The sequence below is a fragment of the Spermophilus citellus genome (assembly GCF_964194105.1).
Source record: "Spermophilus citellus genome assembly, chromosome: 13".
NCBI lineage: Eukaryota > Metazoa > Chordata > Mammalia > Rodentia > Sciuridae > Spermophilus > Spermophilus citellus.
Window position 1 is genome coordinate 26,584,719 of NC_138193.1, and position 70,980 is coordinate 26,655,698.

The following is a 70,980-nucleotide window of genomic DNA, read 5'->3' on the forward strand; positions in this document are numbered from 1 at the left end:
TCTTGAAGGAAAGGTGAGCGTGAGCCACCTGGTGGCAGGCACGGCAGTTGCCGGAGTAGACTCGCAGGGGAGTCCTCCTTAAGGGATCTCAGATGCTCCAGGGTGGCCTAGAGTCGCAGCTTGGAGCCCCCTCCCCGGAGAAGTGCTGGGGCCGGTGGTTCTGTCCACTCCCTCAGCGAAAATGGCCCCAAACTGCGCTTGTTGGATGCCTTCCCAGGAAGGGGTGACTGGGAGGCCACTGAGCCATCGGCAGCTCACTGGAGTCTCGGGGGCCTGGCCAGGCAGTGCAGGATGTGGTCTGTGGGGTAGGTGAGTGCCCCCACCAGGGCGCCCCTGCACACTGAGCCAGGCGGTGCCCACTGGGTCTGAGCCGGGTGTCCTTCCTGGAGAAGGTGTCTGGGATCTGAGGCTTTTATCTGCGTCTGGCATCGGGATTCTTCTTCCTTCCGCAGAGGATTGATCCCAGGCTGCGCTACCACTGCGCTGTGCCCCAGGCCCTTTATTTTTTGAGACGGGGTCTCACTAGTAGCCCAGGCTGGCCTTTACCTAGTGATCCTCCTGCCTCAGCCTCCCAAGTAGCTGGGATTACAAGCTGCACCACTGCATCCAGCACGACATTCTTTTAAAAAACTTAATTACACAATGTTTTCTAGATTTTTTTTGTTTAGCTCTTTATTTTTTCATTTTTTGATTAATGAAATTAGTGGAGTCACTGTGATATTTGCATACACAAGCAGTTTCTGTGTAGATCACGTCCATCCACCTTTCTATCTTGCCCTCTCCCCTTCCCAGTCCCTCATAATCACACTGTTCAATTTTCAGGTTGGCCTTTCTCCTTTCCCCTCTCCTCTCCTTTCCTTTCCTTTCTTCCTTTCATGTTTTCACATATGAAACGGAATGTACAGTACTTGTTTTTCTGTGTCTGGCTTATTATACCTAATGACCTCCAGATCCACCTTTTTTCTTACAGCTAACAGGATTTCATTCTTCTTTAAGGCTGCATAATATTCCATTGTGTGTACCATATTTGCTATATCCATCATCTATGGACAGGTACCTGGGCTGATTTCATATCTTAGTTATTGCGAATCATGCGACAACCATAGCCACGCAGGTATCTCTTGTATTTCCTTCAGATAAATACCTGGGAGTGTACAGTTGGATCATATGTTAGTTCTGTCTTTGTTTTATGAGAAACCTCCATATTACCTTCCACAGAGGCTGCCCTGACATTCCCACCAGTGAATGTGAGTGTCTCTCTCTGCATCCTGGGCAGCACTGGCTTGTTTTTGTAATGTAATGGCCACTCTGAGGTGAGGTGGTATCACCTTGTAGCTTACATATTATTTATACATATGTAAATAGATACATAATTTTCTTCTCATTACTAGAGGTGGAACCCAGGGCCTCTAGAATACTAGGCAATCATTGTTTTGATTTGCTTTTCTCTGATGGCTAATGATATTGAGCATTTTTCCATATATTTATTGGCCATTTGTATTTTCTTCTTTTAAGAAATGTCTATTTAGATTATTTACCCATTTTCCTTTTTTTTTTTAAATTTTTTTTAGTTGTCAATAGACCTTTGGTTTTTTTAAATTTATATATGGTGCTGAGAATTAAACTGAGGACCTCACACATGCCAGGCAAGCGCTCTACCACAGAGCCCCAGACCCAGCTGCTTATTTGCCCATTTTAAAAACTGGACTACTTGTTCTTAAATTTTCGAAGTTCTTTACATATTCTGGATGGGAACCCTCATCAGGTGATTGGCAGCCACCTTCTGTGCTGCAGGCTCTCTCTTCACTGTGTCCATCGTTTCTTTTGTATGCAGAAGCTTTACGGTTTGCTGTGGTCGGTTCATTTGTCAATTCTTGCTTTATTTCCTGTGCTGTTGGAGCCCTACTCAGGCAGCTGTGGCCTGGGCCACTGTCTTGGAGTGTCCCCGTGTTCCCCTAGTAGTTTTCACAGTTCCAGGTCTTGCACTACGGTCTCTGTTCTGTTTTAGCCGACTCTTGTACAGGGCAAGAGACAGCGGTCAGGTTTGTTTTGCAGGTGGACACCCAGTGTTCCCCATACCATCTGTTAAAAGGCTGCCGTGCCTCACGTGTAGGTTTTTGGCACACTTGTTGAGACTTCATTGGTAAAGCTTTGTGGGTTTACTGCTGTCTTCTCTATTCTGTTCCATCACTTATGTGTTTGGGGTATTTATTTTGTGGGGGGCAGTTTCTTTTTCTTTTCGGTACCAGCATTGAACCTAGAGGCACTCTACCACTGAGCCACATCCCCATCCCTTTTTTGTATTTTATTTAGAGACAGGGTCTCGCTGAATTGCTTAGAGCCTCACTAAGTTGCTGAGGCTGGCCTTGAATTAAGTCCTCCTGCCTCAGCCTCCTAAGCTGCTGGGATTACAGGTGTGTGCACCCCCGTGCCTGGCTTTTTCTCTTTTTGAGATATGATCAGGTTGGGCTCCGACTTGCAATTGTCCTACCTTAGCCTCCATAGTCGCTGGGATTGTGTGTACCTGTTCAACACCACGCCTAGCCTGTATCTGCGTATGTCCATGCCATGCCGACTCTGTCATGTGGCTTCACTGTCAGGACACGGGGTACTGTAGTATCTCCAGCTTTGTTCTCTCCGCTCACTGTGGCCATTCTGCATCTTTTATTATTCCATATGAACTTCAGGGTCACTTTCTCCAGTTCTTTGGAGAATGTCTTTAGTATTTTGATGAGGATTGCGTTGAATCTGCAAATTGCTTTAGACAGTGGACTTTTTAACTCTGAATTCTTCCAGTCCGTGAACACGGAAGGCTTCGATTTCTCTTCAGTTTTGTAGTTTTCACTGTAGAGAGCTTTCACTTCCTCAGTTTATTCCCAGGTATTTTGTTTTATCTGTGGCTATTGTAAGTGGGATTGCTCTCTTGCTTCCTTCTCAGCAAGTTCATTGTTGGTATATGGAAAAGCTACTGGGTTCTGCATGTCAATTTTGGATCATGCTGCTTTATTGAATTTGTTTATCAGTTCCAAGAGTCTTTTGGTGGAATCTTTAGGGTTTTCCAGGTATCAGGTCGAATCATCTGCAAACAGGGATAGTTTGACTCCCTCCTTTCCTGTGTGTCTGTCTTTATCTCTTTCTTTGCCTAACTGATCTGCCTAGGATTTCCAGTACTATACTAAGAGCAACAAGAGGGGACCGCTTGCCTTGTTCTTGATCCTGGAGGCAATGAATTCAGTTTTCCCCACCCTGTGATGTTGGCTACGGGTCACCCTTACTATGTTGAAGAATGAAACTAAAAATCAACAGCAACTTTAGAATTTACACAAACATAGGGAAAGTGAACAGCACACAACAGCAAGTCACTGAGCAAACCAGAAGGGAAATTTAAAAACTCCTTGAAACAAATGAAAATGGAAATAGGACATGCCTGAGCCCAGGAGTCACAGCCCACCTCACTCCACATCCCCTCCTGCGAGCACCTGTGGAGATGGTGGCCCAGCTCCAGCCCCAGCCTCTGGATCCCCACACATAGTAACGTGTGCCCATATCAAAACAGTAAGTTCCAAATACACAAGCTGAGGGTGACTTTCAAGGTCTCAGAAAAGCAAAAGCAAACCAAACCCAGAACTAGGAGGAGGAAAGAGTAATAAAGATCAGAGCAAAAGCCAATGAAAGAGAGGCTAAAAGAACAATGTGAAGAGTCCATAAATCAGAGAATTGCTTCTGTGAAAAGGTGCTGAGAACTGAAAAACCTTGAGCTAGACTAATGGAAAAGAGAGACGGAAGAACATCGTAAATAAAATTGGAGATGAATCAGGGAACATCCCCACTGATACCACAGAAATTCAAAGAGCACCATTAAGGGTTATTTTGAAAACCTTTATGCTAACAAACTGGACAATCTAGAAGAAACAGGCAAATTTTGGACACATGACATGCCAAAACTGAACTAAGAGCATATTAAAAAAAAATCCCGAAGAGCCCAATAACAAACAGGTAGTTGGACCAGTCATGAAGTCCACCAGAGATGAGCCCAGGACCCTGGGCTGCCGCTGCTGACCACCAGACCCTGGAAGAACACCACGCTCCTTGCTGCTTCCAGAGCTGAAGGGCAGACACCTCCAAATCCCTAGGGCCTCACTGCCCCATTGCCAACACTGGATAGGGACACAGCAAAACAGAGACTCCAGACCGAGATCCCCGATGAACAGAAGCAGAACTCAGCAAAACACCAGCAGCTGGGCTGGGGATGTGGCTCAAGCAGTAGTGCGCTCGCCTGGCATGCGTGTGGCCCGGTTCGATCCTCAGCACCACATAAGATGTTGTGTCCGCCGAAAACTAAAAAATAAAAATTCTCTCTCTCTCTCTCTTTAAAAACAAAACAAAACACCAGCAGCTGAACTCAACAGAACCTCAAAAAGATCAGACACCACAGTCACATTAGTCACATCCCCAAGACACAGGCAATATCCCTTCAGGATAAAAAGCCCTGCACAACCTGCAGATCCCAGCAGCTCAGGAGGCTGGGGAAGGAGTTCACAGCCAGCCTGGGCAACTGAGCAAAGCCCTGTCTCAAGAAACTGAAGGGCTGGGGACATGGCTCAGCAGAGCAGCATTCCTGGGTTCAATTCCTAGTACCAAAAACACCCATGAACAAATTAGGTACAGAAGGGTCGCCACGGCCCTTCTCTGAGGCTCCCTCCAGAGCAGGGTCCTCTCCACACGTCCAGACACAGGTGGGCACTGCAGATGCTGCTTGGTCTTGAACCCTGTGAACTGGGTGAGGACCTGCCATGTCTTTGGAAAATCAGGGAAAAGATGCCTTCCTTGATGGCAGGGCTGTGTACACCTACGGCCCCAACCTGCACATTAGGAAATCTGTCCCTGTGGCCTGACTCCCCAAATAAGAGCCAAGTGTAAGTAATTTAAAAATTTTTTATTAAATCATTTAGACTTGAAAGAAGTCACAATAGTTAACACACGTACGTGCGCTCTGTACACCACCAACCCAAATGGATTGATTTCAGAATTTTTATAAATAAAAAATAGACATTTACAGGGAAAATAAAAACATGTTAACAAGCAAGATGATTAAACTTATCTAAAATCAGTCCGGGGAAATGAACCTAAAGATTACATATGCGACATGATCAGGCTTAGTGCATAGTGGAAGGAGGACCTGGAATATATGATTCATTTCTTACACAGCTTTTCTCCTCCCCGAGCCAATTGACCAGCTTACATAAAAAGCTTCATTTTCCCTTTCTTGGAGGTAAAAATACAAAGACCTCTTAGACCTTCTCTAGAGCCATTTAAGGACACAGCTACAAACAGGACCACAAAGTCACAGACATACACTGCTATGCAGTTTGTGCTACTCGACTCCCAACGTGTGGAACCCGCATTTACCCACAGGGACAGCAGTGGGGTCAGCTTTTTAGAAGTCAGTCTCAAAAATCACCCTATCCCTAGAAAGCATATTTCTAGAGCAATATAGTTACCACAAAGTGGGGACGTTTTCTTCTTCTGTATTATAAAAATATTCCCATCTCAAAGCTCTCTGTCTCTGAGGAACTACTTCCTCCTGGGATGGAGGCCGGGCCTGGGAGGCTCCGCTGGCCAGTTTCAGGAGGCCAGTGGGGAACAGGGAGCAACGCCTGCAGACAGCCCCTCCTCAGGCACTGCCAACACGGGGTGGGCTCGGCGTAGGTCCAGTCTGACTTGGAAAGAGCAGTCCAGAATAAAATGGAGTGAAGCACAAGTTGAGTCCAGTCTGACTTGGAAAGAGCAGTCCAGAATAAAATGGAGTGAAGCACAAGTTGAGTCCGCCATCGCCATGGTGGAAGGGGTGGCCGGGGCTAACTGCTGGGCTGCCGCAGGGACTTGGGTCCCGAGGAACTCAGGGAGCGCGACCGCTGTCTGAGCACAGTCTTCCCTGGTAACTCCAAGTCCTCAAACACCGGGTCTTCAATGATGTCCGTGGCCTCAGGCCGTTCCACGGGGGTCGGAGAAAGCATGTCCCCAACCATCGCGTACTGAAATACAAAACTGCTGTGATACAACGCCAGGCATGGAAGCTGGATAGCCCCGATGGACAGCCGTGGGGGGAACTGGACCCAGAGCCTGCGCCCAGGAAGGTGCTGTGCCCAGCTGCACCCAGCCCACAGACAGTGCTTGGCCAGGCGCACACTCCTCCTGTGACGCTGTCCGTGTGCGAGATACTCGACTCCTGACACAACCACTCAGCCCTGCCCCAGGAACCCAGAAGCAACCTAGACAGCAAGTGAACTTTTCAGGGTAATTTTGAGTTTTCTAACATGAAATAAATGCGTTTTAAATCATTCTTCAAGACTGACATAATCGAATTTCTAAAATTAATTCATCTCTCAACTGCATGAGAATCTACAATGCCTCAATAAAAATTTCAATTAAAATGCCAAGAGTCAGGACACGTCACTGTCTCTCGAGTTTTTTTAAATTGCTGTCTTTGTTGTTGTACTGGGGACTAAGCCCTGAACCCTGTGCATGCTAGACAAGAGCTCTGTCCTGAGCCACACCCTACCCTACCCTGTTTTGAGACAGCCTCAAACTTGCAATTCTCCAGCCTCAGTTTCCCAGGTAGCTGGGATTCCAGGTGTGTGCCTGGCTTAAATCCTTTAAAATGTACCATAGGTTCTTAGGAACATCCTGAGAATAGATTCATCAACTTTGCAAAATGTAAAATAACAAATTTTATCAAACATTGAATTTTAAGTCAGCGTACCTAAGTGAATTATAAGGTTCACTTTTATGCAGTGCTTTGCCATTGGACTTATGATAATGTTCAGAGATAAAGTTTGATTTTTTCCTATTTGATAACACACACTGTTCAATTTACTTCAACTTATTATTTAAGAAAATTCAAGATTTACCAGTGTACAAATTTTAAAAATGATAGGCCAGTGGGCCAGACATTAGGAAAGGAAGGACACTTCTGAAGGCCATTCTGCAGAACCTGCCCAACAGGTCTGCCCCGGGGCTGTGGCTATACCCAGGCCCCCAGCACTGCCCAGCAGTCTCTCTCTTAAAGCTACTTATGAGCTCTCTCACAGATCCACTAAAGCAGAACCAGCAGCCAGAGGAAAGGCCTCTGAGGAGACCGGTGGAGGAGGCTGGGCCCCACTCTTCTCCAGAGATCTGCCTTTCTCCTCCGTGAGGTGAAGAAACTGACAGCGACTGCTACCGAGGACCCTGCTAAGGTTCTAAATGTGATTAAGAAAATAAGGGATGAGAATCACACATACCTCCCGAGGATATTTTTGAGTGAACAGTGGTGGAAACTTGAGATTTCTTACTTCAGTTAAGGTCTAGAACAAAAGAGAAGTATTAATTTATCTTAAAAAACCTTCTGATGCGGGTGCTGGGGTAGTGTCTCAGTGGTGGGGTGCTTGCCTAGCATGTGTGAGGTACTGGGTTCAATTCGCAGCACTACATGAATAAATAAAGGCCCATTGAAAACTAAAAATTAAAAAAAAAAAGTCTTCTGGAGTGTGGAACCGTTTGGACAGGGTTTCCATGTGGCGCTGGGCCGGCCCTGGGCCTGGGGCATACTGGGAGGCGCTTCCACCCTGACAGTGCTGATTACTTAGTTATTAGATTTTGAAAGCTAAGTATGAAAGCTGATTGAAGCGAAGCTCCCACTGTTGGGTGGGCCCTGAGGGGCGCCAGTGGAGGCTGCTGTCTGGGGTCACATGGATCTATTTCGGTCCCCAGCCCAGTTCTGGATAGGCGCACAGCGTCCATCTCCGACGTCCTGACGCGCCACACCTGTTTCAGTTCCTCTCTGGCACCTATAGGGCCTTCGTTTATGGAGCTGGGCAATGTCGTTATTTTTATTTCCTCTCCCTCCATGAACTGTATGGATGCTTGGATGGTCCTTTTGGGGAGCGGCGGGAGTCCTTCAGTTCTAAGTGAGAAGCACATCTCTTCCACCAAGGCCAGAAGCCAACAGGTGCAAAACTGACCATGAGGAAATGATGACCAGAGCCTGCTTGGGAAATAGGGACGGTGGCTAACGGGAAGTGAGGAAGGGAGGTGGGTCAGGCTGTCCTGGACCTTCACTACTCTGAAAAGCTGCGCTCGTGGTTTAGTCTAACAAGGAGAAAAAAATAGAAAACCAAACACCCGTGTCGTTTTGCTGGTTCCTGTAAGTACACTGTACAGTTTCCTGTCCTCTGCCAATGTCCACCAAATTCCCTCCCTTTCCCTTGGAATCCCTTGGGGGTCCTCTGGTGAGGCACTTCCCACAGAGGGACCCAGCGCAAGGTTCTGATGGGCTGTGAAGCACCGAGGCCCCAGCGTGAACAAGCCATCCAGGGGCCGCTGAAGGCCGAGCTTTACAGGGAGCAGACAGTGGAAAGTGCTTCCTGGGTCGCCCGCTTGACCTCCCCTGCCCCCTACTCCTCTGCTGGCAAGAAGACTAACTTCTTCTGTAACTTCCTGTAAACCTTCTTTTCTTTTTCAACCTTTTTTTGGGGAGGGGGACACTCACCTGGACTCTCTCCATCTGAGTGCTGAATGGGTACAGCAGTTCAAACAGAATCAGGCCCAGAGAGAAGATGTCCACCTTATGGGAGTAGTTGTTCCCATGAATCTGAAATCCCACAAAAGAAGTCTCTAATTAGCAGAGGACAGGACTGTCACGATTTGATTGCAGATTCCCAGCATTTACTCCGCAGTGCAGGGTAGGAATGGGAGGAGGGCTAATCCCCTCCCCTCAGCTCGCCAGGGGCACTCACAACACTCTGCACTACAGAGGGAAGCCCAGGCCCGGGAGATATGCATCAGCAAGGCCAGCAGAACCCTGGAGCCGGCTGCTGTCCAGCAGCCCCAGGAGCCGTCCCACTGCCCCAGGTGAAGATTTTCAAAGCAAGTGCTATCTCAAGCCCATCTCCCATTTGCAATCATCTCTGTCCTCACCTATTTTTATGAAAAAATCTCCATTACTCCAAACCATTCATCGACTGTAGTCAGCCTTCATTAGGAGCTTAATTACCCAGAGCCACATTCTTGACTGCATTTTTTTATGTGCATATTCCTTACTCTTCACAGCTAGGTGGTGAAGACCCAGGGGACTGCTTCTGGATTCCCTGGCATTCAGCAGGCTGAGTACAAGGGGCCCTGCATAAGCAGCTCACAGGACCCATGAATCAACCAGCTGCTCCCCTGAAAGAGGCCTCATTCAAATGGAAAGTGACCTCCTTGACTCCAGAACCCTCAGACTTGTGGACATTTCTTTGGGCCGAAGGCTTGGTGTTTAGAAAGGGCCCTGAGAAGGGCAGGAAATGCTCCTGGCCTTGCTCCTGGGGGCGGAGGAGGGTTAGGCTGGAGAGGGCTTTGCAGCTTCCCCTCCACACCACACTTGGTGTGGGGCTGGCCTCCGGAGCAGCCCACCTGCCTGCGCTCCAGAAGAGCAATGGACAGTCCCCAGGACATAACCAGCTGCGCCTCCCTCCCGGCTTCCAGTGACTGTAGTGATAGGAACCCTCCCTGGACTTGGGAGCCTCACAGAGAATGTGTGGGAAACAGGCCTGCAGGGGACACGGGGGACCCCACACATAGAATCTGGATAATGGGAACAGAATTCCCAAATTCTGGGGAGCAACTGGGCAATGAAAGCTCCTGGCCATGTCAGGTCCCCAACTATCTGTCCACCAGGGCAGATGGAATTGAGCTGGGTCTGGGTGCAACAGTTATCCAGGTGACAGTCCCAACCACAGAGATGTCCAACACGCGTTCAGCACACTCACCACAGTACTTCTTAAGAACGTTTCTTGATATAGGAGTGCTCGCATTCTAAATGTATCCATAATTTTATGGAATAGAATCCCAATTTTGTCTTCCAGAATAAGGTATGAATCTATAAGACGCATACACACACACACACACACACACACACACACACACACACACACGGAGGAACTAACCCTGCGTACTGGGACTTTCAGTGTGGCACGCTAGGCCAGCCTCTGCACTGAGCTACATCCCCAGCCCTTAGTGACTTACTGTTTCTTTATACGTTCCTGTTTCCACAGTCCTACATAAAGGACAGATTAATACAAAACATGAAGGAAAGCATTATTAATTTTAAATGCTATGAAATACATTTTTTAAAAAACCTAATGAATAATCTAAAAAACACCTAAAAAATTAGGAATTATCACCGTGCAGTGGCACACGCCTGTAATCCCAGCAATTCTGGAGGTTGAGGCAGGAGAATTGAAAGCTTAAGGCCAGCTGGGGAATTTACTGAGATCCCATTTCAAATAAAAAAATTAAAAGAGCTGGGATGTAGCTCAGAGGTAAGCAATCCTGGGTTCAATTCCCAGTACAAAAAAACAAAAATGGAATCATTTCCAACCTCCTAAATAATAATCACTTTTTAAAAATGCTATTAAAATCTCTGTAGTGTTAGTTGTGATGTGGGCTGATGAACTCCAAATGCAGAAGAGCCCAGAATAGGTGAAAGTTCGTTTAAGGTCCCCAGTGACTGTAAGTAGCATATGTTTCATCCACTCTTTCCTCGGGGTGCAACGTGCATCCACAGCACTCTGAGATCTTACAGTTCTTTCCACCAGGTCAGGTCATTTACTTGGGCCAACAGACTTCTTTTTCTATTAAGTTGGATACTTTGCAAACAATCAAAATATGTTTAACAGGCTCTTATAAATTAAAATCTTTCTGTACCCTTTCTGATTTATTTGTTTTTCTTCCCCTTGCTTAGATTTGCTAAGGGAATCCTTCTCACACACTTGGCTGGGGATGCTGTTCTAGGTTTCCCGCGGCTCCTCCCTTCCTCCTCCCGGCCTCCTGCTAGCCACAGCATGTTTGCCAAAGCCTCTCAACCCACTCCAAAAGAAACTGGGGAACCTGATGGATTTCAACATTTCTCACTTCTTTCATTAGTTTCTTAATATTTTGACAGTTTTTCCTTCATCGTTGGCCTGGCACTTATGTAGGGTGGTTTGCCAACTAGCAAAAAACAGAAGTAAAAATAAATAAAAATAAGATAAATATATCAAAACAAACCGCCATCACCTCTTCTCACTGCACGGTGATCAGAGAAAGCGGGTTTCTGTCTTCCAGCACAGACGTGTCCTGAAGCATGAAAGTGCCCTGTCTACTCATCGCAGGGACGGTCCCTGTTACCTGCGCCTCCTTACACCAGCACAAGCCCAGGCAGCCCTGCCCGCCGCACTGCCCACTGCACTGCCCACCTGGCCTTTCACCTCCTACCCAGCTAGAAATGCCTAACTCTCTGCACATGAGCGAGCTCAGGACCCACCCGGGCTCCCAGGCCATAGACCCTTGGGGCTGCATGCTGCTCCGCGTCTTCTAGGGCTGAGCGCTGCAGAAAACCAGCTCCCAGCCTCAGCCTGTTTTTCTGACCTAAATGCTTACTCTACTCTTCCTATCTTTGAAATCCGTCTATACTTCTGGTTCTTTAAAACACTTTTTCATTCAAAGTATTTAAAACACGAAAAATTAATATTTGAATGAGTCGAATAGCTCGAGAGTGAGACAGAGTCCTGCTCCTCCAAGGCAGTTCCTATTCTGGGCCTCTGATATAAGCTAATCCACTGGTTCTCAAAGTGCGGGCCACCCCACTGTGGAGGTCAGTAACACTCACACCTCTGCCTTTCACTGTGTGGACCCTCACCGACGGGTGGGAAACGGACCCTGGGAAAACAGGTGGCATTCAGAAAGTCCTTGCTGAGCGCTAAGAATGACTACGTGCACTACATCCTGACCCCGTGGCCATCTGGACACTACTGAGAAAGTGCTGCTGCTCTGCAGAAGGCACGTGGCATGTGGAGAGGGGCACTGGAGGCCATTGAGCAGACTCCCGCTGCTCTCCCAGGGGCTCTCCTCCAGGGGAGGCTGAGCCTTCAACTGAGACAGCTGCCCCCAGCTCTCAGAGCCTTCCCCTCAGGACTCCTGGTGACAGTAACCACAGTGGTTTTCTTATACTGTATGACAAACTGACAATCTGTGGAGAAGCGGCATAAGTTAGGGAACCAATAATCTCCAAACGACAAAAGAGCACATACAAAATCATGTATGGGCAGAAACTCTGCTCAAGGCACACGATGGACCAAGGGGCAGTAAAGTAACTGTGAAAACCTGGCTTTGGATTCCACGGTGTAAATGACTTTTTCTTTTTGGAACTTGGGATTGAACCCAGGGCATTTACCACTGAGCCTCATCCCCAGCCCTTTTTATTTTATTTATTTATTTTTTAATTTTTTATTTATTTATTTTTTAAAGAGAGAGAGAGAGCGAGAGCGAGAGAGCGAGCGAGAGAGAGAGAGAGAGCGAGAGAGAGAGAGAGAGCGAGAGAGAGAATTTTCAATATTTATTTTTTTAATTTTCGGCAGACACATCTTTGTATGTGGTGCTGAGGATCGAACCCGGGCCGCATGCATGCCAGGCGAGCGTGCTACCGCTTGAGCCTCATCCCCAGCCCTTTTTATTTTTTGAGACAGAGTCTCACCAAGTTGCCCAGGCTTCCTTGAACTTGTGATCCTCCTGCCTCAGTCTCCCAAGTTGCTGGGATCACACGTGTGTACCACCCACCATGCCTGGCTCATATGACTCTTAAGAAATTATCACTTGCACACATGGTGGTGCACACCTGTAATCCCATGGGTCGAGAGGCTGAGACGGGAGAATCACGAGTTCAAAGCAAGCCTCGGCAACAGCAAGGCGCTAAGCAACTCAGTGAGACCCTGTCTCTAAATACAAGATAGGGCTGGGATGTGGCTCAGTGGTTGAGTGCCCCTGAGTTCAATCCCCAGTGCCAAACAAAACAAAAACAAAAACAAAAACCCCCAAAACTACCACCTGCTGCTTTTGCATAATTGCCAGACATGAAATATTGTTTCCCTTCCAACTGCTCATCTGTGTGAGGCCAGGTTTTCTTCAGATAAAGAAGGAACCAAAAGCTACGTGGCAGTGGCTGAATGAAAGCAGACAGGACAATCCGGCCTTTCCTCCACGGGTTATTGTGCATCACAGTTATAGAATACAGGGTTTGTAAGTCAGGTTTTAAAGAGATTTGAAAAAATTCAAACAAATCCCACACTTCTGATTTTTGTTCTGGAAAATACTTTTTCATAAGAGTATCTTAAGATGTGATGGGCTTTGTATAACTAATTAGAAAAATTAAAAAAACAAACAAATAAAGGAAAGAAAGGACTTGAGGGCTTAATATTCTGATGGAATGAATAAAGTTTATGAATTTCTCAGTTTTAATTTCTACTGTGGCAAAAACTGATAGACTAAATTCTGTGAGAAAGAGGTACCGCTCTTAATCAATCACTCTGCTGGTGTGAACCGTGACTGAGACCAGAGGGGTGACACCGTGTGCCCACAGGAGCCTGGTGGTGGCTCCCTCTGTGGCTCCGAAGCTCTCCGGGGCCCTGCTACCACCACTCGGCCCCCTGGGCCACTGCCTGTCACCTGCCCTGGTGAATTCTGGAAGCCGCTGTGAATCCCCAGAGGGCAGCTCACACAGCACCCCGTCTCCACAGAGCGCAGAGGGACCAGGGTGGGCAAGGTGGTGGTCACAGTCTCTCTGGGGTCTTGCTGCCCTCAGGCTCTTGTTCAGAGGGTGAGCACCTGTTTCTGGGGTGGTTACCTTGATCCACCCCAGTTCCTGGGGTGCTGGGCTGCCCAAGCACCCACCGGCTGTCCCCTTGGGTGTCAGACTTCAGTGGTGCACACTGCAAAGACAGGGGAGGAGGTCCGCGGGCATAGGACTTGCAGCCAGGCTATGAGCTTGGGGCTCACCTGCTCTGGGCTCATGTAGAGCTTGGTCCCCACTTGTCCCGTGTGTGTGGCGTAGGATGGCATCGGGGTCAGAACCGTTGGCTCTTCCTCATCCTGGTCCATTGCAGTCACTAGCCCAAAGTCTCCCACCTTGACCACATCGTCCATGGTGAAGAATATGTTGGAGGGCTGGAAAACACAGCGGAGCACAGGCCGTGAGTCTGTGCAGGGAGGAGCCGAAGGAGCACAGAGAAGTTGTGTAAGAACCTGGGTGGGCTCTAGCACATGCCCCCTTTTTTTGTTGGGGGGGTATTGGGGATTGAACTCAGGGGCACTGGACCACTGAGCCACACCCCCAGCCCTATTTTGTATTTTATTCAGAGACAGGGTCTGAGTTGCTTGGCACCTCGCCTTTGATGAGGCTGACTTTGAACACGTGATCCTCCTGCCTCAGCCTCCTGAGTGCTGGGATTACAGGCATGTGCCACCATAGGATATGTCCCTTTAAAACTGGCTGCTATGAATATAGAAGGTTCTCTGGCTTCAGTGGCAGACAGCCCTGGGGTACGGGGAACTGGACTTAAGGAAAATCAATTCAAACCCTGAGGGAGCCACTCCAAGGGCTCCGTAGGCTCAGTCCTCAACCTCTGCACTCCACACTCACTCTGGCCACCAGGGCATGAGGATACCAACAGCAAGCAACAGGCGCCACGTACAGTGTCGCAGCCCCTGACACAGAGCCCTGCGGTTGAGGGTCCATCCCATTATGGAGGCCCGGAAGTTAACGCGGCCCCAGGCCACCCGGCTAGTGGTGGCAGTCCTCAGAGCCGTGCTTCCCTGCGATCACAGCATTTAGGGCCACGCTGGCTCAGTGGCAGTTAACCACTCTGATGAATCCTTTGGTTGGTGCCAGAGAGCAGGAAACAGGCAACCCCCTCACGGAGGGAAGCAGAGCCAGGCTGCTGTGCCCAATATTTCCGCGTGATGCCTGTTCTTTCTAAACTCACGTGAAACTAGCCAGCATCCCAGGGCTCCTCCAACTCAAGGTGCCTTGCACCAAATCCATTGTTTCCTCCCTTGCAGGGAACTAACACAGCCCTTCAAATAAGGAAAAAGGGAGTCACTGAGCTCCTGAAATGGAGGCTCACCATGCTTCAAAGACAGCAGGAAGACAGCATTCTGTTCCCCAGGGGGCCTAACCTATCTTTGGAATCCCACTCCATGCCAGGAGATGGTTCAGGGATAGGTCTGTGTCCTGGGTGTACCAGCCGAGGGTGGGACAAAGATACTTTGCCCTCCCTCCTCCAAGACTTCAAAGAAAACAGGCAGCCAAGAGCGCAGCAGTCATTCGCTCTCCAGGACTTGCATGCAGGGAGAGGCAGGAGTGGGAGGAGAGAGGCAGGTTCCAGCAGCACCACCTGATCCTGCAAGCTCTCCCTGAATCCTGCTCCTGGTTTAATCAGTATAAATGCTTTTTGTTGCAAAAATAGAAAACCCAAACTAAAACGTGTGCCTCTAGGACATCTAAGGCACTGTGTGCAGGCTGTAAGCAGACACACTGGTGCCACTGTGGAACCAGACACGATGTGGGTGTGATGACACTGCACACAGACACAGGATGCACAGGGACACTGCCTCTGAGGAGCTGTGAGGCCAGAGACAGAGAGACTAGAGCAGGGCTGGAGAGGCAGGGGATATTAACTTCCTGGGTCTTTTTCTATTGTACATACAGAAAAAAATCTTTAAAACAACACTGTAGGGTTAAGCAATTATTCCCCAGCATCTTGTTGACAGTATAAAATCAGAAGAATGTTCACTATTAGTGAAAAATGTGACTGCCTTTCAATTTGCAGTGCATGTGTGGCAGCATTCAGGAGCATGTGGGCTTGGCTTGGTGGCCCACACCTGTGATCCCAGCGGCTGGGGAGGCTGAGGCAGGAGGATAGAAAGTTCAAGGGCAGCCTCAGACACTTAGGGAGACCCTGTCTCTACATAAAATATTAAAAAGGGCTGGGATGGGGCTGGGATTGTGGCTCAGCGGTAGAGCGCTTGCTTAGTGCGGGCGGGACCCGGGTTCAATCCTCAGCACCACATAAAAATAAAGGCATTGTGTTGTGTCCATCTACACCTAAAAAATAAATACTTAAAAAAAAAAAAAAAAGCCCTGGGTGGTTCAATCCCCAGTACCAAAAACAAAACAAAACAAAACAAAAAACCCAAAAAAACAAAACCAACAACAACAACAAAAAAAACCCCACGCTTGTCTGTGAGCCACCTGGCCGCTAGCCTGCTCTGATGCTCTGTGAGCTGCCTCCCTTCCCATGCTGTCCCTCCCTCCAGCATGGCTCTGCTCTGGACACACGACTGGGGCAGCGCCATTCCTGGCCACCATCTGGAGCAGCAAGTTGGTTAGATCACCACCAACCCACGACAGTACTGCAAGTGGGGATTCTTTCTAATTCTTATTCCTATTATTCCCAAAGTCTGAGAAATCATTCAGGAATTTAAAAACCTACCGTGACTTCAGAAGGAAATAACTTGTCTGAACAGCAACTTTGGTGCTTAAAGCTAAAGTCTGTTACTTAAAAATTGAATCGATCAAGAATTTACACTATCTTATCAGAAAAACATTTACATTCCAGACATCTACTCTCTATTATTGACTGCCATGAGCACGTGGAACGTGGCAGAAATTAAGTGAAGCTTCTGGATCCTTCTAGAAACGCCAGGGAAGTGCTGTGCTTCAGGAAGGACTCTGCAAGTGTGCAGGCTGCCCTGCGCTACCACCGCAACCGACAGCAAGGGCAGGCTGCAGACTCGGCCTGGCCACTGGCATCCTGCGCTTCTGTACCCAGCTGCCCCCGCATCCCGATGTCCAGGAACAGGTGCACTAGTGCAGACCCCTGCCGCCCCCCTCAGAGCCCGCTGGTGAACAGACTCCTCCCCCTTCCACGGGTTGCTCCATGACTACAGGGGTATGTTCAGGGCTGTCGCCCAAAGCACATGTGGGGCAGGCACAACTGTGTATAGGCGAGGCTGCCCACGACCTCTCCATCACGACTGGGGGGAAAAACGCTACAGCCAGCCACACTTCGCAGTCCAGGGCGCAGGGTGGTACCTGAGGCGCTCTGCCCACCATGCGCTCACTGCTCTCGCACCCCTCCGCTCCTCCGTGCCAAGCACAGGCACGTCCGCGGGTCCTGCCCAGGACCCCAGCATCAGAGAGAAGCCACTGTGCTGTGCTGCAGACACCCACCTTGAGGTCCCTGTGCATGAGCCCCTTGCTGTGCAGGAACTCCACGGCCTCGGCGATCTGCAGGAAGATGTGCAGGCATGCGCTCCGCTCTCTCTGCTCCAAGCTGCAGCGGCGGCTCAGCCAGTCCTTGAGCGTCTCCTTCCGGCACAGCTGCATCTGGATGTACAGATACACCTTCGGGGAGCTGGGCTGCAGTTTCTCCACCGTGTTCTTGGTGAGATCTAGGCTGAGCGAGGTCGGTCTAGGAGGAGAGATGGACAGCGTGACTTCGGAAGACGACTTGCTGCTGGAGTACCTGAAGGCGGCCACTCGGTGCGCACAGAGGCTGCTGACGTGCAGGCGCTCGGCCCTGGGCTCCTCCCTGCTGGATGCATTGTCACAGCCAGAGTCCTCGAACACGATGGAGGAGGAGGTCCTCTCCCTGGACCTCGTGTGGGTGGGCGTCGCAGAAGGACACAGCTCGAAGGAGTGCCTGCGGCCACTGCCCCCTGCGGTGCCACCCTCCACGCCACGGTCTGCGGGGCAGCGGTCCCCGAGGCTGCAGGCCGCGGCTCCCGAACCACTGGCATTGCCGTGGTCCATGTCCGAGAACTCTAGTGGGGAAAACTGGCTCCCGGAGGAGCTCGTCTGGCCGCAGGAAATCCCCACCGAGAAAGATGCGCGTCTTCGGGGCGCGGGGGCGATGATCTCGATGTGCTCTTTGGAGGAGAAAGGATCCATTCTGCGGATCTTCACCGAGGGTGCATCCAGCAGGCTGGGCGAGCTGAGTGGCCAGTCCGTGCTGCAGGGGTAGAAAGGTGAAGGTGGGCACAAGGCAGGGGAACTGGGCTGCCCTATGCAGAGGGCTTCGCCCGGAGGAAAGCCACGGCCTCGGGACCACGGGCCTTCCGTGAGACTCGAAGGAATCCAAGGACAGGACTCTGGAGCGTCTGAGGCCCCTGCCCAAGCACCCGCCACTCTCAGCACTGGGCCCTTCCCTGGGCTGGCTACTCCGAATCTCTGCTACTCCGAATCTCTGTCACTGTAACAGGGGCCTAGCAGGGGTGCAGGTGTGTTACCAGGTGTGCGAAGGCCACCTGCATGGGAATTTTTTTTTTTTTTTGGTACCAGGGATTGAAGATGGAACCAGTAGTACTTAACCACTTAGCTATATCCCCAGGCCTTTTTATTTTTTGAAAAAGGTCTTACTAGGCTCTCAGGCTGGCCTCAAACTTTTGATCCTCCTGCCTCTGCCTCCCTAGTTGCTGGGATTGCAGGTGTAGGCCACCTCGACTGGCATCTTCCTGGCATTTCTGTGCCTCTAGAGCAGTTGTTGAGGGCCCTCCTCCTAGCACACCACAGCTGCCATGGGAAGAATCTTCAGGCCACTGTGTTTATGTGGGTTTTTTTTCCCCCTACAAATAGTTTTAAACTATTTAAAAGGGAGTTGTAAATTGTTAAGTGCTCAGAGAAAAACTAATTTTAAAAGCTTTCAATAAAAGAATGGAGAGAAACAGAAGCAGCTAGTGCCTCAGACAGAGATTGCCATGAATCCCTGATCACAATGCAAAGGGAAGTACAGACCCAAAAGCTAACAACAGAGATCTCATTCAACAGGGATCAGAGAACTTTCCAGACACAGCACAGAACTACTGCTTTTCTCTTAAAAAACAGACAAACAAACCCCTGAACTTAAATAAATAAGCAAAACCTGGCCTAAAGGAGAACCCGAGTCCTCAGTTCGGGGCTACCGTACCTCTCGTCTTTGAGCCAGATGGCGTCCATCTTTTCCTGCCACTCCTCCGGGGGGGCCTCCAGCCAGGCGTTGAAGTACCTGACAATGCCCGGGTGCTCTAGCTTGGCCAGGGCCTTCACCTCCCGCATCACCTTCTCTCTAGCCAGTTCCCTGAAACAGAGGGAAGACAGCACTGAGCGTCGTCTGCATCTGCTGAAATATTCAATTCCAATATGGAAACAAAACAATAAAGCAGAAGCCTCCTGGAGTCCAACATGAGGAACAGACAGGTCAGCCCAGGGTGAATTTAAAGCTGTGTAGTAAATTCTGCATTAAAAAACACTCACCTCTGTTTAGCATTTCTCTCCCTCCTGGGAATCAGCACCACCAACACAACTGCCACCTCACTCCAGTCAAGCCCTTCTGACTGGCTGAAAATGTTTCACTGCGGACACTTAAATGTTTGCTCCCAGGAGGGAGGAGTGGGGATGGGTGAGGACTTGCCTAGTTCAGTGAATGTTTGTACAGAAAGATATGGAAATTAAATAGATGCCACACCTCGAAGAATGCAGATACCCACGGAAATATGCTGGTGTGTCAAACAAAGGAATCAGAAATGGACCACTTCCCCAGGCTTGCCTGCCTGTCCTTCACGAAAGGCTGTTTAGGAAGATAATCTTGCTTATAGCGTAACTGAGAGTGTACACACACACACACACACACACACACACACACACGCATGCACCCAAAGTCACAGGCTTTTGTGAAGCTCCTACATGGTGCCTGGCACACACGTACATTTAAACTACTCAGAAGTTATTTAGCAAAAGAGAACCAGTCCCACAGTACCCAAGCCATCCAATTCCTATGTCACTGGCAGGTGTAAACCTGTCACCACCAGTAGAGTGTTGCACAGCAATCCAGAACCAACAAGAGCTGCCACAGAGGTGGATAGGCAGGTGTCACGGGAAGTCTGAAGCACACATGTTCAGAGCCAGGAAGCACTAGAGCATTAGGAGACGTAAAAAATGTACAGACTCAGCAAACCCACAGCACTTGTTCTAATAAAGACCACAGTTTGAATTCTATTCATTGCATTCTTAGTTCTTCTGTTTGTGTAAATGAAGCAAACAAAACCTTATATATTTTCTAGGGAAAAAAGTTAAAAATAAAAAAAGATGTGGCCAAATTTAGACACAAGACAAATATTGCAAAGCATTTTTTGAAATTATAAATTCTTTAACAATAAGAAGTGTTTAAACAAGACATGGCACTATGTACTAAAACATTGTACTATGACCAAGCCATACCGTAAACATATTTTAGCATTTAAATATGATGCTCTTAATAACCTGGGAGTGCTGAAGATTTGACGGAGGAAGAAACAGAAAACTGTGTGTTGGTACTAAACAGAGACTGAGAGAAGCCAAAGGCAAGACTGAATGTTAGTGGTGGCCATTACGGGGGAGAGAATATAATACCAATAGTTTTAATTCTTTCCCTGATTAGTATTGTTTTGTTTTTTGGTGGTGCTGGGGATCAAACCCAGGGTCCTATACATGCTAGGTGAGTGTTCTACCACTGAGCTACACCCCCGCCCCTTATTTACTATAATAGTCAGAGGTGTTTTAAATGCTGCAGTCTGGGGCTGGGGCTGAGGCTCAGTGGCAGTGCTCACCTACCATGTGTGAGGCACTGGGTTCAATCCTCAGCACCACATAAAAGTAAATAAAGGTTCATTGACAACTAAAAATATTTTTAAAAAATAGAAAACAAATGCTACAGTCTGTTCAAGTCTACTGCCACCACCTGTCCTCATGGGGAAGTCCGAGAGCATGCTTCCCAAGCAGATGCAAAGCCCACGGCACAGGTATGGCCTGCAGCTGGCTGCCCGGCAGCACTGGCCGAGATGTGGGCAGCCAGGACAGCTGTTCTCTCCAAAGGCCTGGAGCACAGGAGGGACATTCTGCAGGACTCGGGTGTCCACTACCTGTTGGGGAGCCGGATCCTCTTGATGGCGTAGTCGCAGTCATCCACTTTGTTCCTAGCTTCAAAGACAACTCCAAAGCCCCCACGGCCCAGGCACTGCACCGGCTCAAAATCCGTCAGATAGCTGAAGAAATAAAAGGTTGAGTTTTAAGAAGTCGGGAGTTGCTTAGAAGTCTGTAGTAAGGTCAGCCTCAGTCCAACCTGATGACATGTAGAGTGCGTGAGCCCAGCCAACACGCAGAACTTGTTTTAAAGAGCATAGACAGAATTCTATTAATTGCATCTGAACTTTTCTCTTCATGTAAATGAAGCAAACAAAACCTTATATATGTTCTAGTGAAAAATAAAAAAGCTGTGTTTAATAGGGAAGCCCTTGTTAATCACTCATTCCTATGGAGAACACATTTCTGATGAGTCCTACCCCATACTTTCTGTCATCTACCAAAACATCATATTCTTAGTTCTGTAACCTTCTACGTCCTTCATTTTATGCTCAACTTAAATTCATTTTAATCTTGTTTCATTACACGTAAATTGTAAGGAAAAAATACAGTCATCCTATTCAAGTAGTTTTTGTTTTGGGGTACTGGGCAGTGAACCCAGGGGTGCTCACCATTGAGCCACATCCCCAGCCCTCAGGGCCTCACTGAGTTGCGCAGGGCCTTGTCAAGTTCCTGGGCTGGCTTGGAACTCACAGTCTCTTGCCTTGGCTTCCTGAGCTGCTGGGATTACAGGCTGCACCCCATGCCCAGCTTCAAGTACTTTTTTGGCCAGAAATCTTTTCAGGAACCAAAGCCGTGGCAGGCAATGTGCCCAGCCCAGGGTATTCCTCAGCCCTCTTCCCTGCAGCCTGGTCTACTGCTGTCACTCACTGCCTGCCGTCAGTGCTGCTGCCCTCTGCTCTGCCTGGTGGCTGCCTCGTTTGTCCTCTCCTCTTCAGCTCCCTCCGCTGGACGGCTCTCCAGGACCTGCCTGTGTTCCCACGGCTCTGTGAACATGGAGCCCTGAACTAGCCTGACCCAACCTCCATACGCATAGTTATCTCAACGCTTGTCCTCCCGCCACGGCTCATGAGTGCAGGAAAGCACTCCTGTTTATTTCCAGAAGTCAGGGTCTAATGACTGTGAATGCTGTGTGCACAGTAAATGGTCACACCTGTGGAGAGCGCTCCTGTCACCTGGGAGCATGGCCTCGGATGCTCCACGGTCCCTGACCTGGCGAGTGTCATATTCCATAGCTTCACAACTGTGCTCCATGCTAATTTAGCAGCTACCTCAGCTGGATATGGCATGTTGAGGAGGAGACACTGCAGGTCCCAACCCTCCCTGGGCCAATTACCTTCCAGAGAACAAGGAGTGATAATCTGCACTCCTAAAAATAGCCGGTTGAGGTACTTGGCACACCCCGGTCCCTGGACGCCAAGGCCCACGAACTCCTGTCCTGCTCCTGGGGCCACTGAGCCACCCTTCTGGACTGCCCCCCTCAGACGGTCGGCAGACCTTTTGAGTAGAAGTATTGTCCTGCCTAAGGTCCCAGATGATGAATGAAAGGCCAGGATCTGAGACCCGAGCCCAGAGCTTGCTCTCTCAACAGAGCCCGGGACCTTGCAGCACCAGGAAACCTCAGGTTCATCACTTTCATGGCCGCCCTATTGAGCCATCACCGCACCCCTCACAGTGGTGGAGGCAGATTCCATTTCCGTGTGCACTGCTGATGCGGAGCTCTCCCCACCCCGGCTCTAAAGCCCTGCACTTTCTGAGTCTATCCAGACGCGATCCCCGTGGTGATGCCCTCTCACCCACCACAGTCAGCCCCAGCCCAAGTTCATGGCTTCCCCCAAGTGTTCACGTTGTGCCTTGAGGGACGTCCCCATGGACTCTGCCCTTCTCCAGGGCAGCTTGTCACCCTGGCAAGGGCTCTGCAGCCCAGTCTGTCCACACTGTCCACCACACAGCCCTGCCAGCTTCAGTGTGCAGTGTGAGGGGTTCTGTTCTGCCTCTCACCGTGCAGGCACTGACAGCCACCGACCTGCACTGGCATCTGCACTAGCAAGGGCACAGGAGTGGCTCTTGCCAACTGTGTGTCACTGGGTCAGCTGTATGCATGGAATTTGGTGGTCTCACCCCGCCCCTTAGTTAGCCACCTCTCTTCTGCTTTTATAAGCACCTGTTCCATTAGTGTCCCCCCACCTTCCTACCAGAGTGAAAGAGGAAATAAGTGGCTGAGTTCAAGGAGCATCTGGAGACCTCCATCATATTCCAACGCATCTGATAATCACCACGGGGCACCATCCAGGCCGACCCAGGTCATGGGGGACCAAACGAGAATAAGGTGCCGGGCTGAGGATATAGCTTAATTGATAGAGTGCTTGCCTCGAATGCGCAAGGCCCTGGGTTCAATCCCCAGCACCACCAAAAAAAAAAAAAAAAAAAAAGAAGAAAAGAGAATAAGGTGCCAGCTGAGATCCACACTGCTTCACGCTTGCACACGACCTTGGAGGTCAGTCCACCATCAGAAGCTGCATCGCAGCCCATGCCCTCAGACTCTTACCGTGATACATATCCCGAGCTCTTTGTGTCACTCCGGCTACTGGCACTGGGCCCGTCACTTGTGGAATCATATTTGTTTTCAGTTTGACACTGAGTTTCAGATTCTTTCCTTTGCTGATAAGGTAAAAAACAGAATCACTATTAGTACAAACCTGAACTCAGTCGGCTACGATCTTAGATTATAAACAAAATCACTGTCAATACAAATCTGAACTCAAGCCGGTTACGATCTCAGGTTATAAACAGCATCGAAAAATAAGCAGCTGAGAAAAATAAAGTCAATATAAGAGCACCACATACAGCATTTCTCTTTATCAGGATTAAAAAAATAAGCTCATCTTCCAGCTGCCATGCATCTAGTTTGTTTCTACCATGTCGGCATGTCACCTGTGCGTTTAACAAGCAAGCAGGCATAAAGAGAAGGGGCACACATGGGTATGGACCGGACTCCAGGAGGCGAGGCTCACTTCTTCCCTGACCAATTTTGTGGAGGCTTTTTAAAAAGTGCCTCCAGCAACAGCAAGTTGAGCCTGGCACTGTCTTTACCCACCTCCTGCCAAGACCCATGGTCAAAAGGATGACTATGGCTCGTCAGTGCAGCCACCAAGCCCTCCAGCAAGTCTGTGCTGAGCTTTGTCATGCTGGCCACTGGGGGTGAGCCCTCGAGGAGGCAGTCAGGCATTACCTAACACTCTCTGGGGGAGGGCAGTGTGTGTCCCAGAGGCAGGGAGCTGACTCAGGACCCCAGAACCCCCTTCTAGCTTAGGGACATGTAGGTGTTAGCCTCCCGGGAGGGGAGAACAGGAGGCGGGTGGGGTCAGGGGCAAGATCCTCAGGAGGGTTAGAAAGAAACTGGGCAGGTAGCAGAGCAGGGGGAGGGGGGAGGGAGAAAAACGGAGGGGTACTGGTAAAGACAGCGGGGAACAGGTGGTGCACAGTGAAATGGATGAAGGTTGGTCTTTTCCCCAGCAGCCATGAGGGGTCCATAATCAGGGTTTGTTGTTGTTTTAGTTGTAGATGGACATAACACCATTATTTCAGATATTAATGTTTATGCAGTGCTGAGGATCAGACACAGGGCCTCACCACTCAGCCCAGCCCTGCACCAGGGTTTTGAAGCAGCCAAGGCAGCAAGAGCTAGGTGTAGCCAGGAGGGACCAGGGCCGCGTAGGTCAGTGTGAGCAACTTCAGTGTGAGTGTCTGCTTCAGGGAATCAGAAACTAGGAGACGGAGAAGACCACAAGTTTTAAGATATTTAGGAGGAAGAGGATTGGGGGCCGATGAAAGTGCAACTCTGGCCCTGGTGACTATGGCTGAGCATTTTGTGAGGGAAGAGTGCCCACAGCACCAGGTGCTGGGAGCAGTGTGAATCAGGCCGTCTGGGGTCCGTGCTGGGGGCTCCATGGCTCCTACTGGGAGTTGCTCTGGAGGGAGCAGGGATCTAGGGTCATGTTCATAAGGTGCTTGGAGCACCGGGTGGGGCTCAGGGCTGGAAGTCCCCTCCCAAGCTACAGGTGGAACCCAAGGCCCCAGGAAAGAAAAGACTATAACTTGAAAGTTATTTCACAGTCTACTGTGACTGTAGACTGTGAAATACAGAGAGGAGGTACAGGAAGGTCACCAAAAGAGGCGGAGGACAACCTGAGGACCCACACATGCCCAAGCAGGGGAAAGCAGTGCCAAGGGACTCAGGCAGGGGAGGTGGCAGGAAGGTGTTCAAGGTGTCAAGAGAAGGATGGGAAATGCTCACCCACTACATTTAAAAAGATTTTTCCAGAGCCCAGGCGAGAGCAGCCACAGAGGCCTGGGAGCAGCCAGATTGCAGCGGGCTGAGCAGGGAGAGGGGGTGCTGGAACCACGGCACCAGTGTCAGGAGCACAGGACAGTGTCCCATGGTCATAATGGCACTGCCAAGTCCTTACTGTCATGTCTTCCACTTCCAGTGCACAAGCACCATGTGGAACTGGGTGCAGCATCAAGCTGGCTGCTGCAGCCTGGGAGCTGCAGGTGCCGCAGAGCCCAGTGCGAAGGCGCCAGAGCACAAGGCCCCGCAGCGCCTTCTCCCAACCAGGTGACAGCGTCCCGCCCCAGTGCAGCCAGCTCCGCCCGCTCACCCGGTGTGGCTGAGGGTGGAAGAGCCTGCGCACGATGAAAGTGGTGGCCACAATGCAGAACAGGATCGTCCCCACGATTTCCTTCCACCAGTGCAGGAGGAGCACCGGGTCCTTCCTGCGGACATTCTTGGGGTAGCTGGGGCTGTCCAGGAACCTCACGGTGATCTGCGTGCTCCGCCTGTTCCGCTCCCTCTTGTAGTAGGGCAGGTAATACCCGTTGTCTTTAAAGCAAGCATTGAAGGGCTTTTAGAATTTAAGATGAACCCAACAAGCCATCTTTCTCAGACTATCCATTGTCCACAACACCAGTTCCTTTAAAAATTCATCTCTCCTCTGGTCAAACATCTTCCTTTGCCTTACTTTGTCTTTCTTTGCGGTGCTAGCCTTATGCATGGCAGGCAAGCGCTCTACCACTGAGTGCATACCCTACCCTTCTTTCTCCTTAAATACGGGCATTTTCCTTTATAACATAAGCATCTTAAGCTTTCTTTATAATAAACAACATTAGAAAAAAATTTAATTGGTGACCTCATTACTAATTCAATCCTTTAAATGCAAGAATTAGTGCTCAATCTTCCCTCAAGATTTCTTTTTCTTGGAGGTGAGGGTACTAGGATTGAAAACAGGCATTCTACCACTGAGCTTCATCCCCAGTCCTTTTTATTTTATTTTGAGGTAGGATCTCACTAAGCTGTCCAGGCTGACCTTAAACTTATGATCCTCCTGCCTCAGCCTCCCAAGTAGCTGGGATTATAGGTGCATACCATTGTGCTGGGCCCAAAATATGCCCAGCTCCAATCAACCTACTTTCTTTTTAATTCTATTAATTAATTTCAAGTCATAAAACATATAAAATCGGTATTTTCAACTCAGGAGTAATCACACCTACCATATGGATACTGCAAGATTGAAAGGGCACCATTGCTGTACTCTTCGTGAGAAAACTTGTCATTACTAAGGCATTTGTCAAATTCATCAGAGCCCACCAGGACAGGGGTTCTGGAAGGGGAATCTGAAAGAAAACGAGAAGACATTAACTGTTATGCCACTAATGAAAACGCATGTGCCATCCATTGGGTAAGCCGATGTTCAGGTCAGACACATGTCAAACACCTGGCCCAGGGTTCCTGCCCCCCAAAAGCAGTGTCTCACATAGAGTACGAGCCATCTGGAGAAGCAATGGAAAGACACAGAGAGGTGGCTCATTGCTTGAGCCCAGCTCATTACAGGCCTCATGGTGTGATCACCAGGTGACCTTTTATGCAAATATTCTTAATATGTTAGCCACACTTGGTGGCCCATGCCTATAATCCCAGTGGCTCAGGAGGCTGGGCCAGGAGATTTGTGAGTTAAAAGCCAGCCTCAGCAATAGTGAGGCCTTAAGCAACTCAGTGAGACCCTGTCTCTAAATGAAATACAAATAGGGCTGGGGGTGTGGCTCAGTGGTCAAGTACCCCTGAGTTCAGTCCCTAGTACCAAATTATGTTTATATATGTGTGTGTGTGTGTGTGTGTGTGTGTGTGTGTATGTGTGTGTTAAGAGCTAAACATTAGTTTGGCATAGTCAGTGGATAAGAGTTTTTCTTAGAGAAATAGTTTATTAATATTTACTTCTACAGAAACAATTGCTGTTTCCAAGAAGAAATGCTCTAAGTGATAATTAAATATCTGAAATGCCTTCCCAATTTGTTGGTAAAATATAAAGTAAGCAATAATTCTTATCTCTGCAATATTCAAAATTAGGGCAAAGACAGGGTTAGGTCTCAATATATAAAGTGGGTAATTCACTTACGGATTAAGGGTTTCCATTTGATTGTTGGCAAAGGAATAATCTCATTTCCACTACTGACAGACTCCAAGGCCTTGGGATTTGCAGGAAACTTTTCTGAGATTCTCACTGATGACTGCAGGTACAGCTGGCCTCTGTACATTCCTGAACCAACAGAACACTGTCAATCAGGCAAAGATGTTTTTAAAAGGTTCACTTTGATTAATAAAATTAGATCAATTCTAGTCGTCTGCATGCTACATAGCAATCTTCAAAGAAGATAGATGGCTGAAGCTTCAAATTCGACTCAGTGATTCTTAGCAGTAGGCTCAGGCCCGCACCGTGCTTCTCGCCCACTCAGCACATTGCAGAAATCACAGGAGAGCTGCTGCCATGGTAAGTCCAGATGCAGGACATCCCTGCATACGCACCAGACAGCTCCCCCCAGTTCAGCAGAAACCCGTGGACACTCAGCCAGGTACTCCCATAACACATGACACGTTCTCTCCAGATCCTTGCCTTCCACCCTGAATGAGGGTGGGGCGCACTGGCAGCACTCATAGGATCCCAAGTGTTCAATGAGCCACACTACTTCAAGTGATCGGATTCAAGAGTTTTAAAAAATTATTATATTAAAACCTCTTTTTCTTTTTTTTCCAAATCAGACAAATAACTCTTCTTTTATCATTGTTTCTTTTTAATTGTACATAACATCAGGATTCATTGTGACATAATTATAGATGCATGGAACATAAGGAGCTCTCAGTCCCCAGTACTTCCCCTTTCCCTCCCTTCTCCTTCCCCACCACCTTCCCTCGACTCCACGTGGTTTTGTTGTTATACACAGGAGCCAGTAGAGTGTGTTGCACATACCACACATACATGGAGCACAGCGTCTCCTCTTGTGCTTGCCTATGATGTACAGCTACCTGATTGTGTATTCATATGTGGACGTAGGAAAGTGATGTCCGATTCATTCTATTATCTTTCCTTCCCCCATCCCCCCTACTTTATTCCCTTTGTCTAATCCAATGAACGTCTATTCTTCCCCACCCCCATATTGTGAGTTAGCATCCACATATCGGAGAGAACATTCAGTTTTTGGTTTTTTGGGTTTGGCTTATTTCACTTAGCATGTCAGTCTCTAGTTCCGTCCATTTACTGGGAAATGCCCTGACTTCATTCCTTTAAGGTTGGGTAATATTCCACTGTGTATACATACCACATTTTCCTTATGCATTCACCTTTCGAGGGGCACAGGTTGGTTCCATAGATTAGCCATTGTGAACTGAGCTGCTATAAACATTGATGTGGCTGTGTCGCTGTAAGTAGGCTCATCTGATATTAAGTCCTTAAAGGCTCTTCCTTCCTTCCTTCCTTTTTTTTTTTTGGTACTAGGGATTGAGCCCAGGGGCACTCTACCACTGAGCCACAACCCCAGCCCTTTATGTATTTTATTTAGAGTCAGGGTCTCACTGAGTTGCTTAGAGCCTCACTAAGTTGCTGAAGCTGACTTTGAACTTTGATCCTCCTACCTCAGTCTCCAGAGCTACTGGGATTAGAGATGTGTGCCACCGTGCCCAGCACTCTTAAAGGTTTTTTCAATTGCCAAGAGGCACCCCAGATTTTTTTTCAGATTAATTACATGTATGCATTGAAGAAAAAAAAAATCCTAATTTTTTTTTGGCGGGGAGGCGGGTAACAGAGAATTGAACCCAAGGGGTACTTCACCACTGAGCCACATCCCCTTTTAAATATTCTATTTAGAGACAGGGCCTCACTAAGATACTGAGGCTGGCTTTGAACTCGAAATCCTCCTGCCTCAGCCTCCCACCTCACTGGGATCAAACGCATGTTCCATGATGCCCAGCTAAAAATCCTAATTTTTCAGGGGAGAACAGACTGATACAGAGGTGAACACAGACACAGTGGCAGATGGGAGTAAACTCTAAGGCTGTGTGAGGAACTTTACACCATGCCACACAAGAAGAATATCTGTAAGCCTTTCTAATACAGGTCTTGGATGAAAAGAATGTTACTGGGGTAATTAAAGCTTTCAGAAATGGACAAATGGAGAACAGCTGGAATGGAAATCAAGGTACACGTCTACCGGTGATGTGCCCCCTGGATTGTGCTCAGGTTGGACCATGACAGGCCGTCCACTATATGTGGGAAGACACTCTCGTGGTCCCTGAAGGCCCCGCCAGGTGAGGGAAGGCACTCACCCAGGTACACGCTGCTCTCCGTGGCTCCCCGTGCAGCTTCCACGATGTCCTCCTCATCCTCTAAAACCTCTTCTGTAGACGTGTAACTCGTGTCGTCAAAGAGACTGATTGGAATGACTTTGCCATCTCTGACCAACCAGGCAGAGGCGATCGGAGTACAAAACTAAGCAGAAACGGAGAAGAGATACCAAGGATTCAGACAGCACTAGAAGTTTCACCTCAGAAAACATCACTGAGAGTCCCTGCATCTTAATGCACAGAGTGTCAGCTGAGAGTTGGAGGGGGCGTCTGTTCCCTCCCAGTTGGTGTGGTCGCCCAAGCGGGGAGAGACAGTCACAAGCTCAGGGGCTTTGGGTACCTGGTACTCCCACTCCAGGTGTCCTCCCTTCTTACTGAATGCCACGACCTTCCAGTCGGCTACCGAAACCTTTATCACCGTGTCCAGCATGGCGGCTTCCTGTTCTTCCACATCTGAAATAATCTTAGACTCTTCCTTGTCCCCACTGGGTCTAAAGCTGCTTTCAATAAATCCGGCTCTAGTTTCCATGTCTGGAATATACCGAAGTTCAAAGTGGCCAACACTGAAATTCCACCTTAAATTCACAAAGGTGTGTTTTAGAAATTCACACTTTAAATACAGGGACCAAACAATACAGAACTCTCCTAAAAACAAAGAAGCAAATGCTACGAATTTTGTGAAGAGGAGAATAAGTCAAGATGTTAAAACACTCTACTGTCATATACATCTAAAAAGAATACATCAAAAATAAGCCTGAGAGACACCACCCTAATTAGATGATCAAAGTTAGTATTAACTAAAAAAACCCAAACAAAAAACCAGAAATGACTCTAGAAAGGGGTGCTCTGCCGCTCCCTGCCAGAAGAGGGCCCAGGAGAGCATCCTGACGCGGCAGAGACTGGTTCTGGGGAGCCAAGGACAGGCTGTGCCAGTCTCTCAAAGATGGACAGATCTTTACATTCATGAGCCACCTTAAAACGAGGTGGCATGCAGTCTGCTTATCAGTCATCAGGGTGCATTTCATCCATGGGCAGAGAAATTGACACCTCAGTGGTGTGCCAGTGAGTGGAGCCCAAGCAAGAGGCCACACAAATGGGTCTTCTAGGAGACAGACCCAAGGCCATGTCCCTCAGCGCCAGTGTCCCCCTCGGACGGGCCATGGCAAGTCCTTCACCCTTTCCAAGTTCAGGCCCCTGCCCACACAGGGGCATTGACATTTCCTCGTGATTAGTAAGTAACAAACCCACCCTTTAAGGAGTGTGGACCTCGGGCCCGCCCTTCCCTTTCCTGGTCACTGGGAGCTGAGCTCATCCCACCCGGATACAGGACACCAGGCCATGGGCAGATGCACAGCCCACTAAAGGGAGAGAGGATGAATGGGATCTTCACTGAACTGCACTGCATCAGACTGGACAAAACCGGTTCCCTCTCAAAGGATGAAGATGGGATCTAAAGAACTGAATATCAGGGTTGGGAAACCTGCCACAGGATACAAGATCAGCATTTCTTATTTCTTATTCACATATCTAAACATAGGAATTGCATAAGGGCTTCATTATTTGAAGATGGAAACAAAAGGAATCCAATCAAGTGAACGATTTCTAATACTTTCAGTAAAATGATCACTCTAAAGCTGGAAGAGAGACCAGCTATGAAACCCCTACTAGCAGAACTACAGCGGTGAAGAGGCCCAGGCCTAGAGAAGCATGTTGACTTTGTCTTAAGAGCTTTCTTCATTCAGAACTCCTGCCACTGAGGCTCTGCCGAAAACGTCTGGACCTAAGATCACCCTCATTCGCAGCCACCCCGGGGCCCTGGCCACCCCGTCCGGAAGCACACAGTGAGGTCAGACCAGCCCCTGCAAATAACCAGGAGGCCCACGTCTCAGAAGCGAGGAGCCGCTTCCAGGGCAATAGGGAGTCCCAGGACCCCCCATGGAGGAGACTCGAGAGTGCTGCTTTGGGTGCTTCCAAAGGGCCCTCGAGCGACAGCCCCGACACCCACTTCTCATTGCCACTGCGGGGTCCGATGGCCCTCACGGTCTTCTGGGTGCGCTGCAGAAGTAGGATGTCCTCTTCTTCCTCCAGCTCATCGCTGTCCCACCGGCGACAACCCAGGGCAGAACAGATGTACCTCACCTACAGAGACAAGGCCAGCGAAGGGGACGGTCACAGAGGGCAGAGATGTGACAAGTCTCCACAACTTTAAAAAGTAAAGGAAATCAAGGAAATGTGTGAGGAGGTGTCCAAGACATGAGAGCATCTGTTGGATCACTGGTTCCTCACTGAGGGAATGGGTGGCTGTCCACAGGGTCAAGTTAGGTAAACACGGCAGTCACTGGTCCCATCATCACATCCTCACTGCCCTGGGAGGACCCTCAGCTGTTGAGGTGGGAATAGAAACAGGTGGCCCCAGGAACTCTGCCCAGGTCTCCAACTGTCAAGATAACGTCTGCAAAGCAGGGGACACAGAGGCGTGGCTACTGACCTTTCCTCCCCATCTCAGCGTGGTTGAGTTTCCCTTTCCTACTTCAAAGTTCTCCTTTTAAAACAAATGCTGTCCTCAGGGGAAAATCTCAACCCACCTCCACTAGGGACACTGTGATTAGGGTTGGGAAACCTGGCACGGGATACAAGATCAGCATTTCTTATTTCTTATTCACATATCTAAACATAGGAATTGCATAAGGGGTTCATTATTTGAAGATGGAAACAAAAGAAATCCAATCAAGTGAATGATTTTAATATTTTGAGTAAAATGATCACTCTAAAGCTGGAAGAGAGACCAGCTATGAAAGCCCTACTAGCAGAACTACAGCGGTGAAGAGGCCCAGGCCTAGAGAAGCATGTTGACTTTGTGTCCCCAGAACACGTGGCCACTCACCTTCCCACTGTAGGCACTGAGGCCATATGTCGTGAGCGATTTCCCTCCAACCAAAACAACATCATCTCCAAATTTATAAGAAGCTTCGAGGAGAGACTCGACCGTGAAGGGAACCGTCTCCATGCTCTCCCGGTCCCGGTCCCACTGGAAGAGGTCCCCGTCCAGGGAAGGGATGATCACCTTGTTCCCAAACACCTAAAACAGAAGCTGGCTTTTAAAAAGGTCATTGGCTTTTATTTTTTTATCTTTTCCAGTGCTGGGGAGAACTCAGGGCCCACCAGGCAAGTGCTCTACCACTGAGCCACACCCTCAGCCCCTTTCACTAGGAGGCAGGGCCTTGCTAAGTTGCCCGAGTTGGCCTCTAACTTGCCATCCTCCTGCCTCAGCCTGCCAAGGTGCTAGGGTTATAGCGTGCCCACCTGCCCAGCAGGCTTTAACTTGAAGGAAGAGCAGCACCCAAGCTCCCGAGCAGCACAGGCAGCAGCCAGCCCATCAGCTCAGGGTGACTGTGAAGACCTGCCAAGCGCTCCCAGGGTGCGCACACCACAGCCCTCAGGACTGGCCTTTCTCAGACCTTCTGTGGTGAGGAATAGCCGAGCAAGCCCGGGGAGCCCTGAGGTACAGGGCCACATGGCAGAGGGCAGCGCAGTTGCCTACGTGGGTGACAGGCAGTACTTTCCAGGCCTGCTTTACCCAGGCCAGCTGCTGTCACAGACTCAGTGCAGGGAACACAGGGCTGACCCGTGGCCACCCTACTGACTTCCTTGAGTCTGCCCGGCCAGGGCGTGGTCCCCAAGCATCCTGACTGCAGCGCTCCTTGCTCAGGGGTCCTTCCCCTTCAGACAGGTGCACAGAGGCCCCACACACAGGGCAGTCTGGAGGTCAGGAGGGACAAGCAGGCCAGACCAGCAGCCCATCCTTCAGAGAAGCCAAAGGGACTCCCATTGGGAGACAACTGCCCAGTAGGTAAGCAGATCACCGCGTGGGGGAATGCAGTGCCATGGGCAAAAGGGGCCTGGATGACGTGGGGGGCCATCCACAGAGTGCTTGGGGTCCATGGTGCTGAGGTGGCGGCAACTGGCAGAGAGTGGGGGGAGGGTTGCCGGCTGACCACCATACTGGACCTGGAAGGGCTTCCCAAGGTCTTGAGGCGGCCAACCCATCATGAACAGCTGGGTGGGACAGAGGCAGAGCAGGCCAAGGCCAGGTGGGGAGGGCGGTCACCTGGGCCAAGCAGGGGGTGTCCTGCTGGGTTCCAGGAGCCCAGGGCGGCTCCGTGGGCATCGAGCCTCCTGAGCAAGAGCTCTGATACCTGCCTAGGCCACCCAGCCTGGCTGAGCAGAGTTGTCTGCTCTCCTTCAACCAACATAACAGCTGCTTCCTCCTCATCCAGGCCCCAAACTTTGGAAAAAGGCAATGTAAGGTGGTATGCAGATCCCAACACCCCCGCCCAACCCATGCTGGGCGGCACCACCCTTGGAACAGCTCCTCTGCCCGGGTTGGTGAAGAGCAGGCACTCCCCACCCTCCCTCAGGGGCTCCACTCTCCCTCCTAGTCCCCAGTCCCCACCCTGGGCTCTGGAAGAAGCTGCCTGATTCTCACTCCCTCCCTCACCCCTGGCCTCAAACTTGTGATCCTCCTGCCTCAGCCTCTGGAGTAGCTGGGATCACAGGCGTGCAGCTGGCACCACGGTGTATGTTTGACTTCTCTCAAATGTCGTGCATAAGGGAGAGATCCAGAGAGTGAGTGAGAGTACAGTGCCCTTGCATCAGTGATAAAGCAAACCACCGGGGTTGGGTAGGTATAGATCTGGGTGCTTAGGGTTCTCTGTGCTGCCACTTTCATTTCTGCAGCTTTCTGTAGTTTGAACCATTTCCAAGATGTGAGGTTACACATAAAGGTGGTCAAGAGGCTTGTGGGAGCTCCATAATTAAATGCAGAGACCATAAATTGAAGGTTCACCACAATTCTGGGAACTTAATTTTTTCATCTATTACTCTTCAAATGGGGCCAGGCGTTAGTGGTCAGCAGCAGAGAGATGGCTCTCCTGCACAGCAGCAGCTGGTCCTAAGGGAACATGAGGCTCGTAGGTGCAAAGCACAAGTCACACAAACATGATCTGTGCACTCCAAAAGAAAAGAAAACTCAGATTTTTTTATATTTTTATTTTATTTATTTATTTTTATATGGTGCTGAGGATCGAACCCAGGGTTTCACATGTGTGAGGCGAGCGCTCTGCCGCTGAGCCACAACCCCAGCCCTCAGCTTTGATTAAGAGTGTGGTTTAAGTTGGGTGCAGTGGTGCACGCCTGTAATCCCAGTGGCTGGGGAGGCTGAGGCAAAAGGATCACAGGTTCAAAGCCAGCCTCAGCAACTGAGCAAGGCCCTCTCTCAAAACAAACAGAAAAGGGCTGGGCATGTGGCTCAGTGGTTAAGTGCTCCCAGGTTTAATTCCTGGGCCCCCCAAAAATGTGGTTTAAACAAACAAGGAAGTTCAATATGATTGACCATGTTGAGAAAACTAACTAAGTGCAAAACATAAAACAACAACAGAAAAGGAGGATGACTCAATCCTGAGTCGTCATGTCACATTTCTGGGCTGTGACTGCAAGGGCCATTTTGAAGGCGCTGCTCGGCACCAATTGGCTGCTGATGAGTCACTGGGCTGCTGACCTCGCCCTGGCCCTCTGCAGGCCTTGGGCTGCACATGAGGAAGCAGATGGTGTTTTTCCTTGAGAGCCTGAGAGAGCTTGTGTCCAAATGCTGCTCAGGTAGGGATGACATCATCCTCACAGTGGCATTATCTCACCACCAGGCAAAGGGATGAGTCACCCTCTTGGGCTGCAGGAGCGTTTCCTCCCCCTCCCCAGCCCTCCTTCCCCTGCACAGACCTGTCCCTGCAAGCTGCTATGGGTTCTGATTCGCTGCTCTGCATCTCAAGCTCATTATGGATTTGCTGTTTGAAAAGGATAAATGCTTGTTGTTTTGTGTTTGTTTTCTCCGTTTGTTTTTCCCTGTCCATAATTTTAGAGTAAAAGGTCTGGCACCTGCAGCACAACAACCGGGAGTCTTTGCAGCCACCAAGCAGTTCAATAAGGCTATTCAATTCTGCTCCTGAGGAACGCAGGTGGCCTAAGGAGCACCAGGCACAACCACGGCAGGCCCTGCTGCTCTCGCTGCTGCTCACTGAGCTCAGGCGAAGAACCAGAGCTGGGATTTTCAAGTGGAAGAAGGAACCCCAATTAAGAAACAAAGAGGTCTGACTGCTAACGCAACCACCAGGAGCAGTGAGAGCCCACATTCCTCAGCTCTGCGACCACGTCACCTCCACCTGTTACATCCGACTCCCCAGGCCCCCACAGGCACAACTTCACCCCACTTCTACAGGCATCCGTATGTTGAGATGCCAGATCGTCTGTCCTAGAGAAATGTCCCACAGTCAGGATTTTGCATGCCATTTAACTTGTTCCTTTATTCCCCATATTTCCCAAAAAGTGTGATGAGACTGGGAACTTGGGCCTGATGTAAGTTCAACGTTTTGTTCGAGAACACTTCACAGCTGCTACACTAGAAGTTCGCAGCTGCAGCCCATGGGCCAGGTCCAGCCCGGTCACTATTTGGGAAAGGAAAGTTTTATTGGCACAAACCACACGATCGTGTGCATACCATCTACAAGTATGTTTGAAGCAGAGTTCATTAATTGCAATAGAGACCATGTGACCAGTAAGCTTTCTGTTGCTGTGACCAAAATACCTAACAGTGTAGAGCTTATTCTGCCCTACAGTTTCTAGGGGTCGGTCCTTGACCAGCTGACTCTTGCTCTGGGCCTGAGGCAGACCATCATGCTGAGGGTGTGGGGGAAGGTGGCTGCTCAGATCAGGGCAGCCAAGAGGCAGAGAGAAAGAGGGGAGGTAAGCACCCTCCAGGACACGCCCGTGACCCCCCCTGCAGCCACACGCCCCTGCCTCCAGTCAGCACCTCCTTGCCCCACACAAACTGGCCCCACAGGAGACGTCTGGTGACCCTGTTGTGTCACGCCGTGAGGTATAGCATTTGGTGGCCTGGCTTCCACTGATGTACTATCAATCCATAGGCTCAAGGGGTCAGCCCCATCCCTTCCTTTAAAAAGTCTCCCACCTTAATAGTTACCGATGAACAAGTGAGTAGATAAAATGCTATCTCCAACTCTGTCATTCTTTCTGCATTTATTAGCTCTAATGTCCCTATGAGGAACTTCCCCTTCTGCTCTGGAAGCCAGCTATGTGTACACAAGCACATTGTCAACTAATAGCTGCACCACTGTGGAATCCCAATGTGGGCAACCCGTGGGCACCGAGCCTGGGAACGCTGGTGAGGCCAGCAAAGAGCAAAGGGACATGCTGGCCGGTCCCGACGCCACAGAAGCCAAGTTCATGGACAAGCCAAGAAGCCCCGAGAGTCAAAAGAAGAATGGGGAGGAAACATGGCAAGACACGGCATCCCCAGGGGTTGACGTGAAGGCAGAAGGAACAGACGGTCAGGAGAGGACGGAGGACACCACCACAGCTGCTCCAGGGCACACTCCCCTGCCTGCTTGGAATCCAGGGAGCCTCCATAGGCCACCACGGGAATGGATGCCACCAGGATGATCCCAGGAACCAAGAACACCCGGCCTCACCAATGCTGGGAGGTGCGAGGGGTGTCCCCGAGCTCCAGGGACATGCAACCCCTGCCTCCTGTCATCTGGAAACTCCCCTTACCAGGACGGTACCTCTGGAGCCATGCTCTGCACAGAGGCTGAGGACATTGGCCACATAGGAAACCAAGACCTACCGCAGGTGCGCAGCGCACCTCGCTGGCTCAACGGCAGTTCTGCTGGCCAACACAGTTGCTCACACTACTTCACTGGCCCCATGATCCTCCTCCATGGATATTTTAAAAGGTATGCCTTCTGGACCCCCAGATTGCTGACTGAGGGTCTCACCACTTAGGTGTCCACAGGCCTCCTGACCCTTCCTGGTTTTTCCTGTGCTCCCAATTCTGCCACAATGAAAATGAAAGAAATTCATTCTCTTCTGCTTTGGACCTTCGGTGACACTCAGATGAATCAAGGGCTGACTCAGGGAGCCTTGTGCCTGTTCTAAACCATTTAGCCATCGCTAGCCATAGAAATATTTATAGTTAAAAATACCTTTCAAGTACTCACACCAAGTAACAGGAAAAACTGAAGGAAGGTGAGAAAGTCCATAAAATCCCACCAGAGCCATCCAGCCCTGGAGACCCTCAGCCCCACCAGAACCACCCAGCCCAGGGCACCTGCAGCCTCAACAGAACCCACCCAGCCCTGGAGACCCTCAGCCCCATCAGAACCACCCAGCCCTGGGCACCTGCAACCCCAACAGAGCCACCCAGCCCTGGAGACCCTCAGCCCCACCAGAACCACCTAGCCCTGAGCACCTGCAACCCCAACAGAACTCACCCAGCCCTGGATACCCGCAGCCCCAACAGAACCCACAGAGCCCTGGGCACTCACAGCCCCACCAGAACCCACCCAGCCCTGGGCACCCACAGCCCCACCAGACCCACCCAGCCCAGGGCACCCTCAGCCCCACAGAACCACCCAGCCTTGGGAACCCTCAGCCCCACCAGAACCCACCCAGCCCAGGGCACCTGCAGCCCCACCAGAACCCACCCAGCCCAGGGCACCTGCAGCCCCACCAGAACCCACACAGCCCTGAAGCGCTCATCCGTGATCACCGCCCTCTCTAGATGCTGCATTTGGTGGCCCTCATTGTTCCTGTCTCCTCCTTCCAGGGGAGGACGTTCTCAGTTCCTATGACACTAGCTCTTCTGTGTGCAGCCCCCAACAACCCCCCCACGACCCCAGCCCCCAGCGGCCACACCCTGTGGCGGCGCTCCGAACAAGCCGTCCTTCCTCCGCAGCCCTCTTCTTACCTCACCACTCGGTTTCCTTCATTTTTTAGTCCCCACCCTGTGGGCTGGACAGAGTGGCTTCTCAGAGCAGATGAGAAGGGGCTGCGGGCACCAGCAGGTGGAGGCAGAGGCCGTCCCACAGGTGGGCAGCCGCTCTGCCACGGGCACTGGCCACCCTCACGCCCGTCTCGGGCGCAGTTGCTGGTGCTCCTCTCTAGTCGTGGCACAGGTGCCCCACGAGGGATGAACAGGTTCAGGGTGTGCCCGGCGTGGTCTGGGGCCACCCACTGGGGCTGTCTACACGCAGGCGCACACACGCACACGCACACACACACACACACACACACACACACACAGAGGACGTGTCTAATAAAGCCTGCGCAGAATCACAACTACTAGTGCAGCAAATGCCAATCGGGAGCTCAGGTGTTTGAAAGTGTGAACTGTCAGGAGGAGGGAGGTGGAGGCCGGGGCCAGTCTTGGCCTTCCATCTCAAACCACCACTGGGCTACTGTGAGCCCCAACTGTCTTATCTGAAAAGTGGGGGTTAACAGGACCATGGACTTCATGAGGCCTGTGAGTGGTCAAGAGCAGATGTGGGGTCACTTTGCAAGCCAGCATGCTCTACACGGTTCACAGAGTAGCGGTCTGCGGCTGCTTTTCTGATTCCTAAGGTAATCTGTACACAAGATCAGGCAAGTGTATGCTCCTGTGATAAAAAAGTTAATAGAAAAATCTTAATCTGGAAATATCTGACTGCCTATAATTTATCACAGGGCTTCATTTTATTCTCTATAAGGATACTACAGAAAAAAGCTGTGGCTCATTAACACAAAGTCTCAAAAATAATTAGAGCTTTTTATTATTCAAAGAGCTGCTCCAAGGGCTGAGGTTATGGCTCAGCAGTAGAGCACTTGCCTAGCACATCGAGGTCCTGGATTCAATCCTCAGCACTACATAAAAACAAATAAACAAAATAAAGATATTGTGTACAGCTAAAAAAAAATAAGTATTAAAAAAATTCTGAATAGCAGTTTGTCTAAATAAAAAATATATGATTAAAAAAAAAAAAAGAGCTGCTCCAAAGGCAAATTTAAGGCAGACGAGGCAGAAAGCTTCATCAGGTCAGGTCAGCCCTTTCCTAACTGTGGATTCACAACATAAAAACAAAGCCCCATCTTGGGAGGCAGAGGCCAGTGGGTGGCGAAATTGAGGACAGCCTGGACAACACAGCAAGACCCTGTCTCAAAAACAGAAAAAAACAAAAAACCCTCAAAAACCAACAAAGATTAATCCAATGTAGAATCAGACGTATCAAATGGATACCAGTTTCTGATTTATCAGAAATCTCTATCAGCCCTAAAACTCCTCTTTGATATTAACACAGAAGCTCTGACGGACGGTGAAGAACTTCATCGATCACTAAAGAAAACGAACACCAAATAGAAGGTACAGGTGCATTTCTGCATATTTCAGTTCTTCAAAATGATCCACTGTATCGGACATAACTCAGTAATTCTTAAAAACTCAATGAGCCAGCTACACACACAGACAGCAAGACGGCTGATGCCCCAAAACTGTTGCACTGTGGAGACACTGTTTCTGTTTCCCTGGAAACAGGAGAATTACTCTGACAGGGAAAATACCAGGAAGACTGCTGAAAGTCAAGGTCCCTGGGAGCCATACCCCAGACCCAGGGAAGGAGCATCAGGGCTGACCACTAGGAGGAGTGCCTGAGAGCAGGGGTCCAGAGATTGCACAGCTGGTCCCCAGAACACACCTCAAGAGACAGCTAACTGCAACCACAGAAGGAAAAGCCCAGAATGATGTAGCCCTTGTTATCTTCAAAGGCTGTGAATCAATAATCGAGAACAATCAGCAAGCAAGGAGGTGAGGAGGGTTAAATTCTCTTTCCTAGTCTTAGTCAACCCACAGATGATCTCAAAGAAGACTCCCAAGCTGGCTTTTCAAGCAAACCTCGCACACCTACAGCGAGAGTACACGGATTTTAACAGTGGTCTCTGCCTTCGCCTGGATGAACACGCATTTGTGAAGTCAGATAAAGGACGAGCACCAAGACTGTGATCCAAAACAGGGGGGTCAAATCAATTTCTCATCTGGTAACGTGCGTGCTGGAATAAGTTGGTTTAGGTCACAGCACTGCTCTCAGCCCTGCTCTCAGCCCTGCTAAGGGATTCATAAAACAAAATTAAATCAAAGCACTGTTTCATGTCTATAATTAAAAGAAAAGCAATTAACCCAAGCAATTATTATTTAAATATCGGCTTGCTACATAATTGACATTCTTCAAATAAACCACCATCCCAGACAACACAGCCAGACACAAAATGCACTGTTAATGCGCAAATGGAGAAACGCAGAATGACTTGGACAACTTCAGCAGGAGATACAGAATCTTTAAAAAAGTGACCGCAGGGCCTTTCAGTAAAGCAGCCCAAGGGTCTGCCAACGGACCCCTACTGGGAGTCAGCAACCACAAAGGTGCCCCCCTCAGAGCCACCCTGCTCTAAGGCCTGGGAGGTACAGCAGGGTGGGAGAGAGAATGGCACCACCCTCAAGCTCGCCTGCCTGCCTTTCTCCGCACCTGCCTGAAACAGAAAGGCAAGGCCCCAGGGAGAAGCATGCCCAAAATAAAACAAAGCCCTAAACTAAGTATAGGCTCACAGTAGAGCTGTTTGTTCTTTTAGGGAGGAAAGAGGGGCATAAAAAACAGGAACAAAGGTGGTGTCTCTAAATGATGAGATGATAAAGGTCTTTGTTTAGTATGAGTTATATACACAGATGCAATTACAATATTCTTTACAAAGCATTCTAAACAGAGGAAAGAAGGTCTTTGTATTTATATGCATGTTGCAAGACATAAGGAAGTAGACAGTTCAAGGATCTTATCTACACAGATTTAAAGTGTGATCCAAAGGACACCCAGAGACCTCCCAAAAGAAGACTGTTAGGCTAATACTGTGTAAAACAAAATTCTAAGACAATCGGAGAATCCACAGCCAAGGATGCCCCAAAACTGTGGTTTTGCACATGCGCATGTGCAACATAAAGCATTTCACCTCAGCAGGTCTTCTGAAAACTAAACACAAAATGCTGAGCTGCTATTAACGTCAGAAGAGACCAGGCTTAGTAGCCAGGGCACATCTGTCAGCCTGCAAGGATGAACCGTGGGGCCTTCATCCACCCTGACACATGTGCCTGTGAGAGATCCTCCTGTACCGATAATCCCCTGAGGAAGTCTGTAGACACCCAGTCAACAACAGAGAGCGGCCATTCAGAGCTGTGCCCCCAGGCAACCCCCTTCCTAACATAAGGTAAAACACCTGTTCTTAACAGAACTGTCACTCCCCTCCCCAGGGACTTTCACAGACATGACTAAAACACCACTAAAGCAGCAGAATGCAACTTTCATACGCCTTCTGGGTCAGACAAAGTGAAGGATGGAGTCAGCAAGCCAGGGCCAAGGACACACACCCTAAGGTCATGCTTCATTCATTTATTTTAAAATTCCTGAAATGTATGAAAGGACTAAGTGCACAATTCCCCTGGGACATGTATTTCGGTGTTTCCTGTTCTTGGCTCTACTGAGTCCTGAAGTCAGAGCAGCCTCTGGAGAGTTAGTCCAACCCGTTGCTTTAGGGAGGAGGAAACTGAAGCTGTCCCACAGCTCACAGAGCCTTCGGTGGAGGAATCCAGACTAGGACAGAAGCTTCCAAATCTGAGAAGGCACACAGCCTAGAGAGCTCCCGTGCGGCCTTTAACTTTTCCAGCAGATGTAAAAGTGATCCATAATCAAGTCCTCAATCAAAAACCACGTAAGCATTACCCAGCAGACCAGACTCCAGACCAGACTCCTCACCTTTCAGCTTCTCTCTAGACTGATAAGGAGCACCTCTCCTGCTGAAAGCAACAAGAAGCTGACCTGTGAATACAGGCATCTGAGGTCTCTGTGGTCACCTGGGAGGCACCTGCTGCGTCTCCCACACACATGCAGGTCCTTCTTCCCACAGCTGCAATGAGCCTCCTCCTTGCATGATCCTTTCCCTCCAAACCACAGGGTGCAGTCAGGAGAACCCACCCTCAGGGAGGTCAGCACCCTTTGTAAACTACGGCTCTTGGCTCTCGAAGTGTTTAGAGATGTGTTCTTTCTCCATGCTCCCAGCTCAGGGCACTTCAGGTGGCAGATCCCTCTCACCTCAGGGCACTTCTGGTGGCAGATCCCTCCTAGCTCAGGGCACTTCCGGTGGCAGACTTTGATCCTGCTTTGTGGTCTTGTCCCAGCTTGTGTGCGTGACTTCTGGCTGTGGTGCAGAACGCATATCACTGAACAGCAGACAGCTCACGCTCATGACACACTCTCCTCTCCTGCTGGTACGTACAATCCCACAGATGTTCTCAAGGCGTTTCCATCACATGCTGGATCAGCAATTCTTAAAGTGTGGTCCTCCTCGAAGGGCGCACAGCTTCATGAGACGCCCCTGTTCCTTATGCTGTGGCTGTCTACACTGACGGTAAGGCAGTGCTGGCTGCCCCTGCTGGTGCCTGAGCACAGACTAGGTCAGGGCTGGGCAGGGCAGGGCAGGGCAGGGCAGGGCTGTGCTGGGCTGGGACTGGGCTGAGGCTGGGTCAGGGCTGGGACTGGGACTGGGACTGGGCTGAGGCTGGGTCAGGGCTGGGGCTAGGTCAGGGCTGGGGCTGTGCTGGGCAGGGCAGGGCTGGGCTGGGGCTGGAACAGGGCAGGGCTGGGGTTGGCTGGGGCAAGGGCTCATAGGGACTGGGCTGGGACTGGGCTGGGACAGAGGCTGGGGCTGTGCTGGACAGTATTGGGGCTGGGTTGGGCAATAATGAGGCTGTGCTGGGCTGGGCAGGGCAGGGCAGGGCAGGGCTGAGGCTGGAACAGTGCAGGGCTGGGGCTGGGACAAGTACTTACAGGAACTGGGCTGGGTAGGGCTGGGACAGGGCTGAGCAGGGCTGGGGCTGGAGCTGGGCAGGGGCTGGGGCAAGGGCTCACAGGGACTGGGCTGGGGCTGAACAGGGCAGGGCAGGGGCTGGGGCTGGGCAGGGGCTGGGGCAAGGGCTCACAGGCTCTGGGCAGGGGCTGGACAGGAGCTCCACTTGTACTCAACAGGCAACTGAGGTAACTGTGGTTATGCGAGGGGTATATGGCAGACACTTTCTCAGAAATGAATTAAGTAGACTCTCAGTTTAAAGAATTTTCAAGATTTTAAGTGAAAACTTGAGGACTGGAAAGTGTGTATCTGCCGGTGTCCAGCTGAGAGCTTCCAGTCCTCCAGGATTCTCGGAGGCTGGGTGCGCAGCACAGTGACAAACACTTGTTTAGCATCCAAGAGGCCTGGGCTCAATCCCCAGCACTATGGCAATAATAATAATAATAATAATAATAATAATATAATATTTTTCTGGTGAAATCAGCAGTAATAATAATACTGAGTTTTTTTTTTCTTGGATGTCCTGTAGGGAAACAGAGTCAACATTTGTAAGATCTAATGTAACTCAGTGAATATGTATTTTCTAAATGTTAGAAAATCATCATGAGTAAAAGTCAAGACAGATGAAGGATGTTAATGTAACACAGCACAAAATGTTCACTGCCATGGTTTCAGATTCACAGTAGAACTAACCTTTAAAGAAGCTCCCACTAGTTGCAGGGTAGTGTCTGAAAAAAACCTGCACTCCTATTTGACAGACTACTGGAATGCTTCTCTCTTCTCCAGCCACGTCACACACATAGGGCTGAGTTTCCCCTGCACGTAATTCCCGCAGAACAACAATGCAACATAACTAACAGAGGCAGATATAAAAGTCTGGGCTTCTGTTACACCAGAAATTAAAGAAATTTACAAAAATTTAAAACAATCCCACTTTTCTCATTAAATTGTTTTTGTACTAGAAAATAGTTATTCTTAATAAAAATGTTATTTATGTTATCATGCAACAGGTTTGTTATTTATTTAACAATTTAGTAAGCCTTCTGGAGATTCGTTTTAATTTTTAATCTTGTAAACAGAGATAGATATAATCCGTGGAGAAAAACGCTCTTGGGAGCCCTTGATAAAATTTAAGAGTGTAAAAGGGTCCAGAAGGCAGAGCATGGGCCTCGCTGGGCTGCGCGGCCTGAGCTCCTGACGGGGCTGGGGTGCGAGTGGGGACGGGCTGCAGAACAGGCCAGTACTATGCAGCCTGGCGAGTCCAGGGCCATTCCTGACAGCACCGTAGGCCTGTGGCTTCGAGCAGATAATCTTGGAGCCTCAGCTTTCTGTTTTTACAAAATGGGAGCAACACCCAACCTGAAGACTCCGAGGGAACTGCAGTGTGGGGACCCACACACAGGGCAGGAGGCCAGAGCCACCAGCAGGTCTGCAAACGGGACACGTGCCCTGGAGAAACACTCCCAGGACCACGCAAAGTCCAGCAGACCCACTGGGCTCTCACAGGTGGTCAACGCCTCCAGGGTTTCTATTTTATTTTTCCTATAACATAGAAAATTTAAACCTGGATAATGCAAAGTGCTCTCAGGATTCTGGTGTGAATAGTGGCTGTTGAGCATTTCACTCATCGCTGTCAAGGTGCCAGCACAACTCGTAAGGCACACCTCAGTCCACGTTTCAGAGCACTCTACCCACGGAGTGGTGGCTGGGGATGGGAGGGACTGAGGACACTGACAACAGGAGAACCATGATAAACTGCAGAAATCGGTAAGCTTTAGGGACGGCTGGGGAGTTGGATGTAGTTCAAACATGGCTGGCTCATTTGCTGTTTGTAAGAAAGTCTTTGGACACAACTGGCTGCTTATGATTCACACTCAGCAGCACTTGAGTTATCACAACACTCACATCCTGCTTTGCCAGACCATGCAGCTTATCTGTGTTCGTGTTTCTCAATCTGCAGGCACACATGCTTTGCACAACCGCAACACACTAACATCACCTCAGCTGTAAGCAGCTTACAATCTTCTCGTTCTGCTGACCATCCTTTATGTCTAGTTTAAAAACAAAGCAGAACACGCATACTCAAGTACAGTCCCAGCAGAATGCAAGCAGAGAAAAGTTCGGCTGGAGCAGCACCATTCAAACAAGTCTGAATATCAACTAACAGTTGAAGTGATTCATAACCACACTCCTATGTGCACTGTGATCCACAAAACCACAGAAGCTCGCTGCTCTCAGAAGACACCTCAGTGCGCTGTCTGGCGAGCAGCAGGCACTTTGAGGCCTGGCCTGGGCTCAACACGAGGCCAGCGTGGAAATGTTACAGTGCTGCTGTCCTGAGTTCCTGCCCTGCCCCGGGCAGCAGAGGAGAGTCTGGATGGTTTTCTGGGAGTGGAGGGAGGCCTGTTGTGACAGAGGGGTAACTGGTGACAGCCTCCATCAGAAAGTTCCATGAGCACCACTCAGGTCAGGCTCAGGCTCCTCTTGGCCTCTCCCAAGCTCACTGCTGGTGGGCGCTGTCCTGCAGCCTCCAGTGGCTGAGGATGGAGGACACTTTGAAACAGGCAAGTGCGGCCATGTAGCAGTCACAACCCAAAGGCTGGGTTTACCTTAAGTGACTTAGACCGTGGGGACGCAGTTCCTAGAAAAATGAGTTCACCCTCCACAAAGAACACTCCCCTTGCCTCTCCATCAAGGCAGGCAGTGTCCCCAGCACTGACAAGGACACCAAGCTGGGGGGCTTGGCCACTCGACCGAATGTCAGAGCTTGTGCCCGAGCAGCTGTGGGGCAAGGTGTCTTTGGATCTGTGCTCCACCTTGCACCACTGTGGAGCTCAGAACTATTAAGTACAAACTTTCTGCAAGAAATCAACTTTGTCCTGAATTTCAAGAAAATTCCATATGAATTATGTCCACAATTAGGACATATGCTTAAGGGAAGATGTATAGAATAGTAATTATGGTATTTTGCAGCGTGGATTTCTAACTTATCAAACCCAAGCTTTTTATATATTTGCCTTATTATTCCTAGGGCTCTATAGCCAAGAAGTCAGGCTGCACGGTCGCTCAGATAGCGTGCGACACTGATGGGCAGGTAGTGTTCCTCAGGCACTCTGGGACCTACTCGCTCAAGGCCCAAATCACCCTCAGAACCAGGTGCTATGATTCACCCTCCCTCGCAAGAGGGGAACTGAAGAAAGGAAAACTAAGTGACTGCCCCCAGGGTACCGCAAGCCCCACACTGACCTCAGACCCAGGCAGCTTGGCCCAGAGCCCAAGCTTTATAGGCAAAGATGTCTGCAACTTCTCCTCACCACCAAGGTTTCTAGTTGACATTTAAAGGAAGTGTCCTACCTCAGGCTTACTCAGGCTGGATGAGACCAGGGAGCCGGATCCCACGTCCAAATCCCACTGCTTTTTACCATGATTCTCAGCATCCAAAGCGGCAATCCGTCCATCTAGAGTACTGATGATCACTAATGACCTGTGGATTCAAATGAAGAGGACAAAATCAGAAAACTGTCCAAGAGGCTGTGCACTTACTCCCTGCACTTGAAGGAACCCTGGCCCCCCCAGGGCCCCATTAGGGAGAGGAAAGAGGGGAGCCCACCTCCCGCTTCCATATCCTGCCACCACCATTGACACTACACTCCCTTCAGCTGTTTATATCAGGCATGAAAAGCCCCGATGCCTAGGTCACCGTCCTTCTACACCAAGTCCCATGGGGAACTCACTACCTCCTGCTGTCCTCTCCTCCCACCTCCTCCGCCTCCCCAAAGCGCTTCCCCTGAACTATCCTCCCAAATGTTCACTCATCTTGCTCACATAGAAACCAGGCGCTCCCTAAGGACACCGCTACCCTAGAGGAGCAGAGCATGCTGTTCTCCACGGCCCCTGACCCTGGGTCCCAATGGGTAGGTGGTTGTGCTACTGTGCCTCCATGTTGTGGTCCCCCTCTCCCCTCTGGAGCCCTTGGGCTCAGACTGTTCCAGCATCACCTCTCCCAGGAGTCACAGAAGGGCCCAACATCACCAGCCGACTCCTGCAGGGCCCCGGGGCACCAGCCCGCTCATGTAGGGGGCTGGGGGTCACCAGCCGACTCCTGCAGGGCCCCAGGGGTCACCAGCCTGCTCCTGCAGGGCTCCAGAGTCACCAAATGACTCCTGCAGGGCTCTGGGTCACCAGCCGACTCCTGCAGGGCCCCGGGGTCACCAGCTGACTCCTGCAGGGTGTCTGTCAGCTGCCGGGTTCCGGCATGGCCTCACCTGCCTCTGTGAGTTCTCACCCCTCCGTCCACCTCTCTCAGCCACTGCAGTGGTCAGACCTGGACCAGGGCATTACCAGCATCAACCTCCCTGCCCTCTGAGATCTCAAGCATCCGCCCAGTACCAATGCCTCTGTCCAGCTCACTCCCTGCCCCTGGCCCCACCTGCCACTGGTCTATGGCCCTCACCCCATCGTGCCGTTCCCCTGGAGCAGCCCCTGCACACGGCCCTTACTGCCTCTCCCAGAACCAGCTGCGGCCAGCTCCCTCAGCTTGCCCTGCACCACACAGACCTGTGGCAGGTGGAAAAGCCGGCGTGCTGACGGCTCACCTTCACTCACAACCACCACTCTGGAAAAGGGCTGGTGACACTGCACAACCCGACATCCTTTCCACATCCCTCACCACCCCAGGAAGGAGCTTAAGGCGACCTCCCCTCCCCAGACTTCAGCCCCCAGCTCCTCTGAGCTCGCCAGTCTGCCCAAGGAAGGAAAGGCAGCGCCTGGAGCACGCCTCCCGCCACGGGACCTGTTCACCAGTACCAGACCGGACTCCAGCTTCCCTCCTGCGTGCAGGTGAGCTCCATCAGCCCCCCACTTCACCACAGCACTGGCCCTCCTGCAAAAGCAAGGACACCTCCAGCATCAAACCTGCCAATACTTCCTCTTGCTGAAAAATGAAACCAGAGACCTGTGAAGTGTCCAAACCTGTGATCCCAGCAGCTCAGGAGGCTGAGGCAGGAGGATTGCTAATTCAAAGACAGCCTCGGCAACGGAAGGTACTTAGCAGTCCAATGAGACCCTGTCTCTAAATAAAATATAAAATAGGGCTGGGGATGTGGCTCAGTGGTCGAGTGTCCCTGAGTTCAATCCCTGGTACCGCGCCCCCCCCCCCCAAAAAAAAGGAAACCAGAACAAACAAAACTCTCTCTTGCTCTGGCTCCCACCCCATTTCTTGCTCTTTGCATCAAAACTCTTGGAAGAGCATTCCGTACTATCTTCACGTCCTCCCTCCGTTTTGAACCAGATCTCTGTCTGACCGCCTTGTCCAGCAGTTCCTGGAGTAGTCCCCAGGAGTCCTGTAGACAGCACCTGGGGCCAGGCTCAGGTCTCAGCTCACCGTCCAGCAAGGTGGACCAGCTCCCCACGCCTCCACGAAGCATACTCCTTGGTGGCTTCCAGCTCCTAATTTTTTTTTTTTAATACTCAATTCTACGCTATTCTTTCTTGGTTTCATTTTTGAGTTCCTTTTCATCTTTTTTCTCATAAAACACTCTCTACAATGTATATTTTTTGGTGCTCTGATCCAGTCTGTGGCATTAAACACCTTGTATGCTGGCAGCACCTGGCTCTCTCTCTGGCTTCAGGCCTCTCCCTGGGCTATGGACATGTCTGTCTAACCACCCTCCAAGTGCCCAACAAGCTTCTGCAGGGAGACTCCCAGAGTTCCTCCACAACAGCAGGCATAGTTTTCCCTCAGGCCTTCGCATCACTGTGGTTCTGCCCGGAACACATCCCATCCAGGGCAGGCCCTCCATCAACCTCTGTTGAGTCACAGGCGAGTGCTGCAGGGATTCTAGACCTGCTGGCACATGTCTGCTCTAAAGAACATGCAAATCCCAAGCACATGGCCCTGCTGCTGGTGGGACCACAGAGACCACCCCCTCCCTTCCACTGACCAGGAGCACAGACAGACAGATCTGGAGTGTAAACGCACCTGAGATCTTTCAAAGCACTCTCTACCAAGTGAAGCCACGAAATTATTCATTTCCAAACTAGACACACATTCTCATTTTGAAATTTCCTAATGGTAACTCTTGGTCTAGTTTGCAAAAATAAAGGCTTTGCCAGGCTACAAATCTTACACTTCCAGATGACAGGCAGGAGAGAGCCAGCTCCCCTCCCACCATGCACTGCTGGGTAAAGCAACCCGGCAGCAGCTGGAGGAGGCTTCCAGGAAGGTCCGCGCTCGAGGACAGAATCTGAACAAGCGATAGGCCACAGGGTGATAGCCCAGCTGGTTCTTTCCCAGTCCCGCTATGGACACGTCCAGTTTTCTGTTCAAGATCTCTAATGCCAATAAATGGCCCAATGACAGCAACAAAAATCTTCAACTAAAACAGAACTGATGTGCAGGCAGCAGCAACCCGTAAAAACCTACAGAAGGTGCCGGCACTTGAACGCGGCTGTGTTAAGATTGAGAACCCACATGTGGACGGACCGCCTGGGGCACTCCACTTACACAGCCCGCACTGGTCTTTGAGTATTGCTAACTCTACCTTCACCTTCAGAACAAAGAAACTAAACAATAAAATTTGCCCAGACACATGTCATATGTATATAAAAACACATTTTAACAAAAACTTGGTTTAATGTGTTAACTATTCTTTCACTAAAAAACTATCACAGGGTATACTGAACTGAGTCAAATGTTGTGCTATTTGGCCAATCCATTCTGCTTTTTAAAGTAAATGAGGTATTTTAATAAACTATTATGTTTAAATGATATGAGAATAACAATGTTGCAAACTTGAGCAATATTTCAAAATATAAACACAGGCAGGAACAACCGAGTGTATCACTGACCTAACTGCTATTCGCTCCTGGATTTGCAAGGGCACCTTTCATTATTTCAACCCCTCTTCATGTGAGTAATAGCAACCTCCTAGCTAGCTGTCAGGTGTCCACCAACACACACACACACACACACACACACACACACACACGCCCCCTTCACCCTCTCTCATGGCCCGAGCCTGGGTGCATTATAAGCTAGCTCCTTCGTACTGCAGGTGTCCTGAGGGGGATTCCCTTTAGCTGCAGCTGATGCAGCAGCACGGAACAGTACCTACCGGCCACTATTTAGACCACCTAACCACCATCCAAAAGGGGGATGCTCACTGGCATAGACTGAGAAAAGCATTAAATAGATATTGCTTTAAAAAAAAAAAAAAAGTACTTAGAGGCCAGGCATAGTGGCGCACGCCTGTAATCCCTGCAGCTTGGGAGGCTGAGGCAGGAGGATCAAGAGTTCAAAGCCAGCCTCAGCAATGGTAAGGCATTAAGCAATTGAGGCAGACCTGTCTCTAAATAAAAAAATACAAAATAGTGCTGGGGATGTGGCTCAGTGGTTGAGGGCCGTTGAGTTCAATCCCTAGTACCAAAAAAAAAAAAAAAAAAAAAAATACTTAGGTTGAATGCAGGGGTGAAAGATCAGTAATAAGATATGGCATCAGAACAAATGTAGAGATGAAAAGCAGGGAGAACACAGGCCATTCATCTCCCCATGATCACCTTATAAAGAAGATGAAAAGCGCTCACTCATTCAAGAATTGAAGGGACTGCTGGGCACTACTGGAGGAGAGGACAGAGCCTGCAGTCAGACCTGGGCACACACCACAGCTTTGCCCACTTTCTCCAGGCAAAACTCGGCTATGTCCCCTGTCCCCATCTAACTCACACCTGCCCGACCTTACCAACAATCTGCAGTGTTGATTCAAAACTATTAAGGTCACAGGTCCCATCCCACAAGGGGGCTTGGAGGACACATCTCAGTAAACATCCCAGGTGGGTTTAAAGAGAAGGCTAACGGTGCAGGCCCTGACTGGCCTGGAGGGCCATTTCCTTGAAGAAGAAAGAAGTCATTTATGGCCTGGAACACCAGTAACTGCTTTGAAATGTCTGTTCCTCACACCTTGTTGCTTGGTTTGCAAAGACTTTGCTTGGATGGTTCCACAGTGAGTACTGTTCTGGGTCCTCCAAGCTCCCCGCAGCAGAGCCCGCTGCTCTCTGTCACACCCACCTCCTCATCACATCTGTGCGCCCAGAAGCCATGAAGCAGTGGCAGGCCAGCGCCTCACCATGGACAGCCTTCAGCAGACTATCTGCACCTTCCTGCATCTTCTGACCTTCTGTCCTTTAACTTCTTCTGTCCTGCATCCTCTTCCTCCAGGTCCACGCCCACAGCCTCCTCTCCAAACCCACAGAGTCCCAAGCACCTTCTCCTCCACCTGCTTCTCCACCAGGACCTCCTCCTCCTACACAGCAGAGCACCTGTCTCCCAGCACTGAACAGGATGTCCACTGGGCCTGCGCCCTCCACCCCACACTGACACACCAGCCCTGTGCTCACGATCCACTTCCAAAGCTGCTCTGAAATCTCTTCTTGCCTCAGGCCACCACCCCGGGCTAGAAAAGGGGCTCCGACACCTTCCTGCTGGCTCTTCCCCTCAGCTATGTTCTACAGCTGAGATCTGATAACCCGCTGCTTACCCAAGGGAGGCCACACTGCCTCGCCTGTCCAGGAGCCCCAGCCTGGCACCAGTGCACTTCCTAATGTCCCTTGTGCCTCTTCTGCCCATGCAACCTCCTTTCCTGCACCTCTCAAATGAGTAGCACCTTCAGGGGTTCTTCATCTCCTACAAAGTTCGTTTGCTCATTTATGTTTTGACCTGTGTCTTCAAATATTTCACTGCCAAATGAATACTGTCTCTCATGAATTACTCCATCTCTAAAGGAAATACTTAAGAGTCAATCTAATTATTCAGGATTTCTGGAAAGAAATAAACATAATTATTATCTAAGGTTTGATATAATTCTAGCTCAAAGCAAAGAAACTTGAGTTTTAAATTCACTTCCTCCTTATTAAATGTCCAGTTTTCATTGGGTGATTTTCCAACACTGAGGAACTTATAGATCTCCAAGCAGACCCCTGGGGTCTGGGAGCATTGCCGCAGGCTCACCATACCACTCCCTACTGGGCCCCTACTCACAGGGTCCTGTGGCCCACACTGTCCTTGGCTGTCCCTTGTCACTGGAGGACTCTATCCTCTTCACTCTCCACTACTGCAGGACTCTCGTTGCCATTGTAACAAGTCCATTAAACACAATCATCCCCCTGTCATGGAAGAGATGTTTATGCACTCTAGGACCGAGCAGTGTCTCGTCCTGGTGAGAGGCAACAGTGTCTGCTGAGCAACCCGGGAAGGCAGACCCGTTGCCCACATCAAACAAGACAGAGGCCAGGTAGGGTCCTGCACCGTGTCTGCAAGAAGAGGGGATCCCCGACACTCACCCTACTGCCCTGCCACCCTAAGTCTGCCTAAGTGGCTACTGCTGCATCCCACCATAGACACAGTGCTCCTCCTGCCAGGGGTCTCACCAGAAGTCATTTATCCTGTAACTGCTCTGAGTGTGCACTCAATTTAGCAGAAAAGACCAGAAGGAATACGCAATCTTTTTAAAGAATTAGTCACTCAGAACATCTGCCTACTTACAGTCAAGCTGGGTTCTGATAAGCAGGTGCTAAAGTCCTTCATAAAGCAATTTCAAAGGAGCCATCAGGAGCCAGGTTCCTGTAGAAATTTCCCATGGGAAAGAAGAGAAGCAGGTGACAGGACAGTGTCCCATGGACAGAGCCGTTTCTACACTGGCAACTGCTCTTCTTTCTTTCTTTTCCTGGGGGACAACTCTTCACAGAGGTGAAAATGGGATCTGGTTGAATCTGGTGTGTTTTTGTTTTTTTCCCCTGAATCCTCTGCCCCGTAAGCTCTCTCATTCTTATTCCAAAACAAACAGACTGCTTGGGCTTTACTTTCATTGCCTACAAAGGGAACCTTCAGATCAACTCCTTTATGTCAACATCCCTCAAGTGAGCTGCGCCCCAAATCAAAACAAGTACAATATGAGAAATCACCAACTGTTCTCCACCGCCTCGACACGTCAGCTGCATCCTGAAGAAACAACCTGATTTTTTATGTTACAGGTGATGTAAGAGTGACAGGTGTCTCTTCCTGTTAGACCAAAACATTATGGAAGCACTTCTGCTTTACTCCGTGGAACATTTTTCATCAAAATGGTTATTCACGACGGTTAGAAAAACACGTTTAGCCTCCTGTGCTCACTCAGGTCTGTGACTCACACGTCCTCCCCAGGGCTTGTGGTTACTGGAGCTGGGGACTGATCCAGGGATTCTCCCACTTGAAGTGGGCGCTCACCCCTGAGCCAAAGCCTTCCTCTGCGTGCTTTAAACATGCTGGTAACAGGCACATACGAGCTCCTCTCTTACAGAAAAAGGAGAGAAGCAGATGGAGTTCCCAGAGACCAAAGAGCCACACAGCAACTACCACTCAGAGCAAGATCAAGAGGGTCCCTCTGCAGATGCCTCACAGCACAGGGAGCCCAGTTGAAATGAATAGTGGCCCCCACTCCTGTCATGTGACACCAGAGTGGCAGCTAAGGGCAACTGCAGACAGGAAGGACAGTCCAGAGTAGGTTTATTTTGACTTATAAACTGCTTTCAAAGTTATGTGTAAATTCTTTAAATGTGATTTTTAGGTAACCTGGAGAGTCTCGAATCAGAAGAATGAGCATTGTTGGGACTGGATGACTGAGCTCCCTTTCAACCTTGAATTCTGAGATGCTAAGGAGTCAATGGTCCTGGTAGTTAACAAACAGACAAAACCATGACTATGGCCAGGTATGGTGGTGCACATTTACCATCCCAGCAACCTGGGAGACCAAGGCAGGAGGATCCCGAGTTCCAGGCCAGCCTGGGCAACTCAGTGATACCCTGTCTCAAAATAAAAAGAGCCAGGCGCAGTGGCGCATGCTTATAATCCCAGCAGCTTGGGAGGCTGAGGCAGGAGGATTGGAGAGTTCAAAGCCAACCTCAGCAAAAGCGAGGCACTAAGTAACTCAGTGAGACCCTGTCTCTAAATAAAGTATAAAATAGGGCTGGGGATGTGGCTCAGTGGTCGAGGGCCCTTAAGTTCAACACCCGGGACCCCTCAAAAAATAAATAAATAAAAAGGCTGGGGATGAAGCTCAGTGGTAGAGCACCTCTGGGTCCTATCCCCAGTACCACACCAAAAAAAAAAAAAAAAAAAAAAAAATCATGAATCTAAAAATCAGGAGGAAGACTAGATTTCTGTCCTGTGGTTTCGCATCATGTCAGCTTGTGAAAAAGGATGAAGAGGAAAGACAAAGAGAAATTAAGGAAATAAATCATCTCACATTTGCGAAGTCTTTTCATGTTATCTCTTAATCCCCCAAATTCTGCTTACAGGCGCAAATTGAGGCAGCACCAGGGAGTGATGGCAAGCGGTCAGAGGCTGACTAGAAAGAAAACAGACTTCCGAGCTGGTGTGACAGGCTAAAAGGGCTCTTCCCAGTGTCTTCAGGATGCCTTCCTGTAAAGATGCCCAGCCCTCTGCAGGAACCACAAGGAACAAGCTCCGATCTGTACGTCAGAGGTGGAGTCCAAAACCGTGGCATAAGTCACACTGACATCCACGAAACTTAAGAGTGAGGCAAGGTTAAGGCTTTCTTCTAGACATCTGCAGCCACCAAACCATTCAAATTTCAACATAATGTTTAGCAGAGGAAACACTCACAAGACTGCTACCACAAAAATAAGCTCATTTTAGCTACTTTAAAAGAAAAAAAGAAAAACAGTTCATTCACATGCTTGAGATGCAGAGTAAGCATCCTGAATGAAACCAGTGAAGAGCAAAGAATCCTTTTAAGAGAAAAAAAGCACCGAGCAGGTGAGCCTCATCTTGCTTCTTGAGCATCAAAACACAACATGCAAAAATAAAGATCTCAATTCCCCCCCTCCACGCCAGCTCCGGTCAGTGAGTTTTGCAAGGACTGTGGTTCTTCACAGCTGTTTGTAATAAATGGTTGGTTAATTCAAATCTGTTCCTCTAACCTTCCTCCCTGAAACAAACAGGATATTGGTCTATTATTATGAAGCTGATAGTCTATGTTTTTCTTTTCCAGTTGAAGAGCATTTAGAAAAAACTTCTATGAATTTTGCATGTCTATGTTTTTCTTTTCCAGTTGAAGAGAACTTAGAAAAAACTTCTATGAACTTTGCATATTTATCTTCTATCGACTATCAAATTCTGTTCCACACTGTCTTAACTTTACACCACCAGACACCCCTAAACCAGGACCATCTCCTCTCAGCCAACTCTATGTGCCAGACATCACTTGCTCTTCCAGGCAAAATTCCTCTTATGTTTAGTCTTGTATTTGAGCAAAACTGATCCTTCTACCTGCCAACTAGATCCTGCCCAACTCCCTTCACCTCTTTGTCTACTCTTTTCATTTCTAACCTGTTTATACAGGCTCCCTCCTTGCAGTCTGTAAATGAGATCAGAGGTCCCTTGTCCCAAAAGTTGCCTATTATCAGTGAGGCCAGGAGGCAGTGGGGCAGAAAGGGAGGGATCAAAGAGCTCTTGCAATCTGCACTTGGGTCTGCTTTACATTGTCCATGTGCTCACTCCCAGCCTCTCCTCTCCACGTCCTAGATCTGTTGTTCCAACCTAGCCAGCCACACTTCTGCCTTCCCAAGGAGGGGGAATTTCCTGAGGTGTATCCATGGGTGCCGCCTTTTTTTCACAACTTCAGCTCTCTGCCCTGAACGCTGTTCAGGCCCAGGCCCTCATTTCCACCTGTCTCCCTCGGCCTGTCCTGCCTGTGCCTTTGGCATCCTTACCTCCAGTTCCACACACACCATAGCTAGAGAAATACCCTGTAAGCATATGTCAACATATACTACACAACATTTCTCAAACTAATGTGTGTGAATCACATGGTCCAGTGGGTCTGAGGGGGTACCTGATTATGGAGTTCTGCTGCACTCCAAGGGGATAGTACTATTAGCATTAGGGGACACAGGGACAGACAGACAGATGGACGGACGGACACACACACAATAACCCCAACCTAGCTTCATCTTCTACTTGTCTAGCCTCATCTTCTACTACTCCTCCCTGCCCAGCACACATCTGAATCTCTGTGACACAGCTTACATACACCATAGATGTACATGGAACAAAACATTTTCTAAATGTAATTTCTTGCCTTTGTGTCTCTTGCCGATTTCTCAACTCCAATGTCCATCAGAACTCTACCCACTTAGAACCACAGCCTCTGGGACAGGAGTCCCTGTGTTTCTCCTTTGCTAGGAAAGCAATAATCCTTCTTTTTCCTTTTTTCTCAAAAAAAAAAAAAATTACCCACTTTTCAAGAACTCACTCATCCTGCTACAGCATGCCTCACCCAATGAACACCACGAAAATCCTGGGACACCTATGACACTAATCTGCACTGCTCCTGCTCTGTACTGCCAACAGTGGTCTCCTTATTTCACTCTCATGCTGGACTGCACCCTCCTAGGAGGGCAGGGGCTGCCTGCTCAGCATCTGTAACCCCAGGGCATCTCCAGCTCTGGTCAGTGACAGTACTTGTATTCTAGAAAAACAAAATATCCTACTCCATATAATTTGCTGAGCAGCTGCTTCAGAAGCTTCTTTAGGAAAAGCTCTTCAGAAGAGCTGATTCATTAGCAAGTCTATGACAATTTTGTGACATATGTTACTTAAAGTATCAAATATAAACATTCAAATGGTACCTAAAGAAAGTTACCACTTATGCTATTTATTGTACTCTCCAGGTATACAGATCAAGGTTCTGATACTTGACTGAAAATTAAATCTAACTTGTTATGATCTAGTAATTACTATATTGTAAGTTTAAGATACTTTGTGATCCTAATTCTTGCCCTCCTGGCTTAATGTACCTAATGCTCCTTTTATCCTTCCATCATTCCATTTGTTAAGGAGCACACCACATTCTTCCACGTTTGCTAGGACTGGACGGCTGCAGAAGATTTTATTTACCATTATCATGTCTTGGGTTTGCATTAAGTCTTTGAAAAGTGCTTTAAAACATGTACCTCAAAGCAATATGTTTAAGGCGGCTAAGAAATCCTACAAGTTCCGTATATTAGCTGTTAATACAGCAGCCCCTTACCCCCACCCCCGGCTTGTCTGCCTGTTATATTAGCTGTTAATACAGCAGCCCCTTACCCCCACCCCCGGCTTGTCTGCCTGTTATATTAGCTGTTAATACAGGAGCCCCTTACCCCCACCCCCGGCTTGTCTTCCCAAGACCTGAAGACTTCGCTCACGCTGGGCAAGCGCTCGAACCACAAAACTACATCTCCAAACCCAGTAAAGCCTTCGGTATTAAGGAGCGGCCAGTATTCAAGAACCTAACATGCATGGCTCCTAAACTTTTAGAGCGTTCAGGAACCGTCTGCGGCGCTCATTTAAAAAGCAGATCTAGCTCCTGCCCAGCAGAAGCCCCATTCAGCAGCCTCGGGGTGGAGCCTAGAAAACTACACTTAACCCACATCCCAGGTGGTTTTGATGCAGGTGCTCCGCAGACCTCAATTAGAGGAATACTGATTGCAGACCGCGTCGGGGACACCGCGGAGCCGTGTCTGAAGGAAAACGTAGACTTCCCTTCCGCAGCCCGTTCTCAAAACAGCTGTCACCGCAGCGCAGGCACCGGGTGATTTCCGCAAGGCAAAGAGGAAGGGGACGGAAAAGGAGGCTTGGAGGACGAAGAAAGCCCGGAAACGAGGACAACCCGCGAGCGAGGCTTCTTTCCAGCCCGCCTGCGCCCGCCCGCGCCCGCCCGGGCTGCAAGGACGCCTCCCCGCCCGCGGCCAGCGGCGCGCACCCTCACCTGCGGCGCGGCCGCAGCTCGGCGGCGTCGGGATCCGGCGCCCGCGGATCCTGCTCCCCCGCGGCGGCGGGCAGCGCCTCGGCGTCCTCCACAGTCACCTCGGCCGCCCCGGGTCCCGCCGCAGACGTCGAGGTGGGGGCGGCCGCGGCGCCCAAGCCAAGCGCCGGCGCGGGGATGCGCGCGCGTCCGGCAGCTCCGGGCCGCGCCAATCCCAGCAGCAGCGGCAGCAGCAGCAGCAGCGCCCGCGGCCCCGGGCGGCCTGCGCGTGCCATCAGCGGCCCGACCCGCGAGCGCGCATGGAGGTGCTGCCGCGCGCCGCTCCGAGCCCCAACCAGCGCAAGACGTTCCAGAGACCAGCAGTCGTCCGGACGGTCCCAGCAGCCCGCAGCGATCCGGCCACGTCTCAGCCGGGCAGCGGGAACCGCCTCCTGAGTGACAGCCGCCCGCTGGCAGCGCCCAGGAGCGTCGTCGGCTGTGTGCTCTCTGATTGGCTGCAGGCCTTGCCACTCTGCGAAGGGCGGGCTCTTCTTGATGGGCCACATCACACCTACCAATCAAATCGTGTTTCCATTCCTCGAAGCCTGGCTCTTTTCCGGACGGCGTTACCAATGAGAAATGACCAGCCCCGAGTGCTCCTCTCTGATTGGCGAGCTCGGCAGTTCCCGGAACACCTTTTCTAAAGCAGATTGGCCATCCTGGTGTCTGGTCTCGCCTCCCAGGGGGAAGGGTGCTGAGGACGTGACTGTCGATGGTGGAAGTGGATGCCCTTCGAAGGGCTGAGCTAACCGCTTCTTGATTGGTTGGAAGCTGCACTTACTACGTGGCGGATTCTGACTGTGAAGGGGACGGACCCCCGGGAAAGGAGGAGTCGGGGCTAAGTCCCTGGTGGCCGGGAGGCTCCGAGAGTAAAGAGGTTTTGGCTGCGGCGCCTCTGTGTCTGTTTGGAAAGGCAAAAGCGAGTCAGAAGAAAAAAAAAATAAAGCGACTGCAGAGCGGTATGATCTGGAGGTGCCTGCAGAGGATGGGGCGGTGCAGGGGACAGCCCTGTGGCCTGGACACTAGTTAGGGATTCAGGGACCTGAACATAACCCCGTACGCTCCTGACCGACTGCTAGGGCCCGGCCGGTGCACTCACGTCATTGTCCAAGGTCACAGAGCAAGTTACAGAATTGGACTTCAGAGTTCTCTGACTCTGGTGTGGCAGGCTTTGTACCTCCCGCCAGGAGGTAACCATCTAGATGAGACGCAGAGCCCGAAGTGGAGATGCGAATGGCCAACCAAGGCTTGCGAACTTCTGCAGCAGTTAAGAACGCCCGGGAGATTTTTGAGCAGATGAGAGGAACGATTAGTTGCACCCTTCATCCGTGTGTTCAGAAGAGTGGAGGTGAAGATGACACCTCTTGGAAACCCCAAGAAGAGATCTTAGGAGGCTGGCAATTTGTATATATACTTACGTGATTCCCCCATGCACGTATAAGCATGCTCTGTTTACTCCCGTCCAAAACAAAGCAAAACCTGATCTCCCCCTCCAGCTCTTACCACGTTGCTTTGCCCTTCTGCACAGCAAAACTCCAGACTCCTGTATTCATTTTCTTTCTCCTATTCTCAGGCTCACTACAGTCAGGACTTCCATCCTCAACTTCACCAGAATCGTTCTGGCAGTTGCTAGCAAAGGGCCGCTCTTCTGGGCCACATTTGACTCAGCGACTCAGTCCTTGCCGTGTGAAATACTTTCCCACTGGTTTTCCTGCTTCCCCATAAGGCAGTCACACCCTGGGACAGTGCCCCAGTCACTCAGAACGGGAGCCAGGCCTCACGTAGACCACAGGGTGCCCCAGGATCTGAGTCCCATGCCTCTTATTTCCTACTATGTGTTCTGCACACTCTGTCCTGACCCTGTGGCCGCCTTGCTGTGATAAAGCCAGGTCCCACCTAGGGGTCTTCCTGTGGGCTTTGCCTGCCTAGTACACTTCCCTGTGTATTAGTGTATGGAGGTTGCCATGTCCAGCACCACAGACTGAGAGGGGTAAACAATGGGAGTTTAATTTTTCACAGCTCTGGAAGCTGGAGTCCAAGATCAAGGTGCCACAGGATAGGGTTCTTCTGAGCCCTCCTTGGGCTGTAGGTGGCCACCCTCTTGCCTCTTTATTTGGTCAGGCACCCTTGCTGGCTCTCTCTTTTTATAAGGGCATGTCAGTCATATTGGCCTCATTTTAACTTAGTCATGGCCTTAAAGATCTTATTTCCAATTACAGTTAATTCTGAGGGTGGGAGTTGGGATTTCAACAATATGAAATACAGATTTAGGGGGGATAGAACACAACTCCATAACACCCAGATAGCCACAAGGTGTGTTCCCTTAGTCGAGGTTTTATTACCTTACCATCAAAGCACCTCCTGCACACCTTGTTTAAAACTGAACTGCACCCCTTTGCTTCCTGCATGCCTTCCCTGCTTTATTTCTCTCCTTAAAAACTAATTGCCATTTTTGTTTTGTTTACTGTCTGTCTCCCTCCACACACTGATGTTCTGTGATGATTTGCTCATTGATGCACTCCAAGAGCCCTCACACAGGGCAAGGTGGCAATAAACTTGAGTAGATGTTTGTTGAATGGATGCATAAATGCCTGGAGATGGGGGAAAGGACAGGTGGAAGGGAGTGTGGTAGTTGCTGCAGGCAGAGGATGATAGGCAAGCAAGATCCCAGAATACATTGAGGAAACAGGACAGCAGCAGCCCTCATGTTGAAAGTGAGACTAGGAGGTTCCCCTAGAGAATACTTGATTTTAACATGAAGAGAAAATAGATAAGAGACCGCAGACTATTACCTACACATCAAAACAGGAAGATCTCCTAAGCAAGGGATTATAATAGATGACATAAAGAAAATGTTAGACATTTAACACAGGGTAAAAATTATTGATAATGGCCTATAATGGCCTGTGCATGTGTTTTGGAGGACCTGGTCTTCATGGTTTTGTAATTTTTTTTTCCAAAAAATAAACATGGCATGAGCAAGGCTATTAATCCGAGCTAATGAGTTAGGAGTGTGCTGCCACCTGCTTACACTGGGAAAGTTTTTCATTTATTCATCAGACATTCAGGGAATGCCACATAGCCACCTGCAAGTAATGGGAATAAAAATGTGCCCAAAACAGCCCTGGCCCTGCCCCTCTGGTCCTTGACACCCAGCTGTCCAGGAGGCAGACATCACTTCAACAACAAGAGATACAAAAACAGAGATACATGCTGAGATGGACAAGGTGCAGACAGAAAGCCATGGTAATGGAAGGGCCATAAGGAGCCTTTCTCTCAGGAAGAAACAAGCAAATGTTTCCATTTTGAAAAAAAAATTTAAAGTCCTTAGTCTAGGTCAGTTGACTGGGACAATAACTTGAAGGAGGGTCTCTCTTGAAAATCTCCTGCCAGGTTTAGGTGGGATGGAGTCCTGGTGACTAGGCGGGAGCTCTGGGAGCTGAGCCTTAGGGAACAGTAAGAAATGGGGCCCAGAGTGACAGCTGGTCAATGTATCTGAACCAGGAGAAGCTGGCACTTAGCCACCCTGAACCAGGGCTGCCAGAACAGTGAGCTTGGACCAGGAGGTCAGCAAAACAGGGCTGAGATTTAGGAATTGAAAGTGCAATCCATTAACAGTTGAGGATGGGTTTGGTTGTAAATATCAGAAATGTTCACCAGTGGCTGAGATGCATGCAGGGTTTATTTTTCCCCAGCAGCCCCACAGTGATTTAGACTTATGCTCTATTCTTCTATACTTCAGGTATGTCCCTCATTCCTCCTGGTGGTCATCTCAACTCCAACATCACTCTCTACAGGAAGAGAAAGGGAAGCACAAGAGCGTGTAACACTGGATCTGTCCTATCAAAGGGCTTTCCAAGCTTCTGTTTGTGTCTCACAGATCAGCCTGTTTCAAAAAGCCACCCACGTACAAGGGAAGCTAGTGCCAATGCGGGAGGAAGGGGTACTTGTAACCAGCCTTACTGAAGTCTGACCCATGTCCCCCATGCTGCACCTTCTGGGAGGATACCCGTGGACCAGTTTCAATAAATGCATACACGGCAGTCGAGATACAGAACGTCCCCCATTTCTGTCCTTGGGCCCTTTTTAAGCAGTCAATCCCTCCTCCCATCTTGGCCCCAGATAATCACTGATCTGTTTTCTGTCACAATAAATTAGTCTGCCTTTTCTGTAATCTTTAATGCAATCATATAGTATAGACTTTGTCTGGCTTCCGATGTTTCTGCCATTTCCATAAGAAAACTTTGCTCTGGCTAGATCAGTAAGCTCTGGGTGAAGAATGTGAGACTATAAATTTTTGTTGTTTTAAGTCACTGAATTTTGCCAATAGATAACTAATACAGCACAGCAGATTAGTGTGGTAAATTCTGCTGGAGGCCTACCAATAAAAATTCTTCCCCTTATGAATACTTCGAATAATGTGTCAGCAGAGGAGAGATACCTGCCAAATAAGTGCATTAAAGGATACTCAGAATCAGTGTTCCTCAGAGAACTGCAAGCCCAAACCACGTGGGGGGGCCATTGCCTACACACCAGATGACTAAAATTAAACATATTGTGTTACATCCACACGATGGCGTGCTCCCCAGCAATGAGGAGGGACCGTGTTGATCCCCTACAACCTGGGTGCATTCAAAGCCCTGTGCCAGGAGAGAGAAGGCAGATCCCAAGGCTGAACTGTCAGAGGCCTCCTACATCCTGGAAAAGGCAAAAACTGGAGTGACCAAAGGAAGGGTCACAGAGGGACACAAGACCTCTTTAGGGTGGCTGAAATAGACCCAATCTTGGTTGTGGTGGTGTGTGTGTGCAAGTATATAAGTGTGTAAAAACTCAGAAGTATACACCTGAAAAGGGAGGGTTTACTATGCCGTCACACCTGGGTGACCATGGAATGAAGACCATGACTGGAGCGAGTTCTCATGGAGTCAAGAAACGCAGAAGGCCAGCCTACCACACACACTTGGGTGTCAAACCTCGGCTCTCCTGGTGGCTGAAGTTCCTAGATGTTGGGTGGACCTCCCTCTCCCCTTCCATGGTGGCTGTGGGAAGGGACTTTCCATGGGCTGAGGAGACCTGAAATGGCCAATCAGGAGCTGACGTGGCAGGACCCCAATCACCAGGGTTCTGGCTGAAGCAATCGCCCTGTCAACTCAGCCACTAAGAAGGTAGAGGCAGCAGGATGGCAAGTCTGAGGCCAGCCTGGGCCACTTAGCAAGACCCTGTCTCAAAATGAAAAACAAGCACTGGGGATACAGCTCAGTGGCACAGCATGCTGGTTTCAGTCCCCAGTCCAAAATAAATAGAAATAAATAAAAAAATAAAAGAACTGGAATGCAGCTCAGTGGTACAATGGGTTCAATCCCCCGTATGTAAAAAAAAAAAAAAAAAAAAAAAAAAAAAAACCCAAAAACTGCCACCAACAGCAAAGTCCAGAGAACTTTACAATACTATACTCATGGAAAATATCTTTCAAGAATGAAAACGAAACGCTGGATGTGGTGTGCAGTGCCCCACACCTTTAACCCCAGTGGCTCAGGAGGCTGAGGCAGAAGGATCATGAGTTCAAAGCCAGCCTCAGCAAAAGTGAGGCCCTAAGTAATTCAGTGAGTCCCTGTCTCTAAGTAAAATACAAAATAGGGCTGGGAATGTGGCTCAGTGGTGGAGTGCCCCTGGCACTCTCTCTGCTATGCCCCCCCACACACAAAAAAAGAATGAAGGGCAGGAGAACTGAAGATAATTATTGGAAAAAAGTAAATTTGAGGATGAATATCAATGAGAATGTATTGTTGTCTAGACCAACACTGATGTCTCTGGGGTTCTGAATACATGTACTGTTGAAGGCATGTACATGAGACCACACAGGTGGGAATAGCCAGATGCAAATAAAGTGGTCAAAGATCTTTACATTGTTTGGAAAAATAAAGGCATGATTTTTGTCATACTGCACTGGGTCAAGGATACATGCTATGATCCTAGGTTGAGATCTGGGGGAATAATAGAAGTCGTATGTACAGCTATCAAGCTGATGGGGGATATTGAATAACAAAACTTGGTCCACACTACACTGGGATTTATCCAAAGTCAGCAAGAAAGGAGAGAAACAAAGAACAGGCGGAACAAGTAGACGAGGAAGACGGAACTGTAGATTCAAACCACGAAATATCCATGATGCCATGAAACATGCACAGGATCAGAGCCTCTCTCAAGAGACAGTTTATCAGGCTGAGTAGAAGATCAAAGACAAACCTTCAAGGGAAGACCTGTTGCCAAAGGATGGTCCTGCAAACCACCGTGAAAGGAGAGCTGCTGTAATGGAGAAACTTTTTTATTTTTACTTTTTGGCAGCAGGATTAAATCCAGTGGTGCTTAACCACTGAGCTACATCCCAAGCTCTTTTTAGTTTTTAATTATTTTATCTTGAGACAGGGTCTTGCTAAGTTGCTTAGGGCCTCACTAAGTTGCTGAGGTTGGTCTTGAACTTGTGATCCTCCTGCCTCAGCCTCCCGAATCACTGGAATTATAGGGATGTGCTGCCGTGCCCAGCTAATAACTATTTTTCAATAGATATTTTTCTTTTTCCTTTTTCCTGCCTCCCCCCAGTACTCAGGGATTCACATATGCTAATTGCTCTATTTTTAGAGCAAGTTTAAGCTTACAGCAAGCTTATGCTTCCAATACAAAAATTCCCCACTATGGTACAATGAACCCAAACTGACACATGATTATCACACAGTCTGCAGTTCACAATAGTGTCCCTGCTGGTGGTGTACCTTCTGGTGGGTTTGGACAAATGTGTAATGCCATGTCTCCACATGGTATCATCACAGAATAATTTCACTGTCCTAAAAATCATCTGTGCTCCACCTATTCATGCATCCTCCTTAATTCTTCATCTTATCTACCCTACCTACCTATCTACCTTATCTATTCATCCATTCATCTAAATCTCCAGAAGAAAGATAAGAGTTACCTTTGGGAAAACAAGGGTTGCTAAGGGACAGGTTGTGGAGGGCAGAAGGGAGGCATTTTCCTTCCTTAGCAGGTTTATTAGGATATAATTCACATACCATATGATTCTCCTATGTAAGGTGTAGAGTTCAATAGTTTTTATTTAATATGTTGACAAATTGTGCAGTCAGGACAGAGATTTTTTCCATATTTTAACTGGTGTTTTGCAGTTGTACGTAAAGATGGAATTTGTTGTTACATTTGTACATGCAAATGATGTAACAATATAATTTGGCAATTTCCCCTTTCCCTCTCCTCCTCACCAGGAGGGAGATTTTTAAGCATGCATCTCCTTTGATTTAATAACCAAGATCCCCATCAACTGCTGCCATTTAAATAGATAAGTGAACAAGACCAACAGTCCGTTTTCCCCTATCCTTGGCCTGTCATGGGTGGGCAGTCCTGGGAAACCCACAGTTTTCTGTTGATCCCATAGCTTCACTTCCACTGATGGGTTAAATGCCATCCTGAGGCTGGCCTGCTAGGAACTGGGTCCAGCCTCGGTCTCCCCCCAGGACACCCCATGTTCTTCTTCCTGCCAACTCGGTGGCTCCTTGGAGGAGGGCCTCTTGTGTTTCTGTCCCACTCTGCGTCCCTCTAGTCATGGGGACCCCACTTGGTGCTTATGAGGAAGTTTGCTGAAAATAAAATATGCCTCGGCACACCCCAAACAGAGGTCCCTCCAGGCCTGCAGGGGTGCGCTGTCAGGGGTAGAGGGGTGCCCCGGGGCCTGAGGTCCAGGGGTCCCCACTTGCCTGCCCAAGCTCTTCACAGGGCCCGGATTTAAATCTAGTGCTCTGTGGGTTCTTTCAGGCGCTTGTCACCGAGCACGGCTTTCCAGGGTAGGATCCCATAGAGGGACAGTTGCACTTTGGTCTCTCAATTCCGTGCCGGCATGTGTGAGGACATTTTTATAGGCATCCAATTTGTGAGCGGTGTCTCTTCCTCACTCACTCCAGTGTTTGGCGATGAACCTATTGACAGTTTACCTGGCCTGTGTATCTAAGTTAAAGACAAAGCACAGCCCAGCGATGCCTCCTCCAGGAAGCCTTCCTGTCCTGCCAGCCTCCCACAGCAGCTCTGCTCTCCTCTCCATCTGCACAAAGCCGTGCTCCCCTCTAGCAGAGTGCGTCATTCACCTGCCTCACGACCTGCCTCCTCCTGGACTGTCATGTGCTCGTGGCAAGTGCTTTTCACAGCGGGTCCCTAGGGTCTCCAGTGGCCAAGGGTGCAGCGGGAGTCCTGGTCTTTCCATCTCCCCTAAGCTTGCTGCCTTAACATCCAACTCGGTCAACAGGTGACCCCGCAACACCGGTCCTCGGAGAACCCGGAGAAGGCTTCTTCCCCGCAACCAACATCAGGCCTCCCTAACCCTGAGCAGGCTCCGTGCTGGACTTGACTGCGCATGCGTTCCAGGACTGCTGTGCGTCTGCAGAGAGGTAAAGAGGGTTCGGTGGGAGATTAGGACTGGGACCAAACCAAAACCCGCGAGGGGCAAGCATCGGCAAGCATCGGTCTCTGCTCTGGAAGACAGACAGACTGGGGGACAGCACGCCCCCCACCCCCCCGCAGCTAGAGACACTGGGAAGAAAGGAGGGGAGGAAAGAAGCAAATCTGGAAGGGGCGGAGGAAGGACACTTAGAGAAACCACATGGAAATAACAGGGTTCTGTTTTAACCAAAGTGCAGGTAAGTCTCCCAGGATCCTACCCAGCCTCCCCAGGAGCTTGAGGAAGGACGAGAAGATCTCTTTTCCGTCTTACAGGGTGGGTTCAGCCTCAACTGCTCAGCTTGGGGGGGGTGGTGGTGGTAACAATGCAGAAACCTGACCCCCACCCCCCGGAGTCTGGGTGAAGAATCCTGCAGAGGCCTGGCCAGGCCTGGGCGGCTGGAAGCCCCTCTGGGCCGCTCTTCAGCTAGGCTGAGCAGATCAGCAGTGGACTTGGTTGCTAGTCACTGCTCTGAGGGGGACTTCGTACTGTGCCCAGTGTGATTCTAAATGCTCAAAGATACATATTTGTCGCTCAAAATGACCCCACACTTTGCCTGCACCTTCACTGGTATTCCCCTGCCGAAACAGGTCAACTGTTGGGAGCACATTGGGCCTCTGCGCTCTTCTCTGTGGCATTTAGGGATTCAGAGGTGATTTTTACTGTCCATCACTCCTTCCTCTTACTCCCAAGAAGGTTTGTTAATTTCTTGTGAATTCTTCCAGGGCTTCTTTATGCAAATTCAGCCAATGCAAACACATGTTACTTTTCCCACTTTTTTTTGGCATAATGTTAACCTTATATTCTATTCTGTACTTTTTTAAAAAATTAAGAATATTTAGGCATCCTAGAACCCACTTTGAAAATATTAAATGCCAACTTTCACTTAAAGTAATCTCTTAAAGAAATTACTCATTCTAGATTTGAACAGGAAATATACAAGATGATCCCAGAATAACTTGTCTTAAGGGAAAGAAAGAAAACTGGCAAAGACCAGTGGAATCATGTTAAAGGACTGGGGCTCACCCTGGGCAATAGTGGGGCCATGTGACACAGAGAGACCGAGGAAGTCATAGATGTTTAAATCCATAATTTTGCAATTATATCCCCAAAATGTCACCTTTGAGGAGTCTAAAGATTTCACTAGTTTTATTTATTTTTCTGTTTTTTAATTGGTCTGTTATAATTTAATTTCATTGGCTTTAAAATTGGAAGAAAAAAAAGCAAGTGAATCAAGCATTTCTACTGAGTAACACAGTATCATGAAGAAAGTTTCTGTTTCTGGAAATACTGTAGCTAAGGGGAATGGTAGATACAATGTTGCCATTCTGAACCTCTCAGGAATCAGTGGATGGAGAACTTGGAACTGAAACAGGGCCACCACAGTAGAGAGGGAGCCTGAAAAAATAAAACTCTCAAATTAGTGCAGATGCTACTAATGAGTCATCTTGGTACCAAGAAGAAGGAGGAGATGGAGAAAGGACGACTGGGAGAAGGATAGTCCCCACTGGATTGCGTTGTAGGTATAGCTGCCAGCTCCTGGGAAGGACAGGGAACAGAGGAGTATTTCAAATGACTCTGTGCGGATGCACAAGCAGAATTCCAATGTAAATAACTTAAATGATAACAGAGGGATGAGAGATGAGGAGGAATTCTAAAGACTAAAAGAGGTGGAGGAGATTTCAACCAGTCACAGTGTATTCACCTGCAAAGGAAAGGGTCTATGGGGCAGGCCTGGGGCTGTCCTTGGGATGCCTCCTTAAACAGTGGGCTCTGGGCTGGCATCTGGAACTTGGACCCAGGAAGGCTCCCGTCATTCCCTCGGTGATGAGCTTGGCTCACTGTGCCTCTGCTGTTGCACGGAGGGGTTGACAGTGAGCATCCGCCTTCCTCCTGGGAGTCTGGGTTTGTATGTGTTTGAAATTTTCCCTAATGGAAAAGTTAAGAGAATGTATCTTGGAGACTTTTGCATCGTGCCTCATAGAAAGCTCCCTTGCTGTCCTTCCAGGGCTGCATGGTGTCCATTGTGGAAGGCATGGCTTTGCTCTGCTCCTGTCCTTGGAGCCTCACCTCATGCCACATGCAGCTCCAGCTGGAACTGCCCCTTGGACAGGTCCTGCAGGGTGGTCCCAGACAGTGAGCTGGGGTCCAGGCCACCCCAGGCCAGGTGGAAAGGGGATTCCTAAGGGCAATCCTGCCTGAGGCAAATGAGTTGGACACATGGAGGGACAGGGGGTGCTGCTGCCGGACAGGAGACCAGGGATCAGAGCCACTCAGAGCAAGGTCTTCAGTCAGCAGCACTTTCAGGGCCAGGTGGGGAGCCGGAGGTGAACTGCACACAGGGAACAGGGCCGTCATTCAGTGCCCAGGTCTGTATCTAGTGGCACTTGTGCTATTTTAGGATGATTGACTCTAGGCCTTCAGGGAATGTTAGTTTGGACTCTTCTGTGGCTAACCCCAGAAACCAACTTAAACCATTGTACGGGAAATGTTTAAAACCTAAGAAGTTGTGGCTGGAGGAATGGGGCTGGTGCACAGAACTAGCTGAGAAGTGCTCTGGCTGGGCTGTGGCCATCCCGGGGTTCACATGCTCAGGTTCATCCTAAGCACTGTGGTACTGAAGTGGTGGGGTCTTCCAGAAGTAGGACCTGGGGGAGGTCCTTGAGCCACTGGCACTGCCCTTGGGAGGGGTAATGGCACTCCCCCGGGAGTTCTGGAGGGAGTGAGTTGGTATGAAAGGCTGAGCTGACACGAGTGGAGACCTGGCTTCTTGTAGATCTGTCTTCCACAGCCTCTGGCCATTGTGGGGCTATCCTCCATAAGGCCTCCCCCAGAGCCCAGAAGACACTGGGGCTGTGCCCTTGAGCCTAGGAACTGGGAGCTAAATAAATCTTTTCTTTGCAAATTAGCCAGCCACAGGTATTTTATTATAGTAACAGAAATCAGACAAACAACGAAAGCTGCACAACCAAGCAGCTGAAAGTGCAAGAATCAGAGCAGCTCTGAGGGAGTCCAGGAGCAGGACCCAGGGGACGATCTCCTCAGAGATATGTCTTCAGGACCCACCCCTTCAATTACTTTCTTTCCAGAGTCACTCTGTCACAGTTCACATTCCCCAGAGAGAGGCGGAGTGACCTCACCTGGATTATGGTCCACTCCCAGATGGGGCACAGGACTCATGTTCACTAAACAGGGTGGGGAGGGGACGGCTTCTTCAGGGAAACCCAGGTTCCTTTGGCGCCTAGATGGGGGATGGGCACTGGGCAGGCAAAACCAGCAGATGTCCACTTCAGAGGAGAGGAAGCCTCTGGGTGTGGCCTTAACATGGCCAGCTGCAGTTTCAGGAAGGCCAGACAGGCTCTACAAGGTGGTGTGGGTCCCTATTTCCTGTCAGTTGGTTAGGCTGAAAAACAAGGGCCATGCTAGAGAAGGAGGACATTGTGGCCCTGTTTGTCCTTCTCAATAGAGCTTCTAGAAGCCCCAGGCATTTAAGAAACATTTTAAAATTAATTAAAAAACAACATGAAAGGTCTGGATAGAGGACGTTCAGAGGCTCCTAGTGGCTCCGGGGCTCAGGGCAGAAGCTCTGCCACCTTCCTTCTCCCTACAAAGAAGGCTCCATCCATTGTCCTGGCTATGAGGGATGTGGGGTGTATCCTGACCAGGTCACCTGCACCACCAACGGTGTGGCCTCCTATGGAGAGTCCTACTGAGACGCTGAATTGAGAGCACAGGTTAGGACCTCCTGCTCAGACACCAGGGTGGGCAGACCTAGGTGACCCATTGAGCTCACAGGCACTGCAGTGACCTACCTGGGCTATCCCTAAATACACAGGGAAAGACGTTTCTACTTCAAGGTTGCTTTGCTGGGCGCCTCACCCCTAAAGCTTTTTACTTTTTAAGCGCCACAGTGTAAAAGCGCTTTCTGATTATCACCCTGATGCCACTTTGAGGACATGGCGTGCTTTCGCCGTTTGCAGCTGGGTTGCCGAGATTTGGAAATGAGCTATTCTTACTCCTCGGGTTCAGGTGGCCTCGGCCTGCACGGCGGGCCTGAGGAGCCGGGGGACAGCGTTATTGACACCGTGTTGCTTCTTCGCCGTCATGCAAGTCGCTCTGGAAACCCTGCTCCGTCCTGCGTCCCCAGGCTCCCTCCTCTTTCTCATCTTCTGTTCCTCTTCATGTCTGCCTTTGTCTTAACGAGATCATTATCGTTTAGCGCGCTCAACACGCAGCACCGGCCGGTGGGTAGGCCGGTGGGCAGGCTGACCAGGGCCCGCGAGAACCGCGGAAGCAGCGCGCCCGGGCGCGGGAGACCCAGCGCCGCTCTGCGGGCTGGACGCGCGACCTGGGCCTGGAGTAGCGAGCCGGGTGCTGACCCTCCACGCACGGCTCCTCCGGCTTCGCTCCAGGTCTCACGGAGCACCGCGGCCTG

General features: G+C 49.7%; 1 protein-coding gene across 3 annotated transcripts; it reads right to left on the reverse strand.

The window, feature by feature from the left end:
• Positions 1–4,917: 4,917 nt before the first annotated feature.
• EIF2AK3 (eukaryotic translation initiation factor 2 alpha kinase 3) lies at positions 4,918–58,707 on the reverse strand. 3 transcript variants are annotated; one of them, XM_081263897.1, is made up of 18 exons: positions 58,013–58,659; positions 46,563–46,692; positions 32,326–32,520; positions 31,447–31,580; positions 29,782–30,016; positions 29,424–29,586; positions 27,223–27,363; positions 26,321–26,443; positions 25,432–25,652; positions 23,319–23,431; positions 20,770–20,892; positions 18,801–18,950; positions 17,066–17,846; positions 13,831–13,998; positions 8,531–8,632; positions 7,284–7,346; positions 5,767–6,035; positions 4,918–5,709 (listed from the first exon to the last, which is right to left on the reverse strand). In XM_081263897.1, exons 1-17 carry the CDS (start codon positions 58,552–58,554, stop codon positions 5,859–5,861), a joined length of 3,561 nt encoding a protein of 1,186 aa, XP_081120023.1. In that variant the 5' UTR covers positions 58,555–58,659; the 3' UTR covers positions 4,918–5,709; positions 5,767–5,858. The 3 variants fall into 3 exon arrangements, with proteins under 3 accessions (XP_081120023.1, XP_081120024.1, XP_081120025.1); XM_081263898.1 differs by lacking the exons at positions 4,918–5,709; positions 5,767–6,035; positions 7,284–7,346; ... (8 more) ...; positions 27,223–27,363; positions 29,424–29,586 and having other exon boundaries at positions 29,815–29,972; positions 58,013–58,707; XM_081263899.1 differs by lacking the exons at positions 4,918–5,709; positions 5,767–6,035; positions 7,284–7,346; ... (11 more) ...; positions 31,447–31,580; positions 32,326–32,520 and adding an exon at positions 43,197–43,631 and having other exon boundaries at positions 58,013–58,707.
• Positions 58,708–70,980: the final 12,273 nt, after the last annotated feature.

What these genes read in the sequence shown, in the direction of transcription:
- EIF2AK3 (XM_081263897.1), bottom strand. Translation starts at nt 58,554, where the DNA reads ATGTGGCCCATCAAGAAGAGCCCGCCCTTCGCAGAGTGGCAAGGCCTG. An exon ending in CCCCGCAGTGGCAATGAGAA is followed by an intron (nt 30,017 to 31,446) that starts GTGGGTGTCGGG and finishes TGTGAATTTAAG; the next exon opens with GTGGAATTTCAGTGTTGGCC. An exon ending in TCTACATGAGCCCAGAGCAG is followed by an intron (nt 8,633 to 13,830) that starts GTGAGCCCCAAG and finishes GTGGGATTTCAG; the next exon opens with ATTCATGGGAACAACTACTC.